At 47.7% G+C, this 52,330-nt stretch overlaps 1 protein-coding gene across 2 annotated transcripts; it reads left to right on the forward strand.

The window, feature by feature from the left end:
- Positions 1-1,362: 1,362 nt before the first annotated feature.
- On the forward strand, positions 1,363-46,761 carry URB1 (URB1 ribosome biogenesis homolog; the record flags this gene model as incomplete). Of its 2 annotated transcripts, XM_082278862.1 has the most annotated exons (39): positions 1,363-1,501; positions 1,702-1,841; positions 3,047-3,198; positions 4,720-4,852; positions 6,805-6,901; positions 8,048-8,133; positions 9,971-10,096; positions 10,751-10,881; positions 11,180-11,375; positions 11,841-11,978; positions 12,359-12,532; positions 13,086-13,233; positions 15,623-15,745; positions 18,514-18,626; positions 19,469-19,588; positions 21,888-22,004; positions 22,649-22,787; positions 23,490-23,660; positions 24,608-24,804; positions 25,351-25,575; positions 26,103-26,282; positions 26,931-27,792; positions 28,652-28,853; positions 29,049-29,226; positions 30,357-30,415; positions 30,556-30,749; positions 32,463-32,573; positions 32,663-32,726; positions 33,532-33,703; positions 34,234-34,336; positions 37,132-37,292; positions 37,662-37,773; positions 38,071-38,177; positions 38,712-38,855; positions 39,493-39,602; positions 40,173-40,349; positions 40,684-40,925; positions 41,667-42,266; positions 42,854-46,761. In XM_082278862.1, 39 exons carry the CDS (start codon positions 1,363-1,365, stop codon positions 43,063-43,065), a joined length of 6,855 nt encoding a protein of 2,284 aa, XP_082134988.1. In that variant the 3' UTR covers positions 43,066-46,761. The 2 variants fall into 2 exon arrangements, with proteins under 2 accessions (XP_082134988.1, XP_082134989.1); XM_082278863.1 differs by lacking the exon at positions 32,463-32,573.
- Between the last annotated feature and the right edge of the window lie 5,569 nt (positions 46,762-52,330).

Below are 52,330 nucleotides of genomic sequence, written 5' to 3' on the forward strand. Positions count from 1 at the left end.
AAACAAGAATTATTAGCAGAGCTTGGAGCACGTCGTCACTAGCAGCAGTAAGATGCTTTTAGCTTTGTTCTCCTAAGTTACTTGTAAAAAGCCCTTGTATCTAGTGTCTAGCAATTCCTATTTTCCCATTTCCTTTTCCCCCCCAGTCTCATGTACTCCTTTTATTTTACCCTTTTGTCTTCTAACGGCACCTTCTTTTATTTTGTTCCACCCTCTGTTCTCAAAACATCACAGCACCCTCCATCAACGTGAAAGCGTTCATCCTAAATCCTAGAATGACTGTGAATGTTGCCCTCTTCTGGATCACTTTTTTTTTTACAGTATTTTGCTAAAAAAATAACAGTTTGAAAAACCCCAGAAAGATACTAATGTTGCCTTTATTACTTGCACATATGGGGAAAAAAAAAAAGTTTGGATTTGGATAGATCTTTATTTTCATTTTTTCTTACTGAAATAATCTCCTTTATCTTCCACTACTGTTTCAGCTGCTGTCATTCCATACGTAACAGTTTATTGGAACAAGGCTTTTACAATTCCTCCTTATCACTGTGCTTGTCCTGGAATAACTCTTGCTGAAAGCAAGGGAAGAGTTTAGATTTTTGTTAATCTAACCCTGCCGCCTCGCAGTGGGAAGCCGTTCCCCCTTGTTGTGTCACTCCCTCCCTTGTACATAGTCCCTCTCTCTCTTTCCCGTGGGCCCCTTCAGGTACTGGAAAGCCACAGATGGGTCACCCCGAAGTCTTTCCCTTTCCCGCAAAGAGAGGAGTATGTGAGGAAGTTCTCTCCTCTCCCTGCTTCCCGGCACCCCGCGCGTTTCCCTTGCACTCCTAATTTTAATCCGTGTTGGTTCAGGATCGCAGCGGGCTGCAGTCCTGGAAACTGGGATGACAAAAACCTGCTTGGCCTTGCAAGCAGCGATGGATGAGAGACTGCTGAAGATGGGATATTGGGAAGGAATTCTCGGCTGTGAGGGTGGGCAGGCCCTGGCACAGGGTGCCCAGAGCAGCTGTGGCTGCCCCTGGATCCCTGGAAGTGTCCAAGGCCAGGCTGGACACTGGGGCTTGGAGCAGCGTGGGACAGTGGAAGGTGTCCCTGCCCGTGGCAGGAGGGTGGGACGGATGGCGAAACGAGATGATCGTTACGGCCCCTTCCAAACCACTCCACGATAACTATCTTTAACTCTTTTTGTCCACTTGGGCACTGATCGATCGGAAACCCCTCAGACGAACGCTCGGCCAGGCCGGGCAGGGGCTGCCGGCAGCACCCCACCTCCCGGGGGCGGGACGGGCCCGGGCCGCTCCCGCTCCGCCCGCCCCTTCCTGCGGGAACGGCGGCGGTTCCGGGGCGGTGCTGGGCTCCGGCATGGCCGGGAAGCGGAGCGGCGAGGCCGAGGAGCGGGGTGGGGAGCCCGCGGCCAAGCGCGTCTGTGGCCCGCAGGACGAGGAGTTCAATGGCGCCCGCTTCAAGGCGCTGCTGCGGGACCCCGCGGCCGCCGCCAAGGGTGAGGGGGCTTTGCTGGGCGGGAAAGGCGCGTGCTGAGGCGGCGGCCCCGGGCTGCAGCCGGCCCAGGGGACGTCGCGGGGATGGCACCAATGCTGGTGCTGGTGGTGGTGATGGTGATGGCGCTGATGGGCAGGGCCCGGCCCCCGCAGCGGGTCCCACACGTGGCGCTGGTGCCCCGGTGACGCTGTGTCTTTGCAGGGCTGGAGACCTTCGTGGCCGTCGCCAAGACGCTGCCATCGCCGCAAGTGTACGATGTCGTGGAGGGATACGTGAAAATTTCCATGGAGTGTGCTGAGATATTCAAGCTTCTCGATGGAGAAAGGAAGCCTGAAAGTGAAGTAAGTTGGGCATGGGGGTTGAAAGTCACTGCCTGACGGCTACAATCCCAACAATCCCACCCTGGAGAAGAAGCAACAGAAGGTAACCAGGGAACGGTCACGGCCCTGTGGCTGCCAGAACTCCAGGAGCGTTTGGACGAAGCCCTCAGGCACAGGGTGGGATTGTTGGGGTGTCTGTGCAGGACCAGGAGTTGGACTGGATGATCCTTTTGGGTCCCTTCCAGCTCGGGATAGTCTATGATTCCAGGAATAAATGCTTTGTGGTGTAAACAACTCTGATAATTGAATATGGGTTTGGTTTGGTTTTTTTTTCTGGAAGTAGCAGTGGCAGAAGCACCTACCAAGTGGGAGATGCTCTTTTCAGTTCATAGATGTTCCTGGATTTAATGATACACACAACCAATAGTCCCGTCCAAATCAAGCTGTTCGGGTTCTTTAAATGTTATCAAAAGACCTTTCAGGAAATAAGGGGATCGATGGAAGCATTTAAGAAAGCAAAACAAAAGTGGTCCAGTTAAAGTAAATGTTTTTAGATATCTCTCTGATACATCAGTATTTTTGAGAAGCCACTGGTAAAATTGACCTAATTTTTCTCATCTCAGCTGGACACAATTTATCCTCATCAGAATATGATGAATGAACAAAAGGTTCAATAACTTTTTGCTGTGAATGCTGGTGCAGCATTGCTAACTGCTTACAATGTAACATTGTATTGTGTTCTTTTTAACCATCACTTGCTGCTCTTTGCCTTACAGTATCATTTTTGTCTGTGTAATGACAACCTGTGTCGTGTTTAGTGACAGGCTTTCGTCAACATCCTTTTGCTAACAGGGGCTAATGTTTGTAATGGGCACACCCCCAGTGCTGTATGGATTTTGGGTTCTTCTGGAAGGTATTAATTGCAAGACTGGAACAGCCCAGATGTTTTTCTCTGGCACATTTCATTTTTCATCATCCACTTAGGAGCTATTGTCTCTTGAAGCATTGATTCCTTGAAACTACGTGCTCTCAGAAGTAATCTTTTCGAAGAGGAAGCATTAATTTGGCAGAGAATCTAGAAGTTAGTGTCACTTTCATATGTGGAAGCTTTCCTCTTGGAGTAGGGTTACTCTTTTTATTAATGGTGGTTATTACTGTTTGCTCAGCTAATAATTTCAAGTCTTACCTGATATTGTCAGATATCAACATACTTCTTTATCCTGCAGATGCTGTTGATCTTTCAAGCTCTAGAAGCCATTTTACTGAGGACAGCCAGTGACCTCTCCCATTTTTCTGTTGTGGGAATGAACATTGTCAAAAAGTTGATTCATTCCTATATGAAACTGGTCTATGCTGCTTTGTATTCTGAAAATCACAGGTAAGTCTTCCTGGTTTTCTGGTGGAGAATCTCTGTCACTTGATCTGGAGGAACTGTCCTAGACATTGCAAAATTCATCTTGACTTATTGCTAATAATCTGCCTTCATTTAAAAATCCTATTCCACTTGTCATAAAGTAATTGCCTGTGGAAGTCTTTGCAAAGTGGAAGCTCTGATACAACAAATAATTCAGTGCCGTAGGCTGCTTTCCTGAAGCTGTAGTTTTTGTCAGTTGGGCCTGTCCTGGTGAAAGCTAACGTGGGTGGTACCTTGAGTCTTGTTATTTTAATGCTACTTGATTTGTGGGGTGAAATGTACTGTGTGGAACAGGGCTGGGCAGTGTTCTTGTGATGGCAAAAAGAGCTGCTCTTGAGTGGTTTATTTCCCTGTGTTTTTTGGAGTCAGGTTTTACATGTTTGTAATGGATTTTTCTCTTTCGGGCTGGCTTTTCTTGTGTAGTTTTTCCAGCCTCTTAAATCTGAGGTGGTTTTAGGTTGTTTAATAACTAACTGTGTTATCTAGTCCAGACCAAACAATTTCTCATGCACATGTGGACAGGGTGAAAGACGTTGCAAATGCCCGAGACATTTCAATACAAACCTGAGAGGAAGAGGAGAGGAGAGAAAAGAACAGACTGAAATTGGCTTGTCCAATGACTCATCTTTCAGTCTTTGAGCAGAATTGGAGAAGCTTTCTCTGCTTTCCCAGTTCATAGACACAACTGTGCTTCCTGCTCTGCACAGTTGATCTTGTTGCAAGCAGGCATTTTAGCTGGACAGACAGTCTCAAATAGGTATGCTGGAAACAAATTTTGAAGCTGTGCAAGATCTGCACTTCTGATTAAGTGTTTAAAGTTCAGCTTCTGGAGAAATCCTTCTAGAACCTGCACAGAGGAGGCTGCAGATTTCTGATGGGAGATGCTCTGCATTTTCTGTGTGACCTCTTTGATGTGCAGAGGGATTTTCTTTACTGTATGTCTACATGGGATCTCTGCTTGAATCACATGGCTTTTTACAGATTGTCCATGACAGAAACATGATGGACAGGTTACAAGCCTGTTGATGGATAGTGGCTGTTCAGATGATGGAGGTCTGCGGTCTTGTACCCAGTGGCCCTGACATATTCCCATTGAAATAAATGGCAAACCTTTATGAATTTAGTAGTTCGTAGAATCATAGAATAATTAAGGGTTGTCTAGTCCAACCCCACTGCCATGAGCACGTCATGTTCAAGCTGTTATTTTTGGCACTTTCTCCCTTTTAAACTACTTTATAAAGGGAATATCCAGCCCCACATTACGGTTTAATTTTGGGGACGAGTGTAAAAAGGCATTTCCTACTCCCTTCTTCCTTCTCCCCTCTTTCCCAGCTGCTGCTATTACTGCCTAAAATAATTATTTTGTTTGTTTAACTTCCCTTCTATTTTCCCTTTAAGTTTTAATCTCTTGGTTTGGTGGTTTGTATAGCCATCATCCCAGAAATAACCTGCAGGTTTACCTCTGTTTTTTTTTTTTTTTTTTAGGATGAGCCGAGGGTGCCTCACGCTGTTGTCGGCAATGGTGGCTCAGGGCCCGGATTCAGCAAGGGATGTATATAGTCATTTTGATTTCAATAACAAATACCTGCCTGGATTGTTGAAAAAAAGGTGTAAGAAGGTAGGTTAAGGTGCTGTCTGCCATGGAATGCTATACTATGGCTCCATCAGCTTTTTTAGCCAACTATTTAGAAAAAAGCTGTTGCCACCGTTTCTTTGCTGTATTTTCATCTGCAAGAACTTAACTCTCCCGTCCCGTCCTGTGTCAGGCTGAAGTCCTTGATTGTGCCTGACTGGACATATGGAAGTGCCTTGTGTGTTTCCAAGAAGCTTCGGAGAAATACAAATGTGCGGTTTCTATGAACTGCCCTTCTAGTGTCTAAAACAGAGTTGAAGTGATGGTAAACTCCTGAAAACTGTCAGTCTTTTTGTGGTTTGGTCCCACTGAAGTCAGTGGAAGTTGGAGAGGGGATATTGCCCAGTACTAATACAGAGTAATTGCATTTGAAAACATAAACAAGAGCTCTGAATAGTCTGTAGCTGGAAATTCTTAAGAAGAATACGTGAGTGAGGAGAAAAAGTCACTCCCTTTTTTCCAGAATAAACTATCTCGTTTCCTCCCTGTTTACTAAAAATAGTCAGGATTGACCCAAACCAGTGCTTTAGAACAAGAATATTAATGTGTCCTTCCAAATGTAAGCACATAACAAATCCAGTATTACTTTCAATGCTGACATACTATTTCTGGATTTTAAAGATGACTTGCAGAGTGAATGTGTACGTTTATGTTGGGTTTGTGCCATCTGAGATAAAATTCAGACTTTTTCTTTATAAAGCAATCAAGTGGAAGGCAAAAAACCAAACACATCCCTTTTTCCCTGGAACTACCTTTTATAGTTCCGGAGCTGTCGCATTCCATGGGTTTTGAGCTCACTGCAGAAGCTGTCTGCAGGAGTATCTGCACCCTTTATTTTAAATGCTTGGGTGTAGGCTGTCGATCACAAGCTTGTTAGATATGCAAGTAAGGTACGAGGAAACAAGCATCCAGAAGGTCTTCCTCTTGCGCAGCTTTCAGTGAAATTATGTCACAACTGGCTGTCAGAGGTGAGTTTTTAACACAAAAATACTCAGCCCAAAGCTTACAGCAAAATCTTGTTTCTTTCTATTTATTTCTTCTTTGAACCCTTTCAGGAGTCCCTGCTACCTTACCTTTTGCCTACTCGGAATCTTCTTTCAGGCTTCTTTACACGCCGCTTAATTTTGCACAGCAGGTGTTGAAAGAATTGTAAATTGTGGCGGTGCTCTGTCAGGAAGTGTAGTGATAGAGTGATAGGATGAGGGGTGACTTTTTATTCGAAAGAGAGTAGATTTACATTAGATATTGGGAAGAGATTCTTGGCTGTGAGGGTGATGAGACACTCCAGTACAGGTTGCCCAGAGAAGCTGTCACTGCCCCATCCCTGGAAGTGTCCAAGACTGGGTTAGATGGGTCTTGGAGCAGTCTAGGATGTTGTGAGGTGTCCTTGCCCATGGCAGGGGTGTGGAATGAGGTGATCCTTAAGATCTCTTTCAAGTCAAACCATTCTGTGATTCAATGTTCCTATCCGATGATGCTGTTACAGGCCGAGATCTCACTGATTCCACTGTGCCTGAATTGGTAGTTTTATATTAGCCCCTTTTCATGGGCATTCTTGTGAACTGACTGAGCAGTGCACAAGTGAGGAAGTTCAGTGATGCAGTGTTTGGCATGAAACTGCTGTTAATATTTCCTTCTTCTTTAAATTTGTGACCTGGTCTCATATATGGAGAATTGAAAAGCCCGTGAACTAGTACATTTTCCTTTTTATGTTAAGGTGAACTGCTTAATGCAAGAAGTTTTTTAGCTGAGTACGCTGTGGATGAATTGCATGTAAATATATGTGTAAGGCTATATGCAATGCATTTATAGAATTTGTTTCATTTACCCATTTGTGGCACTTCTAGGGATAATCAGCAGCTGCAGTATCAATTTTGCAGCTGGGAACAATCTGTGTGCTAACAGTATTTTTTAATTTTATATTTTTATGTTTCCAGGGGAGAACAGATGTCCGCATGGCCTATATTCAGTTTGCTCTCTCCTTTCTCATTGCTGGTGATAATGCAATCTTGGCACAGGTGCTGGAATTAAAAGGTACTTCGTAATTGCTTGTTGGGTTTTTGTTTTCAAGGCACACTCATTTATAGGTGATAATAAATATGACCTAATTAAAAACATGAACGAGGTAGAGAGCACTAGTAAGAAGCAAAATAAACATTTTTAATCTTATTACCTGAAAAGCTTGAAACTTCTTTGGTAGTCTAGTAAATAGGCCTCTTCTGCTTGAGAACAATATGCTGTCTGCTAAAGCTTTGCAAAAATAGTCTTTGGTGACACAGATGGAAAAAAAAGGTAAATCTAATATAAAACTTTGAGGTCGTAGAGTCAATAAACAGAAAAAAAAATTAATGGCCTCCAGCCTTGCTCGTAAGACTGTAACAGTGCATATGCTGCACTAACTTTCTTTTTAAAAGTGTTAAAGACTGTGTGTACTTGATTTGCCTTTCTGCCCTGTGAGATGTGACCCTTGGTAAAGTTATGAGATAATTCAGAAGGGATCTAGAAATACTGTTTGAAAAAAAGTCCTTAAGCCATTAGCTGGCAGCCGGTCATTTCTCGTATGGCGAGGGACTGAGAACTGGCTGTAATTATCTACTTCTCTTGCTCCTGCTACCCCAGGGCTGCTGAATTCCTTTAGGTGCTGGCAGTTGTTCAGTTCTTTCAGGCTGGGGGATTGCACACCTTGGCCCAGTCAGTACAGCTGGCTTTCATTCCCCTGTAAGAGCCCCAGGTTCTCTATAAACTGAAGTTGTCTGACTTTGGGATGCACTGGTGAGCCAAAAGATGAGGCATGTGGTTGGAGATGGAACCTCCAAACATTTGAGAATCATGCAGTGAAACAATTGCAGGTGCTTCAATGGAAAGAATATGAATTTACTTAAATTTTAGTATGGCATTTCAGGGCCCAAAATGTATTTAAAGTTGACAGATGCTGTAGCAGTGTTAATCAGCAAATTGGCAAATTAGCCAGTCAAGATGAAAGTAGGTTTGTCAGCATTGCTTGCTCATCACTGTAGTCATAGACACATCATCCTTCTGAACTCTGATTGCTGCCTTTTGGTTGATCCTGGAATATAACAGCAAGGTAACATGGAAGAGGAATGGGTATGAATTCCCTGCAGCATTTTAGTATGAAAGGAGCTTTCACATTTTGGCTTAACATTTGAAATGTTCTCTTAGATTTCATTCCAGATATTCTTCGCTCTGAAATAAAGGAAGACAGAGTTTCTACTGTCAATCTTCTGCTCTCCACGCTGAGAACTAAGGTATGATGCACCCTTGAAACTGTGTTGTCCTGTGTTTTCTGTTTTCCTCACTGTTGGAAACGGTTCTGCAGTGATTTCTCACACAATGTTTAGTTCTTAGGGCTGCCTGCAGTGTGCAGCTGCAGTGTCTGTGACTTATCACATGTGTTGGAGGTTGGTAGCTTGGATTTATTACTGTCTCAGGATGGAAGTTTGTTCTCCTTTTCCAATACCCCGTTTTAAGGAAGTCACTGCAGTAGCTTTTGCTTGAATGCTAATTTCAGCTCATCTTGAGAGTGTGATGTCCAACATAGTCTAACCTTTTTGTGGGTTGGGACTGCATCAGTGCCAAGCCTGAATGTCAAAAGAACTCGAGTATTCTTGGCGCTTCCAGTGACAGTAAGATTGGTCTTTCAGTTAATCAGCCTTGTGCTGAAACTGGGAGCTCAGCTAGACTTGAGTGGGTTTGTTAGCTCTGAGCTGGGTAACAATGTACAGTCGTCTTTCAGGAGAAAAAGGATTTTGTGTGATATTAGTACAGGGGCTGAGGTGTGAAAAGGGTGTCCAGGAGCTGCTGGTTGCAGTTGAAGGGTGTGTGGTACCGTTCCCCAGCAAGTCTTGCCATTGAAGCCACATCCTGTGGTCCTGCTTAGCTGACTTTTGGACTCACTGCTGGGATGGCAGTGTTTCTGCTGCAGGAGATAAATTCTGTCAAAGATATTTCTTGGTGGGGTGGAGGAGAAGGGAAGTCTTGTAAAACTGTCTTCCCAAGAACAGAGAATTTGTTGCAAAACAGAAAGGGTACATTCCACCCGCTGTCAAAAAGTACTGCTGGAAAGGTAAGGCTGCTCCCCTTTGATGTTGGTTTTTCTGGTTCTTTCATGGCAGACAGAAATTACCTCGTGCTGTATCAAGGATGAGACAGCAAACAGGGAAGCAGGAATTGCTGAAAGGTGTGAGAGTTGGTTTAGTGGTGGCTGCCTTTCCTGTGCTGTTACGTTCTGAGCGTGTGCCTGCCTCTTCCCTGGGATGCACTTGTTGCTTGTAGAGCAGCTGCACCTGAGATGTATTTTTATTATCTATTATTTTTTAATATCTATTCTGAACTACTGTAGCAATGTTGCATAAGCTGTTGTATAAACAGCTGAGAGAATGAAGAAAAAAATAGTTTCAAATTTAGAGTGTAACCATAAGAGCCTGCCTCAGACTCAGACTTTTCACAACTGGCCAATTAAAGCCGAAAATGTTCTTTCATTTTGCTGTTGCAATAACACAAAAAAGGAGGAGAATAAAAAAGCTACCATTTAAATGTAAAATAAACCTCCTTGAAACTTTGTTTTCCAAATGAAGCTTTTCCTGTATGGGAGTCATACATCATGAGCTGCTACATTATTGGTGGACCCCAGCACACTGTATGACTCATTCAGCTTAGCAAGAAAAATCAGAATTAAAACAATGCCAGCATTAAAACACAGCAGAAGAACTTTTGAGAAAGTTCTTCCACTCTGTATTCCCTTTCATTCAAACTTTATCTGTAGTAGGCTTTACCATGTCTGCTCCTGGGTTCCTGTGGTTCTAGTCTGTGGCTGTGATGCCTTAAACGTGGTCTGTGCTCTTCAGTTGAACGTGAATGCCTGTCCTGTCCAGCATGTGCAGGGTTTGCAGAGGTTGGTGTAGGGTCAAGGTGGAGCAGGAGCATGTGAGGAAGGTGTTGACAGGACAGGCAGAACCTTTTTTCTGCCCTAGTGAGGAGAGCCAGCTCTGTGTGTACTAGAAGAATGAAGTGTGTTTATTTTACCATGATTTTGTGATAACTTGCAATAAATAGAAGAGTTTGGTTTTTTCTCATTGTTTTCAGGTGGTTCATAACAAATATATCACCAAAACGCAGAAGGTGCGTTTTTTTACTGCAGAAGTGTTGCTTCACATCGCCTCACTGTACCGTTGGAATGGGATTACTGATGTCAGCCCTGGGGATTTAAAGGTCTGGTAATTTATTTCTTTGTTACTCTTAGTCCTTGTGCTGCCTTTTTCCCTGCGCCCCCCCCCGCCCCCCCCCTTAGAGTGCTGAGGTTTTGAAACAGCTCCCAGTTGCTCTGAGCTTGATGAGCTCAAAAAGAAGAATCTACTGAGCCTATTTTAAAAGATTTCTGTTGCTTCTCTGGCTACAGATTTTTCGCCTTTGTGTCTGCCCTCTTGTATTTCCTCTACCAGATGCTTATGACCCTGCCACTCCCATCCTGATATACTGTAAACACCCTTTGGAGGAGATCTGTTTCTAGTAGGTGTCTGCTTGGAGCTGTGCAAATCTTTGACCCCATTCATAATGGGGCATTTCAGTTCTGAATAATTTTAAGTTCTTACAATTCCTGGCAGTCCTTGTAAGTCATATGGTTCACGATTTCCCAGCCACAGTTGCCAAGAGTCTTCTCATCCTTAGGGATCTTGAGTTGTTCTGGATGTAGAAGGTTAATGGAATCGTAGAATCACAGTCCTGAAGCTTCTCTTCTTAATCTGAACAAAAGCCAAATTTTCTTTTGGCATTTCTCTAAGAGGAGCTGTATAAAATGTAGAGTGAAGCTGATATCTGTGATGCCAAATCTCATATGCCTCCTATACTCCATTTTGGTTTTTATAGGTGGCTCAAGGTTCTGAAGAGGTGGGAAAAGCGGTGGTACGAGAACTTGTGCATAGTTTCTTAATGGACCTCTGCTGCTCTCTGAAACATGGCATAACGTTCTATGATCCAAGTCTTGGAACTTCTGGCAAGTAAGTCACTGGGCAGCTGGGATTGTGCGTGGATTTTTTGCTAGAAGCAAAAGAGACCTCACTAGTTACCGTGTGTGCCCTGAAATATGTGGTATTAATTCAAAGTAATGACTGTCATGCAGAAAACATGGAGGTAAATTCAGTTCTTACTTCTCTGAGTATAAGCTCAGAAATTACACCAGGAGGGTGAGAGGTCTTGCCTTCAATTAACAGTTAGAGGAGCTGCAGAGTTCACATCCCATATAAAGTGTCAACATAAGGATTTCTTACTTAAAATAATTTTTTTTGTCTTCAACAGGGGAGGAAATGTGGTACTTCTGCACTTCCTGCTTGGTTTAAAAACTGCCACAGAAGATGAAATGGTTGCTGATCTCATGGTGAATATTCTCAAAGTATGCCCAGATTTGTTGAATAGATACTTCAAGGAGACCCGGTATTCCTTTGTTCCTAGAGTGAAGTCTGCTTGGATGGACAACATGAAGTTACTCAAGAAGGTAGGAGTATGGGTGATGGTAAAAATCCATGCTCGGAGCAGGAGGCTCTATAAACATTTAAACTGACCTGGGAAAGAAGGAATTGGTATAAAAAGTAGTGGAAAACGTCACGTCAATGACGTATTTTTTGAGATGCAGCAACATCAAAGCTCAGCTAGAAAAACCTATTGTCCTTTGTGAGTGTTCTGCTGCCTTCTTGTTTAGCTTAAAATGGGCAAGTAAGATCTGGAATCCGTTGAAAAGAGATGGCCTTTAGCCGGGATGCTGGTTGCCTACAGAGGGTCCATTTAGTTGAGTAGGAGTCTGGAGGATGCTCTGTAACGTCTTTGCATAAAAATTGACATTTAATGTTGCCATTACTTTCGACGAGTCAAAATCCTTCTGTAGAATGCTCCCCAGAAGAAGCTGTCATCTCTGGGACTGTATCAGAGATATTAAATTTTTGTTTTTTTTTTTTTTTTTCAGATCTATGAGGCTCAACCAGAGATCTCCAATTCGTTTAAGACTTCAGAATTTATTCCTCTTCCCAGGTTGCTTTCTATGGTGATGGTAACAACAGTCCCTGCAGTGTGCAATAAAATAATGTTCACCCAAGGGTTAAATGTAAGAGCAGTCTATAGTATTTCAGTGATTTTTCTGTTCCAGTTAGTACTGTTTGATTTAAGTGTGTGATCATTCAAGAAATTTCTGAAGTTGATTAATTATGTGTGTTTTGTATTGTCTACCCCAGCATAAATATGGCTTGGGGAAGCACTGGAAAATTAATTAAAACCACGGATAATGATTCCAGGTACCTTTGACAAGCACCAGTTCTGCCACTGCCCGCTAGTGGTTTAGGCTGGGAATCTGAAAACCTATGGATTCTTTACTGCTAGACAAGATTTCGGAAATAATTCATTGACAAATTTTAACACACATTACAGATTCTGTGCAAAGCATAACGGGAATCACCGAAATGTCACTAATTCGCTTCCTTCTTTTAGTTGCCCAGCATGGTGGTAAAGCACAACATCCTGTCACTGGTATCCATGGTGCTGAGAAGAGCCTTGAGGAACATTGAGCACTGTTTATCTGAAGAAACTTGGCAAAGGTCACAAATCTACACGCTGCCGGCAGCGCGGGAGTTTGTGCAGCTCTACAGAGAAGCTGTCAGCAAGGTAGAAAGAAAGAGACGCTTGGGGGCTGACAGGAGGCGTTTTGCACGCTGCAGACAACTGCTCTCCTCTGTACTTTCTTCTCAAGTGGTTGCAGCCTAGGAGCCAGGAGATGGTACCCTAGGGGAGGCTGTGGATTAAATGGTGAGGTAGGAGCCTATGTTTCCTGACACAGCCGTCTGATGGGAATGCAAATAAAATTCTGGTGAGACAGATTTGTAACATCAATGGCTGTTGTGCAGCAAATGACTTCCAAGAGCAGGAAACAAGTTCTCCTGGTTCAAGTCAATGTAGCCAGCAGAGGTTACTCAGTAGTTACTAGACAAGAGAGCACTTGAGTTGAAAGGATACCATGAGGAAGAAGAACCAAACAAATTTTTCACAGGAAAGCTTTTCAATAAAATGTTCTTTCCAGTGCTCATATTCTGCAGAAGTGAAAGTACAGTGCTTGATTTCAGATCATTCCCTGATTGCACGCAGGGTCAGTTCCAACCTTTGTCACAGGAGCTTTGTCTTACAAAGGAGAGCTTTTGCAATTTACCCTTTTTGCTTTTAGGTTTTACCAGACATGAATAATATAGTGGCTGTCTGGCAGTCCCTTCTGAAGCAAGAGAGAGAACACTGTGGTGGCCCAGCAGAGAAAAAGGAAGGTGATGTCTCCGCTGTGAAGGCAATGACTGAGACAGAAGTTGCTGAGCAGCATGGTAGGCAAAGCAGGTGGAGTTACCCCCTTCTTACTTCTGTGGGAATGGGTGTTGTGAAACCCTCATCCCACCCTTAACTTCAGCAGAATCCAGATCTCGCTTGTGCATTTACTACTCGCCTTTTCTTTGATCAGCTCTTCAGGCCATTAGAATTGCCTGAGAACACAGTTTAACATAGAGGCTGCCACTGCTACTCGAAGGCTAAGCAGTTTGGCTTTCTGCTGTCCCAGGATCACAGAATGGTTGAGGTTGGAAGGGTTCTCTGTAAACCATCTTGCCCAACATCTCTGCCTAAACCTGGTTACCCAGGTCCGTGTTCACACAGCTTTTGAGCACCCCCAAGGATGGAGACTCCAAAACCTCTCTGGGCAGCCTGTGTGGGTTCTCGATCACCCTCATAGTCAGAAAGTGTTTCCTGACACTTGGAGTGTTTCCATGTTTCACTTTGTGCCCAGTGCCTCTGCTCCTGCCACTGGGTGCTTCTGGGAAGAGCCTGGCCTCGTCACCTTTGCACCCTTACTTCAGGTGTTAACATGCATTGTTGAGATGCCCCTGAGCCTTCTCTTCAGGCTGAACAGTCCCAGCTCTCCCAGCCATTCCTCACAGGAAAGATGTTCCAGTTCCTTCACAATCTTTATGAGCCTTTGCTGGACTCTCCCCAGTGTCACCATGTTCCGGGGAGTCCAGACCTGAACACAATGCTCCTGGTTTGGCCTCCCCAGTGCTGAGAGGAAGGAGGAGCTCCCTGACACCAGAGCCTTTGGATCCTTCCCAGGCAACCTGCTCTCCTGTTGGGTGGCCTCCAGAACGTACTGGTGAATGGGGCTGTTCCTTCTCAGGTGCAGGGCTCTGCTGCTCCTCTTGTTGAACTCAGCCCTCCTGCCCTTGACCTTTCCATGCTAGTAGTTGTTTCACAGCCACAAAATAAAGCTGGCAGGGAGACTTATATGCCTGAAAAATAGTTTTTGGAGAGATTTTTCTTTGTCTGACTTATTTTACTGGGAGGTAATTTTTTTTCAGCAGTTAGTTACTGTGGCTACACGAATGCTTGTATTGATGTAACACAGGAGTGGCATGATGAGTGTCGTAAGAGGGAGAAGGGTTGGAGTGAAGGCTTCAGGTTTCCTCTCTCAAACCCGGTTCCTCCTGAAGGGCTTGCTTCCACAGTCCCATTGCAGGGAGCAGGAAGTCTCAGAATTGTCTGCATCTTGGCCAACGTCCTGTGAAGTTTTCCTTGTAGGGCTGGAGATGAATCTGCAGCCACTTTTGCCCTTCACAGGGCATATTCCACAGAGAGACTTCCTGGAGCAAAGGGTTTTTCAGTGGATGTCCTTCTGTGCATCCCTTTGGGCAGCAAAATAGTTGTCAGCACTGACACTCCAAGGCTTGGTTGGCAGAGTGCTTGTGGAAACCAGTGGAGCAGCTAATTTCTGCAGAACTGTATCTGTAGTTCCTCTGCATTCTGAGGTGGTAATGCTGTGTCACTTACTCCTAGCTCACTTTTTACAGCTTTATTTGCATTGTGGCCACTGCAGAATTCTAATGGGAGCTGAGACTCAGGCAAAGAAAGTTTATCCATGGCATTCATCCAGTTCTTCCTACCTCCCTGAGGAAGACCAAATTAACAGGAAAAAATTAGGTGTTAAATGTTTTGGCCGTCCTTCATGTACTTTGTTTCCTTTCATTAATACTGGATGACAAGTAGCTTTTATGCCTCCTCATGTTACAACTGAAACCTGAGATGGCTTTTCCTAGGAAGTAAACAGTTGCCTTAAGTGCTGTTGGTGTTTCTCTCATACAGGTATTAGTTGTCTGCCTCTTGCCAAGAGCTCACACTGAGAAAGTATTATTTTGAAAGGGGAAAAAGAAAGAAAGAAGTCTTTAACTGAAATAATAAATTTGCAACAAATGGTAGTATATGGTCTCCGGCACTTCCCCAGCCAAACCTACCTGACATTAGTTAAAAGTAGTGTTGCCAGAAATCAGCAGCATGACCATATCCTTTCCTCCACTTTTTTCCTGTTGTTCAGCCTTAAATTAAACAGCAACAGGGCCAGTGGGATTCTTACAGTGAGTGTTCAAGTGTTCAGGTTGTGTTTTATACGTGTGAGCGCTTCTGAGGCCAGTTAGGAATCGCAGCTCTCAATCTAAGCACTGAATAAGCAGATTTCGTTTTGAAAGTATTCACACAGGAATTCTGGGGAAGGAAACTGGAGATTCCATGGGTGTTTTTCTCGTTCTTCTTGTTGGGAAGATAGCAGGTCATTCCCTAGGCAAGTCTGCTGGAAATACAGTTAGTAATTCTCATGCTGGCTTGTGGAGGTGCTGCCACATTGTGCTCTCTTGCTGTGAAGGAAGAAGAAACTAATTATGGAAATGCTTTGTTTAGGTTCAGATGATGCTGAGACACTGCTTCTGAAAGCTGCACTGCTTCAGGTCATATGTCTTTATCAGAAGGTTGTGCCCCACTTGGTAGCGCGGAGCAGCTTTGATTTTAGCAAGCTGCTAAAAGGTATGTGATGGATATTTCTATTTCCTCCACTGTTTTCTCTGGCTGTTTACAAAGTCCACAGCAGAAGGGAATGTTTGCTTTTCTGTGGAGATAAAAAACTGTTTTCTAAAAGTAGCCCATTTTAGTTTCTCCATTGTGTTGGCATTTATTGTTGCTGTTTCTGCAGTGCTCTGGCACTGTTAAATTCCACAGTCAGCTGTCAGCACTATGTTGCACTCCAGTCTTCCTCTCCGTGTGTCATATTCTTGGAAGTGTTTGGTCTTCGTGGGCTTTGAATTCGAATCTTTCTGAGGAAGGCTTATCTTCAGCTCTTAATGAGGTTTTTTCTAGCCCTCTGTCAACAATCCACTATCAGTAAGGTATTTCCAAACTCTGATTAGCTGTGACGATAACGAATTTTTTGAACGGGATAGTTCACAGAAAGTTTGGGGTGGGGGAGAAGCACCTCCCAGCTTGCCAGTGTCCTCTGAAAAATCTTGTAATAGAGATTCAGCCTTGATAGAGTCCAATAGGACAGAGCCCTGGAGGGCAGAGAGGCCTTAGAATGCTGGCTCATATCATAAACCCAAGGATCACCTCCTCCAAGCTGGGAGTCCTGACGAGGAAGAAATTGGGCAAAAATGCTAGGAGGCTTCCATGGATGGATAAGGAGATGATGAGCAAAATCACAGGGGAAAAAAAAAATAAGCTTTCAGGAGGTAGAAGTGAGGACATGTGGCCTGGGAGTAATATATGGAAATTGTATGGGAAGCTAGGGGTAGGGCTTGGGAGACTCAGGCTCAGTTAGAACTGAGTCTGGCCAGGGCTGTCAAGGACAATGGGAAGGGCTTCTACAGGTATACTGCCAACAAAAGAAAGCCCAGGGATGATGTGAGCCCTCTCTGGAAGGAAATGGGAGACCTGATTACCCTGGACATGACGAAGGCTGAGGTTCTCAATGAGTTCTGTGCCTTGGCCATCAATGGCAAGTTCTCCAGTCAAGCCTCCCAAGTTGGGAAAGGCAAATGCTGGGACTGGGAGAGTGAAGATCCTGAGGCCACTGTCAGAGAGGGTCAGGTTCAAGCCCATCTGAGGAACCTGAATGTGCTCAAGTCCATGGGACCCGATGAGATCCATCCATGGGTCCTGAGGGAACTGACAGACGAAGTGGCTAATCAACTGCCCATTGTATTTGAGAATTTGTGGCAGTCTGATTAAGTTCCCACTGACTGGAAAAGGGGATACACAACCCTCAGTTTTAAAAAGGAGAAGGTGGAAGACCCAAGGAACTACAGACCGGTCAGTCTCACCTTTGTGCCAGGCAGGATCATGGAGCAGATTCTCCTGGAAACTCTGCTAAGGCACATGGAAAACACAGAGGTGGTTGGTGACAGCCAGCATGACTTCACTAAGGGCAAATAATGCCTGACAAGTTTGGGAAGGTCCTCCAGTACTGCTCGTGGTACAGTCGATACAGCCGCATACAGCTGAGACTGGGGGAGAGAGCAAAGGGTTGGTTGGGCATCAGTGCCACCATCTGTGGGCCACCAGGGCTTGTGGGCCACACAGCTCAAGCAGCGATCTGTGTGTTAGGCAGGGCCTGGGATGTGTAAGGATGGGAGTTATGTAAGTGCCTTAATTAACCTGTCAGAGAAAAAGGGGCTTTAAACAAAATCCCTCTCTAAATAAACTGTCTCCTGTGTGAGGTTTTTCCTCCCTCTGTCAAAGCATGTTTAATTGATTTTTGTACTTCATGACTCACCAGATCACATACCCTGTTTATCCCTTTATTTCTTGCACTGGTCTGCTTACTTCCAATTGGACAAAAGGCAGGACGCCTTTTCAGGAAGCAGAGATCTCTTTGAGGGTCTGTTTGGGTACATTATGAAATAACAAAGTTAAACAGGCTGGAAAATAAAGTGTTATTCTCAAACAAATGTAATGAAGTGAGCCTGGATATTGATTTTGAAGAGAGATGGTATGGTAGAAAATGGTGTAAATGAATCACGAGACCATGTTTTCTCAGGTGTGTCAGTGTGAGCGTTCTGTTGCTCTTTCTGATCACCCTGATGGAAACGTTCACGACAAAGGCAGCATATTTTTCTACCTTGTAGCAATATGTTCTTTAAATAGCTGGTGGAGTTTTATTGTTTGATCTTACTGTTGGATTGCCTTGGTGGCAACTGTTTAAAAGTATTGTTGTCTCTCTAATATGGGCCACAAAGATCCTACATGGGCTCTGAGAGGCACAGGCACCAGTGCTTTGTACAGCTGATGTCCCCATGTAATTTACCTGCAGGTCAGGTGTGAGCAGCTCAGGTTTTGATCACACTGCAGGAGCTGCCTGACCTGTGACAGAGGAAGTGAGGTTATGCCTTTGCTGGTGATAAAAGTGATGTAGGGAGAGACATGAGTGTAAAGTCCCATTGTCTGGAGCAAATATTGTCATAGTATGAGTGTTAAGATTTCCTGTTGACTTAAATTCTGTATTTTGCTCTCCAGTTTATCCATCCTGTAGGTCACAGCTTTTCAGGGTTGCTGAGATTGATAAAAGAGATTTTATACTCCCATGTAGGACCAATGGTTTGTGCTGGGGTCAAGTGATGGAGTCTCCCTCTGAGGACTGGATTCCCACCTTGGGCTGGCCAAACATAGTTGCAGTATGTCTGGGGACCCTTTGATATGAAGATCTGCCAATTGCCAGGTGTTTTAAACCCTAAAAGATGAGCATTCTGAGATCTCAGGAAGATGGACCAAACTGAAGTTGGTTTCTTGCTTTCACACCTCAGGTATAGTCACTGAAAAGGGCCTGCGGGAGGAGGTCCCTCCTCTTCTCCAGCACCATATACTGAAAGTGGCTTTGGAACTTCCTGCAAACAAATTTGCCTGGTTCAGAGTACAGGTAAGAGGCTGATGCAAATTTATGTTTCCTTGGACTCTTGTTCTCAAATCTTTCCATCTGTCATTGCCTTGTTTTAAATTAGTCCAGTCATTTTAGGAGGTGACCTTTTATAAGACCAACAGGAATTACAGTCTTAGCAGGAGTGAAAAATCCCTTCTGAGCTGAAAGGTTTTTTACAGGGACATCATTTTTTGCCTCCCTGATGAACACTGGAGAAGTTCCTGTAGCTCTTTGTGACTCTGGAAAGGAGCACAAGTGATAATGTGCTGGTTTCCACTTGCCTGGAAAGCCTGAGGTTGCAGACCAGGGAAATGAACCACTGATTGGAGCCATCCCACCCTTTCCCAAGGAAGATTCCAACATTTTTTAATGCTCTCCACAATTAGTGGAAACCATCAGGGCCCCAGCTCTCTTTTTTACTGCAGGCTTGTAAAATAAGAACTCTGTCTAGAGTTTGCTTGCCATGTCAGGAGAAAGGAGTGGACCTGACTTTGAGGGGAAGCAGAGACACCCATGGAGTGTGGTAACGGGGATAGAAGTGGAATGACTGGGGAGTAAAAGATGATTGATGAGGGAGGTGGCTTTGTCTTGGGTCCTTGTAGTAGTTACGGTGTCTGTTACTTCTGTCTTCTTCCGCTTTCCAGGAAAGCATTTTACAAGTGGGTACAATGATCCTGGCTCGTTGAATGCAAAGGAGTGTAAATGATCCCATTCATTTCTGGCCTTGGGATTTTTGGGCAGGTCTATAAAATAATATACTTACCTTACATATCAGTCTCAGTGCAACATAGTCCTGTACAGTGTTGCTGTAGCAGGGAAATTTTAATACATTTTTCTTGTAGGACATCTCTGAGTCAGAGAAGATATCTGGTGAAAAATCAGTCTTCTATTTACTGATGAAAATGTTTGTTACAAGTACCCATTCTCATCTGAAAATTTCCACCAAAAAATTAATCATTAAGGTAAGAATTTGAATTGAATTATCAGTATATTCACTACATCCCACTGGCCTGAAATTTCAGGGTTGTAAAATTTTTCCTCAAAGCAGATACCTTTACTGCATGGTTGTGTGGTCAACAGAGTCTCCTCTTCTGTTTCCTGTGACTGCTGTTGGAATTTGCTGTCACATAACTGGCTATTAGCTAGATATTTTATGAAAATAAATGCTGTGAACTGACTTTCCTGCAGCAGTTGATGAAAGATTCAGGAAAATGTCTTTAATGTTTGACCACCCCCTAGGCTGAATTAATTCTGACACTGTAACAAAGTCAATGTATTTTGTACCTGCAAAGGTCTTGACATTGATCAAAAAGAGATTACTTTTGATTTTGATTTTTGTCATTGTTCATTTAATCTGTACTTCAGCCCTCCAGCCTTCCTGAAGCTTCAGCTAGTTTGCTCTGGTCTTGCAGAATAGGCCTTTCTGTTACTGTCTGATACAAGCTTTGATGCAAGGAGTACTTTTTGTCTTAAAAATTAATTTAAATCCCCTGGTGTTAAAATCCTCCTAAAACCTAAGGCATCATTCCATTTAAGTGAGTTATTTGACTTTTCAGAAAAACTGGCCAACAAGTCCACAAGACACCAGTGGCTGTTGTTTTCAGCACCTTGTTAAAAGAGGATGTCTTTTAGTTATCTAAGTAGGGGTAAAGATTTACATTAGTAATAAGTGCAACCAAACTATCCTGCCAGGAGAAAATCCAGGAGGCTGTTCTGGCCCTGAACAGGGCTCCTCGTGCAGTGTCCTGCAGTATTCATGGCACACAAATTTGTACCCAGCTTTGTGTATTTAATCTTTGCATTTAGCTCCAATCACAGAGTGCCATTGTAATATTCAGTCAAGCAGACCAAAGTTACAGTGATTGAATTAGGGTTTAGTTGCCCTTGATCCTTGCAAGGGATCAAAGGCAGGTTCACTTGGCCTCCCAGTAATGAATGTCTGAACTAAAAACTGCTCAAAATGTGTTGTTTTCCTGGTGGTTTTAGATTCTTTTGCCAAGTGGGAGAATGGACTGCCTGACTTGTTCTTGTGTCCACTTTCCACTTCAGTCCATGGCATTTTCTCTGAAGGAAATGCAGGAGCAGGGAAGTTAAGGCAGTTACGTCAGCAGAAAGACTGCTAAAAATAGATGGTAAGGACTTATTTTTCTACACAGTGCCATGGAGCTGAAGGCTTGTTTTTGGATTTCACATTCTGTTCCTGCGTGTTTTCGTGAGAGCTGCAAGTGCATTTCTATTTCAAGACTCTGCCAAAAATAGTCAATTATGTTAAAATGAATCCTTTTTCCTTCACTTTTTCTTTATTTCAATTAATTACCCTGTCAGATTTGTGTAAGCAGCAGTTATTTTTAGAGATGCTGGTGTTGTACAGAGTAAACACAGAACAAATGAGTTGTGATAGCTTCATTTGTATTTTGTGTGTGGAGAGGAGCAAAGGCACAGATTCATCCTGTGTAATTGCAGTCATTTAATGTAGGTGCCAGCATCAGGAAGCTGGGCAAGGTTTCCTCTCTTGTTGAGAGTGAGGTTTAACTGTGGTGTCACTCCGATTCCTTCCTCTCCTCTTCTCCCTCCTCCTTTCTTCCTTGTAGAGCTGGAGCACATAGTCACCAAGCTCCTAGTTGGGGTGCCTGAGGTCAGGGCCCGAATTTAGAGAACATGGAAGTGAGGGAAAATTTCTAGGTATGTTACAGCCTGTTTCCTGGTTGCGGTATATCTGGGTCTACCTCACCACGCCCAGCAACTTGCACTTCTCTCTGGACCTTGCTGTGGTCACAACCCGCTGCTCATTTATGTGACTGCTTGTCCATCTGCCTAATTTTTTAGATTAATTCAATTTACAAATAGCCTGATTTAGATTGAATTTAGCAATGATTTTCCTTTATGTTAGATCAGTAGTTTTCTAAAACTCCCCTACAAGCTATTTTTAAGGTGCCTTTTTTTTTTTCCCTGCCTGTGAAGATGTAAAGATGTACAACCCTCTGAAAGCAGTATAACCTGCTCTCCAAAAATGATAGAAGTAAGATTTTTATTCTCCACTGTACAGTTAAAGTCCCCCTAGTGAGTGGGAATAAGGCCTCTTGAACTGATAGGGTGAGGAGCGTAACAGATACTTCTTTCCATCAACATGCTCTTCTTTTTTTCTTTCCCAGAAGGAGGAGTCATGAAGTTACTAAACAAAAAGATCTGTGTCTCTTGGGGTTTTGTGTTTCAGGTGTTTTGAGGTTTATTTACACACCTCCCCCTTTGTTTCCTGGACAGGTTTTACGTGACAGTGGAGTGTTTGAGTACACATGGAAGGAACTTTCAATTTGGCTGGGACACTTGGATAATACAAAAGAAGACCAAAAGGAAGCAGTGATTCAGTTTTTGGAAAGGGTAACAATGTTCAAATTAACTGGATAAACAGTGCAAAGAATAGTATTAGTGGAAACGAGAGATATTGTTGCTATTGTTGAGAAACCTGTCAAAGATCAGTGAATGAATTTGGAGAAAAGCAGTGTTTGGGATTCTTTTTCCAAGGTGACGTCGTTCTTGTCTCGGATGGGAGGACAGCAAATTGATCTGGAGGAAAATGAAATCCAAAAAGATCAGTTGTTATTACAGCATTGTTGGTATAAAGGTAGAGTGTTGTATGTGTGGGTAGCTTTTATCTCCTCTTTAGGTGCCAGAATTATCGGACTTCAGTAAATCGTGATCTTTTACAAGAAAAGCTGACAGTTCCTGTTTACTCTTCAGGATGTTGAATGCCCAGCGCTTCCTTTCCAGCGCAGTCTCCCCAGGGACTCAGTCTGTGGTAGCAATTTAGATGCCAAATTGCAGCGGACTTTTTTTTTTCCCATCAGTGTCCCCTATAGAGCAGGAACCTGTAGGCAGAATCCTGCAGAAGTGATATGGAAGTTGTCCTCCTAAAACCTGCCCAGCTTCTAACCACTTTTAGCACATGGTCTTTCTTAGCAACATACAGTTCCCCTGCACTCCACAGTTTGTGCACTTACCTTTCTCTCTGCCTTTGCTGACAGATCCTGCTGAAGCTGGTGACAAACCCCTATCCCTACACAGACAAGGCAGCAGACCTGGTTCAGGAAGCCAGCATGCTCCAGGTCACTATGTTTAAACAGGACTCTGATAACATCAGCATCCCTGTCTCTCACATTGATGGTATGTGGTAACCCCTCAACAACAGAGTGCCAGGACTTGGGGCTACATTTTCTAGCCCTAATCAGCAAACTGGGGATGGGTAACTATAGAAATCCTGTTAAGTAAGGACCTTCAGGATTCAGCCCTCCACATGTGCTTGGTATCAGAAGTAGAAGTCAGAATTGCAAAGTAACCACTTTATCCTCAAAAGCAATTTCTGATGTGGTTGTGCCATTTTAACAGTATTTGAAATCTGTCTTCAGGCTCTTGCAGCAGCATTTTTTAACTAAAATGGAAATTTAGTCTTTCTCTCTGGGGCTGTTCTTAGAATCGTGGAATCCCAGAATGGTTTGGGTGGGAAGGTATCTTAAAGCTCCTCCAGTTCCACCCCCTGCCCTGGGCAGGGACACCTTAAGTAGCCCAGGGTGCTCCAAGCCCTGTCGAACCGGGCCTTGGACACTGCCAGGGATGAGGCAGCCACCGCTGCTCTGGGCAACCTGTGCTGGACAGCAGCATTGAAAGGCAGAGTGAAGTTCAGCTGTGATTTTTATGTTGCACTTAACATTCTATTACTTGACAAATCTTGCTCTCATCCCTTTTTTGATTTTTTTTTTTTTGGAGGAATTACAAAGATGTCTTTCATTCCTGTAGTGTTGTGTTCTACTTCTGTTGTTTTTCCAGTTAGTCTGGATCCTCTGCTTAGATTTTTTCTTCACTTATTAGATGTCCTGGATATGGTGGATGTCCTGATCGAGGGCAGTGATGGCTTAGATGAAGAAATTGGCTTCTCTTTAAATGAAGACATGATTATCCAAACATTCCCCTTCAGTGCTGTTGTCCCTGCTGCGTTAGAAGCCAGGAATGTACTGTTGCTTCAGTCTGAAAATGGAACAGGTACAGACTTTTTTTGGTTTTATCTGTCATCTCTGCCAGTGGAGTGAAAGTGGCATCATTTTTACCCATTTTTCATAATTTTTTACCATTTATCATTTTTTACCTTGAGACATTTTGTTATCTTCCCTGTGAGCAGAAGGAGGTGCAGATCCATGGTGTTTCCTGCGTAAGGGAGACATTAAAGCTCAGTAGGTGCTTCTACCCTTTTTCCCTGACCTTAAACAGAAGAGACGCTGTCCCTGCGTGGGCAGTCTTGGTCTGGAAGTAGTTGGCTTCAGTACCACAGTGTTTTAAGAGCAGAGTGTGGAGATCATGAGAGAGAAGTGGTTTCCATGGCAGCTCTTCCCGAGGTCAGGGAGAGAGGACTGCACTCTTAAGTAAGAAATGGATGCATTTTCCAAAGAAAACTTCTTCAGTATAAAGCTATGGTGGCAAATATTGCAAAGTTCTACCACCTCCTTGAGGAAAGTGTTGGAGTCGCAGGGGCATCAGGTGGGCTTGGAGCAGGATTTGCCAACCCCACAGCACCTCACTAAGTCCTCTGTGTATTTGGCAGTTGAGTGGCACCTGGGGTGGACTGAAAGTCCCAGTTCTGAAAGAAAATTCTCTCTATTTAACTTGCACATGTTAACTGGGGTGTGAGCCCCCCCAGTATAAATCAGTTCTCTGAGGTGGTGCTTGGCAGGGGTCTTTTCCTATTAAAATATAGGCATGCTTAGCACAACACAGTGAAGGTGGATTATTCACTTCAGCAAGAACTAATGTGTGGAGGATTTTTCAGGTGCCTCAGTGGGTCAGGAACACTTGTCTAGGTCACTACAAACACCTTTTGATCTTATTCAGTACTTTTCTGAGTGATGCTCTGTGGGCTGATGCCTCGGAAGTAAGAAGGGTTGCCCCAGTGCCTGTGCTCATGTCAATAGTTTCATTTATTTTTGCTTTTCTAGGAGCACACATTGTGGAGTACCTTGTTGCTGTTTTCACTGACCTCTTACACTCTCAGAGAGAACCCCTTGCCCTCTGCTTGATGTTCCAGCTGTATGATAAAGATCTCAAGTCTCTGAAAGTTGCTAAGTATCCTCAGCTCTACCAGTTTAACCAATACTATAAACTCTGGATACCCCAGCAATCTCAGGAACCTGTGGTATGGAATACCTGAAGTCACTGAATTCTTGAGCCAGTATTCCTATAAAAACCTCACAGTTTATAGAGGTTACATTTCCATCAGAAGGAGTATTTTTATTGTGCTAATTCTGTATTTCTTCTTGATCACATTGGGACACAAATTTGCTCCAGGGCTTTCCTCTGATGACACAAGAGAGCTTTGTGGTGGTTGGGAGGTGATGCCAGGGCTCAGGGGTTGTACACAGACCCCTCACCAGGCGCAGCAGAGCCTAGTGCGTGCCGTGGCCTGAGTTCACAGTGCCTGGAGTTCCCCCCAGGTGGGTTGGGGATCAGAGGCCCCTTGGGCTGGGTTTGGTGAGTTTTTCTGCAAGGCCAGCAGTGAGCACTACAGATTCCCCTGGGAATACTGCTGGACAGCTCTATTCTAGCAGGACTGCATAGCTGTGCTCCTGGAGCTTCAGCCCGGGTTCAGCTCAGAGCTCATCTCAAAACAAAGGTGGCTGAAGAGATTTTTGATTCATACTCATCATTATTTTTCTCTTATGCTTTTTTTCACTTTAAACAGTTTAAAAACCACAAGGAGGTAAGCGAAGAACCTACTATGACACTGGATTCTGTATTCACCACTTTGCTAAAGAGAGCTTATGAGAGAGGGAGCAATATCTTACTGGAAGATCGTGTTCAGACAAAACTGAGAGAATTGGCTTCCTGGCTCCCACCTGAACAGCTTTTGTTGGGAGTAAAGCATGTGCTGCTATACCTGAAATCCACAGTGGAGAACTTCAGCAGTGTAAGAGCAATATTGTAATAATATTGTAGTTATGTTTGGTTTATTTTAATGTAGAAGGTACAAATGACTTGGCTGTTAAAACTTAGGTTCCAGTTCTGCAGCTTTTCCCTGTACTTGGCTCTGAGGCTACAGAGCACAAGACAAAACTGCACCTAATTTGTAAACAAATGTCAATTCTTCTGACTGTTGAGGAGTCTTGGATTTACTTTGCATGGGTTACCTTACTGATCCGTGTGAGTGCAAATAAGCTCGAGATTTTAATCCAGCTCCTGGGTCTCCTTAAGAAGCCTTTCCAGAGAGTAAAATTCACTGGCCTGTGTAACATCAAATGTCACTGTATAAATGAAAATCTATCAATATTTATTATTATTTATTTATCAGGATTCTACATAGGGGAGCAATTCCTTCCCCCACAAGAGGTTGTAATCTTAAGTAGTTCTTACTTAACTCCCATTCCTGTTGCATAATTATCCTTCTGCTCCCATCCTCCTCTTTTCTCCACTTCCAAGATGTCTTTATTTTCGTAGCTTGGTAAAGCTTTGGGTCCTCAACTCGTTGACCTCTATGTGGACATGCTGAGCAGCTTGTTGTGCCGGGGCAATCAAATAAGGCTGGATAATCAGCAGAAACGGGAAGAGCATCAGGCTGAGTCAGATCTCTTCATAGATGAGGAGTCGCTGATGACAGAAGAGTCTTCAAATGACAAGGTACCAGATCCCTTGATACAGAGACACCTGTTAGTAAACTTTGATTTGATTGATTCTCTAGGGAGTAGTTCTGCTGAACAGAGAGATGCTGTTAAGGTCTTGGAGGAAAACTTAGGAACATAGAACATGTAGTCCAGCAGTTGCAAAACTACTGTCTGGAGATGTGACTGAGCTGCATCACCCACAGTCTCAGCCCTGAGCTGGAGCACAGTCAGGAGACGTCCTGAAAGAGATCACTTCTGCAGAAAAGAATTCATTCTCTCAGCCCTGTGTAAAGCCTTGTTATGACAATTACGTACTTGAGGAGTGAATTTTTTTCCCTCTTTCATCTGTTCCATTAATTTGTGGAGATTAGAATGGAATTGTGTTGATGAACCCCAGAATATTCAGTTTTCCTCTGGAGATGTGCTTAGACATGTCTAGAATGTTCAGTAGAACAGCATAAATCCCACAGCATAAAAGTTGGAAGAATGATATTTATGAGCTTGTAATTCATTAATATTTTTATCCTCTGGCCAGCTAGTAGACGATTTCATGTTCAATAATTATAATTGACAAGCTGTGGAAAATAGGCAGATGGATGAGTTCATTTTTTACCCTGGACTGTGATTATCCATTAAGTGATATTGTTACATCTGTTTGTTACAGACACTGGAAGATATGCTCATCTTGATTTTCAGACATCCTACACTGGAGAGCTGGTTCCTGGCATTGGAACTGCGCTCTATTCCTCAGCCTGGTTTGAACCCTGTCACTGTGAAGCTCCTGTCAGCTCACCTCAATTCCGGAGTGCTCCAGCTGCTGAAAACATGTGCCCCCATCCTGCAGAGCATCACGGCAGATCACAGACATGTGTTGTCCAAGTATTTTGAAGCTATCAGAAAAAGTGTCCTGGAAGAGCTGCAGGCTGTGGGGAAGGGCAGAAGCCAGGTCTGTCCCAGGAAGTCTCATCAGCTGCAGGCTCTGGAGGAGCTGCACATGTACATCAGTGCAGCTCACCTGAAGGAGATCACTTTAACCATGCTGCGACTTCCTGAGATGAGCTTGACTGCTCAGAAATCTGAAAAATCCCTTAAGAAAGGGAAACAGTTAAGCTTCTATGGACAAATTTTGGTGCAGCTCCTCACAGACAGCTACCAAAGGCATCCCCAGCAAGGAGAACTTCTGCTATCCACAGAGCACATTAAAGCTTTGGGGATATTGATGTCGGCATCAGCCAGCAAAGATTTGGAGAAAGTTTTCCTCCAGGCTCTTCACAGTGAGCCAGCCCTGGCTCTTGCAGTTGGTGTCGAGGTGCAGGCTCACTGCCTTGCCCAGCGCTCGTGCACCTCCCTGGCCATTGTGGCCATGCTGATCCAGCACTCCAGGACTCACCTGCTGCAGTTCGAGCTCTGGTGTCTGAGCAGTGCCACTGGGAAGTACCTCAGGAAACACATGGAGAGCTTTCTTCCACTCATTAACGTGTATTTGCAATGCAGAGACCAATATGGTTTCAGCCGACCTTCTGCAGGTAAAGGCACCACTGAGCCCTGTTTTTGATTCAGGAGGCCAAATTTAGGGTCTGCTGGCCTTAAGGTATTGGAATATCCACACAACAGATAGAGGTGATAGAACTTAGATGTCTGACCTCGAATGACTTCTTGTAAGTACCTCTGCAGCACTAAAGGTGAAGGGCTGTGCTGAGGGTTGGCTGTGAGACTGAAGCCAAGTGCTCTTACAGTTACTGCTGCCCAGGATTTCTCTTTTGAAGCCCTTATTTAATGCTTAGTGCATGTGAAGATCTGTCATTGGGCTTCTCTTGGTTTGTACAGGAGGTAAAACCTTTTGCTTGGGCACAGATAGAACAGTGTCTGCATGGTTTTTGCAGAACCTGAGCTTTCACTTTACAGAGTCCAAAAATTTCCTCTGAAACGAATCTCCGGCTGTAGGCTGGCTACAGTAATGCTCTCCTAGGCTGGCAGTCCAGAACTTTCCAAACCCACAGCAGCATTGCATCTATGGACTAGTGGGTTAAATTCTCTATCACCAAAACGATGAGTTAGAATTCAACTCGGTAGAACAGGATCACTTTGCTTTCATTCTTCTTATTGCCCAGAAATGTAAATAGGAAAGGAAGCAGGCTGACTGTGGCTGTAGCTCTACCTACAAGGTCACGCAGTGAAAAGACCTTGTCAGCAGCCTGGAAGTAGAGGATGGGTAAAGAAGAGAGCCTCTCTGTAGCACTTCTCTGTAGCAGATTAGCAGCTGCTGTCGCATAATTTCTTTTAAATCGAGTAATCTGGGCCTGGATTAGAAAGTGATTTGGGATTAGTGTGTTGTTGTTGAACACCTGCAGGTGGTGGAACCTGTGCCCTCTGCTCTCCCAACAGTTGTCTCGGCTGTCACGCCTGTCCTGAGGAAAGCCCTGTGGAAGGAGCTCTGCGCTGGGATTCAGGACACAGAAGCATCTCCTGAGGCCACTGTGAAACTGCAAATTCTTTCAAAGTTGTTGCCACCTTCAGAAAGCAAAGGGCTGCACAGCCTGATGGACCAGCTTCCTGCTGCTCTGGAGAGAGCAGGGAATGAAGAGAGGTGGGCAGTGTGGGTGTGCCTTACTCAGGGCTCAGTTTGCCCTGGGAAGCACTCTGATTGGAATGGGAGCAGTGACAGCATCGTATCCTCAGAGAATCTGTCGCTTTGCACTTTGGCAGCAAGTCATCTTTAACATACACAAAAAACCAAGTTAAAATATTAGAAAAAAAAAAATCAATAACTATCTCTCTGCAGTTGGGCTGTGGCAGATGCCATATCCAGAGTGCTTAAAAACTCGGAGGAGCTGCATTCCTGGAGGAGACATCTGTTGTCAGCCTGCATGAAGGGGTTAGTTGCCATGTACAGCAGCAGTAAAGATGAAAGCAAGCAGGAAGTGGAGAGGTCCATGCTGCTGAGGCTAGAGGAATTACTGGTGAGACTTCTTACCTGCTTTGTCACAGTGGGACTGAATGCAGATGTGTGCTTGGGCACTTGTAGATTTTGTAAATATAGATTGGACCTGACTTCCTGTTTTATGGAATCTGGTTTCCATGGGCTTTTAATAGCTTTTGTAGACTTAACTTAGCCCTGATAATCCTTTATATGAAGCAGTTTTATGTTCTTGATGATGGCTTTCTGCTAAGAATCCCCTTTGAAGACAGGTGTATGAGGTATTTAGGAGGGAGAGATCAAAGGTTACCAGTGGTTTTTATTTTTTTTATTAAAAAAAGGTGATAGAGACGCTTCTGCCAAGATCCACCTGCCATGCCATCTGAAGTCTGGGGCAAAAATCTGGTTGATCATAAGTAGAAATCCGGACTTTGATCCTGAAGAACACTGTTTGATCACTCCCTCTGTAGTATTCCCTTGGTTTGAGTTCAGTAAACACCGATCCCTGTAACACAACACTGAAGGTCTCTGTGAGCAGTGAATGCCTTTGCCCTCTCACTGGCTTTTGCTGAGACTCCCTTGTAGGACCTGGCTGACTCTGCAGGCCCTGGGGCCACCTCACAGTGTCCGTCCTGAGGGTGTTTCCAGCCTGGTGAGGTTGGCACCTGCATTCTCAGGACTGCTTATATGTGCAGCTGTCAGTCTTCTCCACACTGACAGGTTTGTTGTGGTTCCCAGCTCCTCAGGGCACATCAGTTGTAAGGGGCACATACACCCAGCCACTGCCTGGGCCAAGCTTGGTTAGTTAAACCACACAAAAGCCTGGTACCCTGTCTCTTGCTTTGACTTGCCAAGTTGTGGTTCCTTTCACGCTTCAGGAGTTTGAAGAGTTTTGAGCCACTGGGTTTTTGGAACCTACAGCCCAGCATGCTTTTTAATTCCATGCAGCCCATATGTTCCTCTGTTCCCAGACCAACAAAACAACACTTGCAGTTTCCTTTGAACCAGGAGGTAGGATTGTTGTATCCAAGAGCTTTTTTCCCCTGTTAGCCTCTGATCATCCCATCTGAGTCTTTGGCTTGCATGTTTATAGTGTGTCCCTTGAACAGAAATTGCTGTAGAAGCTCCGTGTGCCAATGTAAACCAACACCTGTTTTTACTCGCTACACACAGTACGTGGTTGAAGAGGTGGACCCAAATGACTGGTGCAGCCTTGTGAAGACAGGACTCAAGTAAGTGTTTTCATTTTAACTTGCTTGGGTTTTACGAAGTTTTCTTTGCCGAGTTCTCATTTCTTAAACAGCTTTGTATTTCAAGCAGGTTTCCTTGGGTTTGGTTGGGATCTGACTTCTCTGTGATCCTTCTCCCAAAGGTACCGTTACAGAGATGAAACATTCCTGAGGGTCCTGAATGCTGCCATCCAGTTACTATACAAGAAAGAATCCTCACTTAGTCAGAGCTTAGTCAAGCTCTCCAAACTCCACATGATGGTCACACAGCACTCTCTATTTTTGTCAGCCATCCTGAGGTCAAGAGAAGAAGATGGCAAGAACATGCAGATAAGAGGTATTTTTTAATCATCTTCTTCCCCTATTAAATAGTTAATCTTGCCTTTCTTGCATTATATTCTCTCCATCCAGCACAGCCACCTATGTAAATACTTGCAGAGTTATTAACAGTTCCAGAATATTGACATTTGCCTTTGCATTGTACCTCTGCTTGGATCCAAATGTTACATTCATCTTATGCTGGTTTTAAACACTTCTGTCTTTAAAACTACTGGAAAGATGTGTTTGGGTTTTTATTTTGGTTTGTTCGTTTGTTTTTCTGGTATTTTTAACCCAGTTGAAGTCTTGGATTGATTCTTTTGGTTTCTGTGAGGCAGTTAGTGTAAGATCACTAAGGTGCACATAGGTCCTGTGATGTTTAAACCTGCTTTAAAATAGGTTGATACAGGAGATTTAAAGTTGATTTTGCAAGTTTTATTAAAAATGGTGATTTAAATTACGTGTATTTCATATTGCAGCCTTTAATGAGGACTATCCTTCCAGAGGAATATAAACTGGATGCTAGTTCCTGTGTAGGATTGGCTTTGTTTCTTCTTTGCTGGCAACTGAAATCCTGCCTGAACTTGAACCGCACTTAATCTACGTAGACCTCAGCTTTTCCCCACTGTACAGGGGTTTGAGATTCAGTGATTGAAGGAGCTGTGTAAGAAAAGGGGGGGAAAAATTCTCAGGGCAGCATGTTGGTAACAAATTTTGTGTTTATTGGCAAGCAACATGTAAACAAGCTTTCAAGTTTTAAAAATCCATAAGAGAAAAAAGCTCTTGTGAAGTCAACAATTTAGTGAAATGTCAACAATTTAGTGAAATTAAAAAGAAGGAATAGATTTTGCTGCTTGCTGTACATATGTGTCTTACCTTTAGACTGTATTTCTGTAGATCAGCAGGATGGATTCTCTTGAGGCCAGCTGCAGTATTCCAGAAGCTTAGTGTCACAAGTGCATTCACTCAGGCCAATACTTTAGGAGCTCTTCAGTTTTGACATGCATTTTATATTTCTGCACATAACTAGGGTCAAAGCTCAGGCCTTTTCAGATACTGAGAGTAAAGAAATCTGGAGTCGTGTCTTGAGCGTGCTACAGCCAGCCTGTGTGCTTTTGAGGAACCTGATCACTTGTGTTCTCTGCTTCTCAGTTGGTTAGAGAGCAAAGGTGGATAATTGAGGACAGAGTTCCTGTGGCTCACAAACTGAGTGCTGAGCCCTGCAGGAATGCACAGTGCAGAAGCATTCTGGTAGTTACTGCAGGTGCAGTGGGGACTTACAAGTTTTTGCTGTGAATTCCGGAGTCCTTGAGGAGGTTGCTGGGATGTCTGCCTTTCTCTGTGCAACTCCTGAGCTCGTTCCAGATGCCCTTGTGGGGGAGGAAGGAGTGGAGCTGTGGCAAGATAGGGTACAGCACTCCTTTTTAACCAGAGAGTGGGTGTGTACACATGGAAAGCTTCTGCAGAGTAGTGTGTTCCACCCTGGGGACCTCACCTGGCCATGGGACTTGTATGTTCAGCTTGGGAATACTGTTTTAAGATGTTCTCTTGAATTAAATGCATCATCATCACCCTTTAGTGTATTGGAGAAATGGGCTGTGGTATCTCTAGAGATAGATGTTGATGTAAAATGCCCAGTGTTGTGTGTGCATCCATTGGGAGTGGGTCTGGGAGTGTTTATTTGTGTTCTGTGCGACTGAGAGCTGCAGGGCTCGGGCTGTGCTTGTTCCAGAGGCGCTGGTGGACGTTCTGCTGACAGCTGTGCAGCTCAGCCCCTCTCTCTGTGGGAGCAGTCACCTCCCCGTGCTGCTGGGAGCCTACGGGGCCACACTGAGTGCTGTGGGTGAGTGGCAGCCTGGCAAAGGCACTTCCTTCTGCATCTTGTACTTGTCTCCACAGGTCACTAACTTTGGGTTCAATCTTGGCTTTTAGATCAGAAGATACTGCTGCTGCTTCAGTTGTATGAGAAGAATAATCAAAGTCTTATAAACTCCAGGTAAGGTGAGCACCTGACTTTCTTGGGCAGACTACACACAGATAGTCTCACAACTGCTGTTTTTCCAGGCTCTCATTTTTAAATGAAGGAGACAGTGAACAAGGTCAAACCTAAAGGTGAATGTTGCTTTTGGAAACGTTTTTTTCCTATGTATTTCCTATTCCTAATGTAATTATCTTGTGTTGCCTAAACAAGAGAATTTTCTTGTGTTGTTTTGGGTGTCTGTGGGTTAGATGAAGGAATGTCTCATTTCTGGAGTCCCTCACTCTCCATAATTGGGACCCCACTATAGGGGTCTCCTCACAGTTGGGAGGCTGAAACATAAGTCCCTAGTGGACTTTTCCCCTTTCCTGTGCCCAAGCGTCCACAGGAAAGTCTGTTGCCAACAGTTCTGGTTTGGTCTGCCTTCCTCATGTGCCCTTTTCTGTCCTGGAGATAGGGGCTGAAATACCACCAGCAGTGCAAGAGCACTGGCTCAGGCAGCTGAGGCAGGTCTGGATCCATGTCCCTTCATGCAGCTGCTGTCATTCTTACCTGCACTTACAGCTTAAATCCATAGGTACATCTGAACAGATACATTCTGACTTGGATGGACAGGGAGGGCGGGGAGGGCAGAGTTACGCTCAGACTGAATTTGAAAAGCTTTAGGATGGATGGAAAAGGTGTTGCCAGGGAAACGAGTTCTAGTTTCAAGTCCCACAGGGTAATAACTACAAGTGAAGACAAAATTTCAGTACTAATTGATCTCCTTTGTAATTGCTTTTGGCTCTGTTGCCTAATGCCTTTACCTTTATCAATGTTTTAGGATCCTTCTGTGGGGTCCAGCCGCTGTGGAGCATCACAAGACTTGCAAGAGTTTGGGCAAGTCCCTGTGGCAGCAGCCAAGCATGGAGGAGATTCTGTGTCTGCTGGATCGAGAGAAGATGATGAAGACGATTCTGTCGTTCCCTCAGCATCGCCGGCTGCTGCCATCACAGGTGCTTTTGATTCAGCCTGTCCATGGTTACCCTTCTTTGGATGTGCACAAAGAGCCTTGAGGCATTCATTTCTTGCATCCATGTAATACATTGCAGTTTGTTTCCTTCAGGAGAGTTATTTCAATTCATAGGAGGACTGGAATTAGTTCTTTAGGAGCCTTTTCAAATTAATTGCAAGATATGGGCCACATCTTGTCAGCAGGGGTGATTGTGCATTGCAAAGGTTGTCATGTATGTGAGATTGGGACTGGTCAGCCCAAGGATCCGCTGTCAGTGGGCTCTCCAGCCTTTCTTACGGTTTGCTGACATGCTTCTTTACCTGCTGGTGCTGGTCAGGGGAAATAGTTGTGGATGTACCCTCACAGTGAAAGCCGGGTTTAAACACAAGCAAGTCTCACCCTGTGTTCCATCATATTTTACAAGGTGTAGTATCAAGTGGTTTATAATGGGATGAGGTGGTTTTGGAAGTTTGAAACCAAGCTTGAAATTGATGTTGTTCCTTACAAATACTGGTTTGGATTTGGTCTCAGGGGATACAAGAGTCACTATATAAAGATGAAACAGTCAAGAGCCTTGATGACTTCTATGATCCTTGTTTTCTACTTCAGCTCTTCAGTGAACTCACCAGACCAGGTAAAGTGAGTGTTTGTCTTTAGTATTTAGTGTCAGGTTGCTCTGCTTCAGGAGCTGCACCTGAAACTCTGTTATCCCTGATCCAAGAGCTAACACTGCAAGGAATTTGTGCCTGACTTTAGAGGAAAGAAACAAACTACTGTGAGGGCTGTGACTGAATTGGCTGGAGATCTGGCCTGTTACAGGCTGTGGTTATAGAACAGGGAAACTTCAGTCAACTCATTTTCCACCAGACAGATGGGCATGAGGCCAGTGTGTGTCACAAATAGGCTCTGAAGTATCAGCAAGTTTCTTGTCCGACATGACTCTGCTTTGCACATGTACATCCCTGCTGTGCTCCACAGACACACTGTCCCTGGAGACAGCCCTCAGGTCAAAGGGAGACAAGAACCCTAAGGGATTTCCTAACCAGCTCTCTCCCTGTGTGGGTTATGCTTAAGCACTGTGTAGTTACTGCTAGATTTGGCTTTCCATAGCAATAATTTAGGAAGCAATTGGCAGGCTGTTAGTGTCTGTCAGTGAAATCACACAGTCCTTTGTTCACCCAGACCCCTGCAAGTACAGCACCTGTTTGGGTGTGCTTAGCCTGTCCTTAGCTATGGTTTGAACTGCTCTGTATAATCCTGGCAGCAGGAAAAGAACTGTCTTTAAGTCCTCAGAGGAGAAAAGGAACCAGAGCTATTTGACATTTTGCAGTTGAAGGGTTCTTAGGCAATCCAGTTAATGCTGGGCCTTTGAGGGGCACAGGGATGAAGAACATGGACAACTGGTGTCTTTGGAACCTAGTGTTGATAGCTGGAAAAAGGATGCTCTGCCAGCACCACCCACCCCTTGGAGGGAGGGATTTGGTGTCTGTGGCAGCCCCAGCAGCACTGCAGCCAGGTGGTGGCTGCTAATGTGGGAAGCACCAAGGCTGAGGGAACTGCTGCACATCATGTTCTTGTGGAGCTGGAAAGACAGAGGCTATCCTGAATCTGAACCTGGAGAGGAGAAAAATAGCCCTCTTAGCTGCTCCACAGAGAGTGCGAGTCTGTGTCCTAAGAGGGGCATTTTTAAAGGGCCCAAGTGGTTTAGGAGTCCAAGTCCCATGGTGCTCATAAACCATGTCAGCTGCTCTTGGAATTCCCAGTTCTTTATTTATTTGCTCTTTGTACTGGCTGCACAGTGCCATCTGAATTTATAAACATGGACTTCTTGCACGGTGTTTAATGCTCGCTGAGGAAAAAGTAAGTCTGGAGTTGGGCAGATAGCAAGTTCTATCTATCTTTAGCTCTGATAAGCATCTTGTGGAAAGCTTTTCCATCCTGGTTCTCAAGGTCCCTGAAACAAGCTGTATGTCAGACATATAATTAAATTGGGATTTTTTTTTTTTAATAACAGCTTGTTATTTTATGTTAGTTGTTGAATGCACTCTCCAGGGTCAGCAGGATGGAAAATATTACCACTGCATGTTTTCAGTAAAAAAAAGTTTTCCAAATAAATCTTCCTGTGGACTGCTGAAGTGAGAACCTTGGATTTCTTTCTGTGGCCCTACTCCACGGCGTGAATGGTTAGTGCACATCAGCAGTTCCCCAGACCTGCAGCCTGAAGGACAGCCAGAGTGGTGACTCTGGGACAAATGGCAGTGGCTGGTGGGGAAGTGGAGACCCTGCTTTACCATGCCCATAACCAGCAGAGCTGGCTAAGAAACTGCCAGGCATGCAGTTGAGTTTTAGAAGTTTTAGCAGTTGAGAAAAGAGAGAAACAGCCCAGGTGCTGGTGCAGGGACAGAAATAATCTAATTTTTTTACATATATATATAGATATAGATATGTATATACACACGCACCCTAGTTTGTGTGTGCAGTGATAGGGGAGGAAATCGGTGGACCAAATGTAGGTACTTGGCAGTAAGATTGCAGCCCCTTCTTAAATAGGAATATTTGTTTCTAGAAACTTCCTCAGTGACCTTCAGTGTGGGTTGCAAGAAAATACATTGATATTATTGCTAAACTCACAGTACATTTGTAGCTGGTGAAGTACCACTGAGGTGCCATTCCTGGAGATAAGGTGGAAGTTTCGTACCAAGTCATTTCTAGCCATCAGTGGGTAGAAAAGGCACAAACCCTTCAAAACACACAGGACACAAGCTCTGAAAGGAGAAACTCCAAATCCTGGTGGCAAAGTGCTGTGGAAGATAAGTGTTACATTGGAGGGTGTGTTTCCTGTTGGGCTGTTTTCTGGCCATTGCTGGATTTTGTTTTACCCAGAAGGGCTCGGGGTACAGCTGAGTACTTGGCTCAGAACAGGCCTACCAGCAGAGTCACTTGTGCCTGCACAGGGACAGCTGCTGTGGTTTATGGGCTATTTGTGTGTTATTCTCCTGCCCTTTGTGTTACAGAAGCTTTTTAGTGCTGGTCTTTCAGGCACCCAAAAATGCTCTGGAGAGATGAATTTTCCTTCTTGTTGCTCTTTGTACTCAGCTTTCCTAAAACAGTGAGATACAAGATGTCTTTACAGAATTTACCCCTAACTTTGCATGGCCTAGCAGGCAGGATCATCTCTGTCCCGCATAAATGAGAACAGCCCCATGAATTTCAGCTCAGGTAAAGAATTCCTGTTCAGAGTGAATTGCCAAAGCCTTTTATCAGCTGGAGGAGCCTTCAGCGTCTGCCGAGGTCGTAGTTTGTGAGGGTAGAGCCAGAAATGGGTGCTCATGAACAGAAATGTTAAGGATTATAGTGCTGTTACACTGGGACATGTCAGTACTAACACACTGGGTGCTTTCTGTCTCTTTTCCCCCTGTCCCCCCACAGAGTGTGTGGTGGCATGTCACAAGTTTGTGGAAGTTAATGCCCTGGGTCTCACAGTGGCTGCCCTCAGCAGCTATGACTCCAACATGAGAGCGGCTGCATATTTTGTCCTGGCTTCCTTCCGCTCCCATCTGGAAGGGGCTCGCTTTCGAGAGAAGAGCCAGGTAAGGCTCAGCTCCGTTGCCAGTTTGGCAGGTGAGACCTCGTAGGGCATGGACATGCGTGGGAGAGATGTTGCCTTGCTCATCCATCTACATGCATGTGGTGAGAGAGCTAAAAGAAGCTTTTTATCCTCTCTCCCATCGTTTCTCCTCTACTGCTTTGTGTTTGCTCCTGTTATAATCAATGGAGAGAGAAAGTGGGAAATGTGTTTTAGAAATTCTTAGGAATTTTGTTTGTAGGAATGGAAATCTTGATGGAATTGATATTTGACCTACAGCCTGTGAAATGTCCCAGAAGCTGATTTATGTATTCATGCTCCTGTTGTGTTCATTTGGGCTATGGTTCAGGCTTCTCTCCCTGGGCTCTTGCAGTTGTTGTATCTCTTGGATGCTGTGCAGAATGGAATCGGGCAGCCAAACCTCAGGTTCACCTTCTCCCTGACCCTCTACATTGCTCGTGTGGCACAGCAGATCCTGAAGCCAGGTACTGGAACTTCCTGCGTGTGTCACTGCGAGGGTGAAAGACAAAGCCATGAGGAATGCTGATCTCCTCACCTGCTTTGTGCTCATTCACTCTTGACTGAGCTTTTCATTCTGGAGAAGAAAAGGGGAGGGATGGGCAGCAATATCATGAGCCTCAGAGCAAAGGCCTTCTGCAGTTCCTGGGCTGTTCTCCTAGCTTGGAACACTACAGCACAGTACAGCTTCCATTTGTTGTTGTCCATGGTTGTGGATTGGGAACGTTGTCCTCCTCCACAATAACAGCTTTTTCTCTTCACAGAGGAGCACATGTATATAAAGGTAAACAGATTCCTTCTGTCACACCAGTATTTGGACCTGAGGAAAGTACCAGGTTTTTTCCAGCTTTTCTACAGTTTTGATTTTGAGGTAAGAGTCCTATTTTAGGTATCCAGTAATTCTTCAGAAATTTATAGTAAAACACCATAAAAATGTAATGAAATCTCATTCTCCCACAGGTGGTTAATTAGAGGCATCTTTGTTTTGTTTTGTGTTGGAATTAAAAATGTTATTTCTGCAGGATTTTTGTTGTTTTCTTAATACTAACACACAATGGGTTGTGCTGTGTGTGCTCTGTGAGCACAATAAGCAGAATGTTCTGCCCCAGCTAGTTTACGTTCGTCTTTGAGGTTAGATTAGTAACGTTGACTTCAACTCAAGTGTTTTAGTAACAGCAACATTTAAAATTCCGTTTCCACTGCATGTTTGGGCTGCAGACTGACTGTTCCTGATGGATGTTAGTGATTGAATTTGATAGGAATGGAAATGGAGAAGTCCAGAACAAGCCGTGGTAAGCCCTGAGCTGGCACTCACAGGGAACCAGGGTTCTGTGCTCTTAGGAGCAGGTATTATTTTGGGAATGTCTAAATGTGTAATAGTGGTATTTTTCTCTGTGGCTTCCAGTACAAAACAGAGCGTGAGTGGATCCTCAGATTTCTTGGGGAAGGGCTGCGTGACAAGCACTGCTATGAGCTTTATGACTACCAGAGGATTTTCCAGATCATTCTTTCCTTTTTCAACAGTCCTTTGTGTGATGAGGGCTCCCAGGTAAGAATTTAAAAAGAAAGCACCATGAAACCCCAAACCACAGCAGTTTGCATAGCTTGGAGATCTCAAGTACAAAGCAGAAAGAAGCAGCTGACTCTGCCTTTGCCCTCTTGAAAATCTGTTCCTTGTTGATTTTGTGTGTGTGTGGAGGGGGAAATAATTGCTTATGTCTAAACCAGTAACATCATTATCCCCTGAAACTGGAAGAGGTTCCTGCCATCATGGAGCCTCGTGTGAGTACCATGGTTTTGCTCCTACAGTCAGGACCTTTTCTTTTTTGGGGATCTCTGTTCCCCAGCCAGCACATTTGTTACCTGAACAGTGCTTCAGCAGGAGGGAAACTCACGTGCCAGGAGCTCTCAGGTTTGGGGGCATCCACTCTGAGTATTTCAGGTATCAAAGCCTTGAACAAAAAGATAAAATTGTCTTGCTGCCTGAAGAGTTCTTGTAAGAGTAGCACCTGTGGTATGAAGCTTTGAAAGGAGAATGTCTTTTCCCTGGGGTTGCTGAGAGCAGGTGGTGTTCATTTTGCCTGGAAGTTGATCAGATACCGGTCAAATTGCCAATTCTAAGCTTGATAGTTAGATCCTGACTATTTCTGATTCTGTAAAAGAACAAGTTATATTTTCTGTTTCAGAGTCGTATTCTGGAGATATTACAAAGCGCTGCCCGTGTCACCAGAGCTGCCTATGAGCTGATACAGGATCACAGCCTCCTCACGTGGGTCTTGCACAGCTTAGAGAAAAGGTAACCGGAGAAGTACAGGAGAGATGGGAACAATTTTACTGCCCACAGTAGAATAATTATGTGACTGAGTATGAAAACAAGGGTGACAGACAAGGAGACAGCCGGGGGCACCAAGGACTGTGCTGGCAGAATTTGCTGAACTCTGAGGTGTCCCTTGTGTTTTTGAGAATAGAATCAAGATGCTTTCAGGTTGTGGTGGGAGGGATGATGGTGGAGGGGCTTCATGGTTTGGAAAACACTTCCTTGAAAAACTGAGAAAGCAAAATGGAACCTTGTATTGGTGTCTTCACCTTTTAAATTTCAAGCACCCTTGGTTCACATCCTGTGACAGGACCTGCTGCACAGGAAGTGGCACAGTAATGGATTTGAGCAGTCTAGAACATTCCTTCTCTCCTCGCCTCTCCCTGACACACACACAAAACCTCTTCTGCATAGAGTGCCCTGACACGTTGCGGCAGGTGCACCAAAAGTGCACTAGAATATGCCCCCCTGTAGGTGATGGACCAGCTCCTGGTGAGGATCTGCCTTCCAAATGTGTTTTTCCTTGTTTTGTTTTGTTTTGTTTTTCAGGTTTCTGGAAAACAAGGTGATAAATAAAATTATTTCCTTACTCCATACTCTGTGGCTAACAAATTTAGGAGACAAGAGAGAAAACAAGAGTCAATCCCAGGAAAACAGGAAACTTCTTCCTATTCAGCTTGTAAATGAATTTCTATATGTTTTGGTCACGTTAATCAAACATATTCAGTAAGTCCCTTGTTTGGTTTTTTGTTTTAGTCAGTTTGCATTTCATCCTCTGTCCGGTTTGAACTTTTTTAAGGCCAGATGCATTTCTTTATCTCTGGTAGATGAATGGTTTTGTCACCTTCAATTTGAATGTTGAGTAGTGAATTTGGATGAGATTTTTTTGACAGGAGGGTTTAGGTGTTTGTGTACATGGGGAATAAAGTAAACTTTGATTCACAGTTGCTGTCAAGTCCTATGTCCTTAATTCCTGGCCTTTCTGACAGTAAGGATTAAAAACTGTACTTATTAATTAGCATGCAGGAAATTATGTGGCACTTGTGTTGTCTTTTGACAGGACTAATGTAGATCTGGCCAAGCTGACTGAGTTCTTCAGCACCCTCAGCTCTGTGCTGGAATACCGTGCTGTGGTTGTTGAGGCTTTTAGGGAGATGAGGCGTTTCACGGTGAATGACAGCGTCCTCTCCAGCAGGGAGCTGCTGCTGCTGCTGCATAAGTGGAGCCTTGTCAGCAAAGACCTGCAGCTGCAGGAGGACCTGCAGGCCCTGGCTCAGAAGTACCAAAACAAAGAATTGCTCAGTAAGTGCTAAAATACTTCAAGGAAGGCATATTTTGTTGCAGCTGTTACAAACCAGCAGTACAAGTGAGGCAAACTTCTCTGGAAATAGTACTAATACCTTCTGTCAGACTGATGTAGCTTGAGGGAGGAGGAAAGGAAATGGAAAGCCATTTTTCAGATCTTCCTTGTGGTGATTGCTAACCATAACACACTCTGGAAGCTGTGAAGAAACACAGTTTAAAATGGGAAAGAGCTTTAAAATGAAACAGTTGCAAATCTTGTGTAGGGCTTTGAAAAATAGTATTCTTTAATGAAATCTTGAAACAAAAGGCCATGCCTGGAGGCTTTGTGCTCAAAGGTTTGAATCATTCTGCGTGTGGATGGGGATCGCAATAAATAGATAAAGCAAGTGAAAACTGAATAATTGACTTTTCTTGTTGTCATCAGTGTTTGAAGAAAGGAAAAATATAGCAGGAGTTGTGTGACTTCTCTCGTTCTCTCTGTGAACAAAAAGTGCAAGGAGCTTGGGAGTGGGAGGTCTTAAAACAACACTGGTTTCCTGCAGCAGCAACTGCTTTTGGTGCACATTAAAGCTTCTGTAGGTGTGTTTAAATGTTCTGGATCAGTTAAGAAAGTATCATGCATTTAAGGAATACTGTAAAAGCTTTAGCTTTTCTAAAGTTTCTCTCACCCTTTAAAACTTCTCAGAAAGACCTTTGGAGTATCTGATGTGTGTTTTGGTGGTGGTTTTCTTCTTACAGAAAATATTAAAGACAAGAACAAACCTCAAGTCTCATCTCACGTGTATCGTTACACTCAGAAGAACAACAAGGTGGAGGAAGATGACACTGCTGCAGACCTGGAAGTGTCTGAGCTGGAGAAATGCAGAGAACATCTGAATTCCATCCTTGCCCATTGGGAGCCTACTTTCCCAGCACCACCCTCCAAACAGGGAGGGGAGACCCTGACACCCAGCGAGCCCGGGGTTGAAGCAGTGGCTGTCACCTGTGCATCCACTCACGTCGTCACTAAGTGGCTGGTGAGGTCCCTGGCTGAGCAGAGCCTCCTCAGGGAGCAGGATGTGTCACCAGCGCTGCGGTGGCTGCGGAACCGCGTCCTGCCGCACCCGGCAGCCGTGCGGGAGGTGCTCAGGGATGAGACACTGAGGAACAACCTCTTCAAGCTTTACACCCGGCTCTGCCAGGCCAGCAGCACCTCAGCTGGGCTCTCCAAGGAGCTTGGTGTGTTCAGTTCCATCATGCTCCAGCTCATGGAGGAGCAGGGCCTGGCCAGCACCTTCCACGAGCTTGTGAAATCCCTGTGCCTGTCAGCAGCAACAGAAGAGGATGCGAGCAGGACAGGTGACTTGACTTGTTCTTATCACTCATGTGACGAGGCAATGGTGGGAGGAAGTAGGAAGTTCCATGGCTTTTTTAATCCATTAAACTAGTTTTCCCATATCCACCCAGGCTCATAGCTTCCCAAAGGAGAAGCTGTTTCTTTGGTGGGATGGGGACAGGGGTGGGCAGCACAGAGCATGGTCACACTGTGTGGTTTTCTGACAGTACAACACTCACACTCCCTCAAAGAAACTCCCCTTTCAAGGACTAAAATGGAACAAAAGGTATAAAAAACCAGAACTCCAAGAGGGAAGATAGTCTGCAAGGAACAAGGCTGCATGGGTCTGGATGCTGATCCATGTGCTGGTCAATGGTAGCAGATGACAGGTCAGTTTCAAGCTGTTTTATTTAACAGGAAACTGGTTTGTTCCTTCTTGTGAGGAGGATCATTGGCTTTGCATGGGCAAAGCCACCCCAGATTGTCCATCTAGGAAGAGTTAGGGAACTCTTTTAAAACATAGGCCTGGAGGTAAATGGCTTGGTTTGGTATTACTGTGTGGAAATAGAAGAATATTTGCTCTGATTTTTCTCTTGTCTCTCTTCCACAGCTGTTTCTGTATTCCTGACTTCCGTTTACATTGGGGACATGTGGCTTGGAGCACAGGAGCCGGATATGTTACTTACCCATGTCAGATTGGTCTGCACTAGTGCAGCTTATGAATTACAAGATGACTTGGAAACTCAGACACGAGGAGAAGAAACTATTATGTCTCTTTGCAAAAAAGTCTGGCTACATCAGGGCATTAATTCAGGGAACTAACCCTTCATCTTTAACGTTCTGTGCTCTGCCATCATCACTGAGCCATGAAAGCCTCCTGAGCTGTTCTCATACAGTCATAAAGATCAATATTTTATTAATGTGTGCAAACTCAGGGGGAAGATTTTATTCAACATCTCTCAGTGGGACATTAAAGCTCCAATTTCTCTTTTCTTGAAGAGGCTGAGACACAATATTACTTACATCATTTTTATTACAGGCATTTTTAACTTTTTGAAGAACCAGAAAGACTGTGTACATGTGTTGTTAAAATCCATCTTCTCTCCAATATAGGATGGGAAACAAAGGCTGCAGAGCTTCCTATGGTGAGGTGTAAGTGCAAATAAGGAGGAGCCAGAGGTTTAGTCATGATGATTTACTATTTCTTGAAGAACTGGGTTGATTTCATGATACCAAAACCAGTAAGAATAGAAGAGTGAACTTGCGAATCATGGTGGTCATTTTGGGTTTAAATTAAATGGCTTTTAGAAAACATTTATATCAGAACCGGTCTCTTTTTATTTTCCTTTTTTTTTTTTAATTAAAAAAATTTAAAAGCCCTGACCCATCACTGCTGCTGCAATGTGCAACCAGTGCCCATCTGCTCACTTGGAACAGGTGAGAGATGGAACTAAACCCCAAAGGATTTGCTGCTGATTGATTATGCATGAGTTTATTGGGAATTCCCTGTGAACTCTGATCCATTGTTCATGAATGTGGCCTTGAGGGTAGTTGAACATGCTCGTCCAGACTGGCACCCATGCAGTGCCAGAATGTGAACATTTGAAATGTAAACCAGGATTTATTAAACTGACTCACAACTGTGTGCTGTTCCCAGGTCCTTTGTACAAATTCTGCAGGGAAAAACCAGAACTGCACATTCCTTGTGACATGTATTGAATTGTTTGGGAGGATAAATAAAAATGAGATGCAAATTAGGGAATTGCTTCTAGAGCTAAGTATTCTTGTCCTAAAAGAGCCATCAGCTCTGTATCAAGACTTGAGTTAAAAATATTATTTCTTTAAGAAGCTGCATGCCTCTGAGAGGCTACGTTTTGTGTCATGTAGATTTCCTAGGGGCTGACATCAGGCGCCCCCGAGTTCAGCCGAACCGAGCTGAGCGGCCCCGAGTTTGGCCGAACCGAACCCAGCGGCACGGAGCAGACCGAGCGTTGCCGAGTTCAGCCGAACCGAGCCGAGCGCCGCCGAACGACCGAGCGTTGCCGAGTTCAGCCGAACTGAGCCGAGCGGCGCTGAATTCAGCCGAACCGAGCCGAACGTTGCCGCACGACCGAACCCTGCTGAGACCAGCCGAACCGAGCCGAGTCCCGCCGAACGACCGAGCCCCGCCGAGTGCAGCCCAACCGAGCCGAGGGGCGCCGAACGACCGAGCCTCGCCGAGTGCAGCTGAACTGAGCCGAGCTCCACAGAGCAGAACGAACGGGCCCGAGTTCAGCCTCGCCTCGCCGAACCGAGCCAAATCGAGCTCAGCCGAACCCAACCGCCTGCTCTGGTGACCATTAATTAGCGCGAGTGCAGTCATCGCCTAATGAACTCCTGCCCTGAACCCCTGCACTGCCGTCCGTAGCCGCGCGATGGCCGGGCCGCCCGCGGGACGGGGCAGCGGGAAAGCTCCGAGTTCTGGAGGTTTAACGTGAGGCGGCCGCCGCTTTCCCGCGCGGCGCCTGGGCCCGGCCGGCGCCGCCGAGCCGACGGAGCGTTGCCGAGTTCAGCCGAACCGAGCCGAGCTTTGCCGAGCGCAGCTCCTGGCAACGAGTTTAGCCGTGCTTTGCCGAGCTATGCCGAACGACCGAGCGTTGCCGAGTTCAGCCGAACCTAGACGAGCGCCGCCGAACGACCGAGCGTTGCCGAATTTGGCCGAACCGAGCCGAACGTTGCCGAACGACCGAGCGGCGCCGAATTGAACCGAACCGAGCCGATCGGCACCGGATTTAGCCGATCCGAACCGAGAGCAGCCGAACGACCGAGCCCTGCCGAATCCCCTGGAACGGTTCCGGGCGTTGCCGAATTCAACAGAAACGTTCCGAGCTTTGTCGAACGCAGCGAGCTTAGCCGAATTTAGCCGAACCGTAACGAGCTTTGTCGAACGACCGAGCCCCGCCGAGTGCAGCCCAACCGAGCCGAGCTCCACAGAGCAGAACGAACGGGCCCGAGTTCAGCCTCGCCTCGCCGAACCGAGCCAAATCGAGCTCAGCCGAACCCAACCGCCTGCTCTGGTGACCATTAATTAGCGCGAGTGCAGTCATCGCCTAATGAACTCCTGCCCTGAACCCCTGCCCTGCCGTCCGTGGCCGCGCGATGGCCGGGCCGCCCGCGGTACGGGGCAGCGGGAAAGCTCCGAGCTCTGGGGGTTTAACGTGAGGCGGCCGCCGCTTTCCCGCGCAGCGCCTGGGCCCGGCCGGCGCCGCCGAGCCGACGGAACGTTGCCGAGTTCGGCCGAACCGAGCCGAGCGCCGCCGATCGCAGCAAGCGTTGCCGAGTTCACCGAACCGAGCCGAGCTTCGCTGAAGGCAGCTAGCTTTGCCGAATTTGGCCGAACCGAGCCGAACGTTGCCAAACGACCGAGCGGCGCCGAATTGAACCGAACCGAGCCGATCGGCACCGGATTTAGCCGAACCGAACCGAGAGCAGCCGAACGACCGAGCCCTGCCGAATCCCCTGGAACGGTTCCGGGCGTTGCCGAATTCAACAGAAACGTTCCGAGCTTTGTCGAACGCAGCGAGCTTTGCCGAATTTAGCCGAACCGTAACGAGCTTTGTCGAACGACCGAGCCCCGCCGAGTGCAGCCCAACCGAGCCGAGCTCCACAGAGCAGAACGAACGGGCCCGAGTTCAGCCTCGCCTCGCCGAACCGAGCCAAATCGAGCTCAGCCGAACCCAACCGCCTGCTCTGGTGACCATTAATTAGCGCGAGTGCAGTCACTGCCTAATGAACTCCTGCACTGCCGTCCGTAGCCGCGCGATGGCCGGGCCGCCCGCGGGACGGGGCAGCGGGAAAGCTCCGAGCTCTGGGGGTTTAACGTGAGGCGGCCGCCGCTTTCCCGCGCAGCGCCTGGGCCCGGCCGGCGCCGCCGAGCCGACGGAGCGTTGTCGAGTTCGGCCGAACCGAGCCGAGCGCCGCCGAGCGCAGCAAGCGTTGCCGAGTTCAGCCGAACCGAGCCGTGCTTTGCCGAGTTCAGCCGAACCGAGCCGAGCTTTGTCGAGCGCAGCAAGCGTTGCCGAGTTCAGCCGAACCGAGCCGTGCTTTGCCGAGTTCAGCCGAACCGAGCCGAGAGCAGCCGAACGACCGAGCGCCGCCGAATTGAACCGAACTGAGCCGAACTTTGACGAACGACCGAGCGGAGCCGAGATCAGCCGAACCCTGCCGAGACCAGCCGAACCGAGCCGAGGGGCGCCGAACGACCGAGCCCCGCCGAGTGCAGCCCAACCGAGCCGAGCTCCACAGAGCAGAACGAACGGGCCCGAGTTCAGCCTCGCCTCGCCGAACCGAGCCAAATCGAGCTCAGGCGAACCCAACCGCCTGCTCTGGTGACCATTAATTAGCGCGAGTGCAGTCATCGCCTAATGAACTCCTGCCCTGAACCCCTGCACTGCCGTCCGTAGCCGCGCGATGGCCGGGCCGCCCGCGGGACGGGGCAGCGGGAAAGCTCCGAGTTCTGGAGGTTTAACGTGAGGCGGCCGCCGCTTTCCCGCGCAGCGCCTGGGCCCGGCCGGCGCCGCCGAGCCGACGGAGCGTTGCCGAGTTCAGCCGAACCGAGCCGAGCTATGCCGAATTTACCGAGCTTTGCGAACGTTGCCGAACGACCGAGCGTTGCCGAGTTTAGCCGAACTGAACCGAGCGCCGCCGAACGACCGAGCCCCGCCGAGTTCAGCCGAACCTAGACGAGCGCCCCCGAGCGCAGGAGCGGCCCCGAGTTCAGCCGAACGGCCCCGAGCATTGCCGAGTTCAGCCGAACTGAACCGAGCGCCGCCGAACGACCGAGCGGCGCTGAATTCAGCCGAACCGAGCCGAGCGTGGCCGAACGACCGAGTCCCGCCGAGTTCAGCCGAACCGAGACGAGCGCCCCCGAGCGCACGAGCAGCGCCGAGTTCAGCTGAACGGCCCCGAGCATTGCCGAATTCAGCTGAACCGAGCCGAGCGTCGCCGAACGAGCCGAGCGTTGCCGAGTTCAGCCGAACCGAGCTGAGCGCCGCCGAACGACCGAGCGGCGCCGAATTCAGCCGAACCGAGCCGAGCGCCGCCGAACGACCGAGCGTTGCCGAATTCAGCCGAACCGAGCCGAACGTTGCTGAATTCAGCCGAACCGAGCCGAACGTTGCCGCACGACAGAACCCTGCCGAGACCAGCCGAACCGAGCCGAGTCCCCCCGAACGACCGAGCGTTGCCGAGTTCAGCCGATCCGAGCCGAGGGGCGCCGCCGAACGACCGAGCGTGGCCGAATTCAGCCGAACCGAGACGAGCGCAGCCGAACGACCGAGCGTTGCCGAATTCAGCCGAACCGAGACGAGCGGCGCTGAATTCAGCCGAACCGAGCCGAACGTTGCCGCACGACCGAACCCTGCCGAGACCAGCCGAACCGAGCCGAGTCCCGCCGAACGACCGAGCCCCGCCGAGTGCAGCCCAACCGAGCCGAGGGGCGCCGAACGACAGAGCGTTGCCGAATTCAGCCGAACTGAGTCGAGCTTCCACAGAGCAGAACGAACGGGCCCGAGTTCAGCCTCGACTCGCCGAACCGAGCCAAATCGAGCTCAGCCGAACCCAACCGCCTGCTCTGGTGACCATTAATTAGCGCGAGTGCAGTCACTGCCTAATGAACTCCTGCCCTGAACCCCTGCACTGCCGTCCGAAGCCGCGCGATGGCCGGGCCGCCCGCGGGACGGGGCAGCGGGATAGCTCCGAGCTCTGGGGGTTTAACGTGAGGCGGCCGCCGCTTTCCCGCGCAGCGCCTGGGCCCGGCCGGCGCCGCCGAGCCGACGGAACGTTGCCGAGTTCAGCCGAACGGTTCCGAGCTTTGCCGAACGCAATGAGCTTTACCGAATTTAGCCGAACAGAGACGTGCGCCCCCGAGCGCACGAGCGTTGCCGAGTTCAGCCGAACGGCCCCGAGCATTGCCGAATTTAGCCGAACTGAGCTGAGCACCGCCGAGCGCAACGAGCGTTGCCGAATTTAGCCGAACCGACACGAGCGGCGCTGAATTCAGCCGAACCGAGCCGAACGTTGCCGCACGACCGAACCCTGCCGAGTTCAGCCGAGCCGAGACGAGCTTTGTCGAACGACCGAGCGCCGCCGAGTTCAGCCGAACCCAGCCCCCCTCCACCGAACGACCGAGCGTTGCCGAGTTCAGCCGAACGGAGCCGACCTTTGCCGAAAGACCGAGCGTTGCCGAGATCAGCCGAAACGTTCCGAGCTTTACCGAGTTTGGCCGAACAGAGACGAGCGCCCCCGAGCGCACGAGTGGCCCCGAGTTCAGCCGAACGGCCCCGTGCTTTACGAATTTAGCCAAACGGAGCCGAGCATTGCCGAATTCAGCCGAACCGAGCTGAGCGCCGCCGAGCGCAACGAGCTTTGCCGAATTTGGCCGAACTGAGCCGAGACCCGCCGAGTTCAGCCGAACGGAGCCAAATGGAGCTCAGCCGAACCCAATCGCCTGCTCTGGTGACCATTAATTAGCGCGAGTGCAGTCACTGCCTAATGAACTCCTGCCCTGAACCCCTGCACTGCCGTCCGTGGCCGCGCGATGGCCGGGCCGCCCGCGGGACGGGGCAGCGGGAAAGCTCCGAGCTCTGGGGGTTTAACGTGAGGCGGCCGCCGCTTTCCCGCGCAGCGCCTGGGCCCGGCCGGCGCCGCCGAGCCGACGGAGCGTTGCCGAGTTCGGCCGAACCGAGCCGAGCGCCGCCGAGCGCAGCAAGCGTTGCCGAGTTCAGCCGAACCGAGCCGTGCTTTGCCGAGTTCACCGAACCGAGCCGAGCTTCGCTGAAGGCAGCTAGCTTTGCCGAATTTGGCCGAACCGAGCCGAACGTTGCCGAACGACCGAGCGGCGCCGAATTGAACCGAACCGAGCCGATCGGCACCAGATTTAGCCGAACCGAACCGAGAGCAGCCGAACGACCGAGCCCTGCCGAATCCCCTGGAACGGTTCCGGGCGTTGCCGAATTCAACAGAAACGTTCCGAGCTTTGTCGAACGCAGCGAGCTTTGCCGAATTTAGCCGAACCGAGCTGAACGTTGCCGCACGACCGAACCCTGCCGAGACCAGCCGAACCGAGCCGAGTCCCGCCGAACGACCGAGCCCCGCCGAGTGCAGCCCAACCGAGCCGAGCTCCACAGAGCAGAACGAACGGGCCCGAGTTCAGCTTCGCCTCGCCGAACCGAGCCAAATCGAGCTCAGCCGAACCCAACCGCCTGCTCTGGTGACCATTAATTAGCGCGAGTGTAGTCATCGCCTAATGAACTCCGGCCCTGAACCCCTGCACTGCCGTCCGTGGCCGCGCGATGGCCGGGCCGCCCGCGGGACGGGGCAGCGGGAAAGCTCCGAGCTCTGGGGGTTTAACGTGAGGCGGCCGCCGCTTTCCCGCGCAGCGCCTGGGCCCGGCCGGCGCCGCCGAGCCGACGGAACGTTGCCGAGCTCAGCCGAACGGAGCCGCACTTTGCCGTACCGAGCCGATCGGCGCCGGATTTGGACGAACTGAGCCGAACGTTGCCGAACGACCGAGCGCTGCCGAACCGAGCCGAGCGGCGCCGAGTTCGGCCGACCGAGCCGAGCGCCGCCGAACGACCGAGCGTTGCCGAATTCAGCCGAACGGTTCCGAGCTTTGTCGAACGGAACGAGCTTTACCGAATTTAGCCGAACAGAGACGAGCGCCCCCGAGCGCACGAGCGGCCCCGAGCTCAGCCGAACGGAGCCGAGTATTGCCGAATTCAGCCGAACCGAGCTTAGCGCCGCCGAGCGCAACGAGCTCTGCCGAATTTAGCCGAACCGTAACGAGCGGCGCTGAATTCAGCCGAACGTTTCCGAACGATCGAACCCTGCCGAGACCAGCCGAACCGAGCCGAGTTCAGCCGAACGACCGAGCCCCGCCGAGTTCAGCCGTGCCGAGACGAGCTCCACCGAACGACCGAGCGCCGCCGAGTTCAGCCGAACCCAGCCCCCCTCCACCGAACGACCGAGCGTTGCCGAGTTCAGCCGAACGGAGCCGACCTTTGCCGAAAGACCGAGCGTTGCCGAGATCAGCCGAAACGTTCCGAGCTTTACCGAGTTTGGCCGAACAGAGACGAGCGCCCCCGAGCGCACGAGTGGCCCCGAGTTCAGCCGAACGGCCCCGTGCTTTGCCGAATTCAGCCGAACGGAGCCGAGCATTGCCGAATTCAGCCGAACCGAGCTGAGCGCCGCCGAGCGCAACGAGCTTTGCCGAATTTGGCCGAACTGAGCCGAGACCCGCCGAGTTCAGCCGAACGGAGCCAAATGGAGCTCAGCCGAACCCAATCGCCTGCTCTGGTGACCATTAATTAGCGCGAGTGCAGTCACTGCCTAATGAACTCCGGCCCTGAACCCCTGCACTGCCGTCCGCGGCCGCGCGATGGCCGGGCCGCCCGCGGGACGGGGCAGCGGGAAAGCTCCGAGCTCTGGGGGTTTAACGTGAGGCGGCCGCCGCTTTCCCGCGCGGCGCCTGGGCCCGGCCGGCGCCGCCGAGCCGACGGAGCGTTGCCGAGTGCAGCCGAACGGAGCCGAGCTTTGTCAAGCGCAGCTCCTGGCCCCGAGTTCAGCCGAACTGAGCCGTGCGTCGGCGAACGAGCCAAGCGTTGCCGAATTCAGCCGAACGGAGACGAGCGCCCCTGAGCGCACGAGCGGCCCCGAGCTCCGCCGAACCGTTCCGAGCTTTTCCGAACGCAGCAAACGGCGCCGAATTCAGCCGAACCGAGCCGAGCGTTGCCCAACGGAGCCGAGCGTTGCCGAATTGGGCCGAATCGAGCCGAGCGTTGCCGAATTGAGCCGAACGTTGCCGAACGACCGAACCCTGCCGAGTTCAGCCGAACCGAGCCGAGTTCAGCCGAACGACCGAGCCCCGCCGAGTTCAGCCGAGCCGAGACGAGCTTTGCCGAACGACCGAGCCCCGCTGAGTTCAGCCGAACCCAGCCCCGCTCCACCGAACGACCGAGCCCCGCCGAGTTCAGCCGAACCGAGCCGAGCGCCGCCGAACGCGGCGAGCTTTGCCGAATTCAGCCTAACCGAGCCAGCTTTGCCGAACGACCGAGCTCTGCCGAATTTGGCCGAACCGAGACGAGCGGCGCCGAATTCAGCCGAACCGAGCCGAACTTTGACGAACGACCGAGCGTCGCCGAGTTCAGCCGAACCGAACCTACCTCCACCGAACGACCGAGCCCCGCCGAATTCAGCCGAACCCAGCCCCGCCCCACCGAACGACCGAGCCGCGCCGAATTCGGCCCAACCGAGCCGAGCTCCACAGAGCAGAACGAACGGACCCGAGTTCAGCCTCGCCTCGCCGAACCGAGCCAAATCGAGCTCAGCCGAACCCAACCGCCTGCTCTGGTGACCATTAATTAGCGCGAGTGCAGTCACTGCCTAATGAACTCCGGCCCTGAACCCCTGCACTGCCGTCCGTAGCCGCGCGATGGCCGGGCCGCCCGCGGGACGGGGCAGCGGGAAAGCTCCGAGCTCTGGGGGTTTAACGTGAGGCGGCCGCCGCTTTCCCGCGCAGCGCCTGGGCCCGGCCGGCGCCGCCGAGCCGACGGAGCGTTGCCGAGTTCGGCCGAACCGAGCCGAGCGCCGCCGAGCGCAGCAAGCGTTGCCGAGTTCAGCCGAACCGGGCCGAGCGCCGCCGAAGGACCGAGCGTCCCCGAGCTTTGCCGATCCGACCGAGCGGCCGCGAGTTCGGCAGAATAGAGCTGAACGTCTCAGAACCCAGCGAGCTTTGCTGAGTTCAGCCGAGCCGAGTATTTCCTAGCAGACCGAGCGTTGCCGAGCGACGCCGAATTAGGCCGAACTGAGCCGAGCTCCACCGAGCAGACCTAACGATCCCGAGTTCAGCCGAACCGAGCCGAGCTGTACCGAGCAGAACGAACGGACCCGAGTTCAGCCGAACCGAAGTGTCTCGCCAAGTCAAATCGAGCTCAGCCGAACCCAACCGCATCTTCTCGTGTTAGCGCGAGTGCAGTCACTGCCTAATGAAGTCCTGCCCGACCCTGCACTGCCGTCCGTAGCCGCGCTGAAAGGAATGAGAGGAGGTGTC

The sequence above is a fragment of the Coloeus monedula genome, assembly GCF_965178545.1.
Source record: "Coloeus monedula genome assembly, chromosome: 3".
Classification (NCBI taxonomy): Eukaryota; Metazoa; Chordata; class Aves; order Passeriformes; family Corvidae; genus Coloeus; species Coloeus monedula.